The sequence below is a fragment of the Colossoma macropomum genome, unplaced genomic scaffold (assembly GCF_904425465.1).
Source record: "Colossoma macropomum unplaced genomic scaffold, Colossoma_macropomum, whole genome shotgun sequence".
NCBI classification, from domain to species: domain Eukaryota; kingdom Metazoa; phylum Chordata; class Actinopteri; order Characiformes; family Serrasalmidae; genus Colossoma; species Colossoma macropomum.
Genome location: NW_023494808.1, coordinates 13,263,864 through 13,330,040, shown reverse-complemented (window position 1 = coordinate 13,330,040; position 66,177 = coordinate 13,263,864). Strand labels below are relative to the sequence as shown.

General features: G+C 39.3%; 2 protein-coding genes across 2 annotated transcripts; one reads left to right on the top strand and one right to left on the bottom strand.

Annotated features, from left to right (window-relative positions):
• Nucleotides 1-30,162: 30,162 nt before the first annotated feature.
• LOC118797990 (cyclin-dependent kinase 5 activator 1-like) lies at nucleotides 30,163-30,924 on the bottom strand. Its single transcript, XM_036557286.1, has one exon. The coding sequence runs from the start codon at nucleotides 30,922-30,924 to the stop codon at nucleotides 30,163-30,165; it is 762 nt and encodes a 253-aa protein (XP_036413179.1).
• Nucleotides 30,925-37,488: 6,564 nt separating this feature from the next.
• rgs11 (regulator of G protein signaling 11) lies at nucleotides 37,489-64,474 on the top strand. Its single transcript, XM_036557413.1, has 17 exons — nucleotides 37,489-37,588; nucleotides 38,819-38,915; nucleotides 44,049-44,099; nucleotides 46,415-46,521; nucleotides 48,728-48,779; nucleotides 48,874-48,932; nucleotides 49,104-49,180; nucleotides 49,638-49,719; nucleotides 54,003-54,071; nucleotides 55,487-55,510; nucleotides 56,889-56,950; nucleotides 57,140-57,253; nucleotides 58,704-58,819; nucleotides 61,034-61,121; nucleotides 62,882-63,020; nucleotides 64,143-64,225; nucleotides 64,342-64,474. The coding sequence occupies exons 1-17, from the start codon at nucleotides 37,526-37,528 to the stop codon at nucleotides 64,472-64,474; spliced, it is 1,416 nt and encodes a 471-aa protein (XP_036413306.1). The 5' UTR covers nucleotides 37,489-37,525.
• The last annotated feature ends 1,703 nt before the right edge of the window (nucleotides 64,475-66,177 follow it).

Genomic DNA, 66,177 nt, shown 5'->3' with positions numbered 1-66,177 from the left:
GTTTTAATGATGCTGCTGAAAGTGGATGTAGTTCAGAGGATCATGTGATCTGAACATACTCTGTTCATGAACGTATCAAAGAGTCTCTGCAGAATTCTGCGTCTCCTGAATCAGTAAAAATTCAGTTCAGCTCCTTAAACCTGTCCAGATCTGTGACTCTGTGATGGTGACAGGTAAGTCATCACCTTTTAGGGGTTTTTGTGCTGAACAAACTGTGATTGACGGATTTTCTGAAACAAGTTTATTTATGGACTGAACACATACTGCATCTGTACATACAGTCATATCCAAAAGTTTGTGCACCCCTGGTTAAATGACACATTCTGTTGATTTTCTGAGTGAAAATAAGTTAAAAAGTTATTTGTGGAGAACTTTACAGTTTAACTTTACATTTTAACTTTACATTTTAAAACATGTAAATTTACGGGACATTTCATATTTTATGTTGTTTTTTATGTTAAACTCAGCATATAAATATTAACTGTGCTGTAAAATCTGCAGATAAATGCCATATTTAAGTTTGTTCCTTGTAGAGGGTGTGTTCACTTATTTTTACTACAAAACATGTAATTTGACTGGGAAGTTCAGATGTTTACCACTGTAGCTGGTTTTATTTATGAAAATGATGATGCTGATCAAATCTGTTAATGTTTCTCATTTTAATCATTTGTAAACAATATGACAAATTATATTTTAATAAGCCATACGCTGTAGTTTATGTGTTTACTGTGAGGCGTTCTGGTAGAGGAAGACCACAGAGATGAGGGAATTCAGTTCAGGTATGGCTCGAGGCCAGTTTTATTCACAGTCTCTCAAATAAACGACAAAAAAGATGAGAAGACTTCATAAGTGATATAGAGTCCTTCAAAGAAAGGTTCATCTCCCTCTAGTCTAGCAGGGAGGTGTAGTTTCAGGAGCAGACAGGTGAGGCTCGAGGCTCGAGGTTCGAGGTTGAGACAAGTTTGTCCAGGAAGTGCAGCTCGGTTACGTCTCCTGGGATTCGAGAAAGAGAGAGGAATTGAGAGAGAAAAGAGAGGAGAAACAATGACACCAGGCATTCATATAGGAGCACGTGGAGTTCTAGGAGTCACTCACCAGACTGAGCCTCTGACGCCGTTTTTATGGGGCTGGCTCTGTCTGGGTGAGCAAACCCAGCTGCAGTCATCAGCGGCAGCCAGACGTGTGAGATTGAGGCCCTGCGGTCGCTGGATGTTCATATATAAGAGGTGCTGAACGTTGACTGCTCCGGTCAGCACCTCGGAGAGCTGCCCTTGTCATTAACTGCTCAGGAAAACAGGTCAGGCAAGAACCCTGGCCACATACCTCCTCCTCAGAGTCCGATGGTGAGTTCAGCTTCGCGAAGGCAACCCAGAAGCCTCCTCAGATGTTTTATGTGTTCAGGCCAGGGTTCAATAAGACCAGTGGCTATCATCTGCTTAACCTCCTCCTCAATGGCCGCACGGCGGGACGCTGTAGAAGGACAGAGTGCCGGACGGCCGGTCCAGATACACTCCTACTCTGCTGGGCCTGGAAGCAGGTGAAGGTGTAAGACTTCTCTTATTAATGTGACAGACAGAGAATCTGTTACTAAAGCAGTCTAAACTCCAGGATCTCTCGTTCCGTCCAGTCCTACAATCAGAACTGTTCCCTTTCCTGCTGATTCCTTTATAAGTCACTGCTATGCCAGCCTCTCCCCCACTCCACTCAACCTCCCAGTACACCTCCCAGTAGACTAAATTTGTAGACCATAGATCTGATACACTGGCAGAGCTGACTACCATGTGGATCAACACGGCTATCAGATCAGGCAAAATGAAGGAGAGCAGACAGGAAAGGAGTTTCATTTAACAGCTTTAGTCAAATAGCACACTGGAAGCATAAACATGCCAATTAAAAAGTCATTTTACACTATAAATATATATTTTACACTGAAGCAGGGTCATCTTAAACAGTGGTGGATGAAGTACACAAATCATGTACTTGAGTTAAAGTAGAGATACCCAAGGTAAAATATTACTCCAGTAAAAGTAGAAGTCCTCCCTTTAGACCTCCACTTGAGTAAAAGTACAAAAGTATTTGCCTTCAAATGTACTTAAATATCGAAAGTAAAAGTACTAAAAGATTAATTATGACTCGAATGTCCTGCTTCATTGACTCATTTTAGGTGAAAATACTCCAGTGTCACTCTTGGTAAACCAGTCTTTTAATAGAATGTCATTAATTAGTCTGATGTCTATTAAAATTATCATCAACACAAAACACTGAAGGCAAACAGTTTCCATTAGGTAGAACCGAGTGGCTCTGAAATAACTTTGTGCAAACAAGCAAAGTTTCAGTTTATTTGCAACTTAGTTACAAGTTTAAGTTTAATAAAAACTTTAAACTCAGGTTCACAAATGAGTTTTCTTTTACTAAACTGCATCTGTAGGTCTCTGTTCAAAAACATAAATCAGCCAAAACAAGTTTACTATAACATGAAATAGAGTTAGAGTTACAGATATTTCTATATTGTGGTCTATTTACATAAAGTTAGGTTAGTTCATCATTTATGTTGGAATAGGCATCCCAAACTTTTACGCTGCTGCACTGATGTTGAACCGTATGCTTGCACTGGGTCGGTATGTCCAACAGGTCAAAACAAGCTCAAAACTAAGTGTGCGCCGTGCCCTGATTGGTGTGCTTCCTTCACACTTCTTTCATTTTGACATGTAACGTTTTTATACACACATAAGGCCAAAAGGAACGACAGATTTTGCATAATGTAGTGCAGTAAAAAGTAAGATATTTGACTTTGAAATGTAGTGGAGCGAAAGTAAAAAGTCACTCAAAATGGAAATACCTCACTAAAGTACAGATACACGAAAAACTACTTAAGTACAGTAACGAATTACATTTACTTCATTACTGTCCACCACTGCATTTTAAAAAAACTGTCATTTTATACTCTAATAGTACTGATTTAATGAAAGACTACTCTTAACATAATTCAGTGAATTTATCATGTTTTTATCAGCTATTTAATTCATTACAAACTCACTGTGTTCCTGCTAAAAGGTATGAGGTGAAGTGATGTGACTGGGCTAGTAATGTTAGTTAAGGTGAAACCAGACAGTTTGTGCTGAACCCCAGTAGAAACGTGTCTATTTATCTTCCCTTTCAGTTCAAACTTTAAGCACGTGAAAACGTGAATTTTGTGTGGTTTAATATAGTTTAATCTAGTATGGTAACAGTGTCAGTATCAGTTCATCAACTAGTTAGAACAGCAGTACTGGCTAAAAGGCTACACTGATATATACCAGTGACTGAGTGAAACATGTTAATAACTGGGTTAATTCTACTAGTGGAATACACACACACACACACACACACATACACACACACACACACATACACACACACACACACACACACACACACACACATACACACACACACACACACACACACACATTTTCTATGCTGCTTATCCATCCAAGTCTTGATCCCATGACTCCTTGCTCTGATTTCACATCCAGATATTCCTCTCCAGTGAAGAAGCTGCCATCAATCCACAGAGACCCATCAGTAAAATCTTGGCCCTTTTTTCTCTTCCTCGCTCTCAGGATAATTTGATTATGATTTTCAGCCTCCACTGCACATTAACATGAGCACTGACTTTAGTCTTATGGCTGTTACTGCTGACTCCATTCTGATTGTTTACCTCTGAATGAGCGTGAGCCACACAAAGCATTGGTCTTTAGCGCATGAGGGTCAGTTTAGGAGCATGATCTGTTCAGAGTCTCACTCAGCAATGCTGTTAGGTTATTTTATCAATTTTATCTATTTATTCTATAAATAAAATGTACATTACAGAGCTAGTCAGCTAACTAGCTATAAGACTTAGCACACAGCTAACCCAGTAAAGTTTTACCGTGTTAAATAACTGTGGGTGAACTTTTAGAGCAACAGACTGAGCTTCAAATTAAACAAACTCACCTTTTCTCTCTCAGCATTGTTCGTATAACTAAAATCCTCTTAAAAAGTCTCTGTATCAACTCTGTTCTTCTTCCTTCATCTAACGACTCAGCTCCACATTTTAAACACGTTTCATGTGTCTGATATAACTTTCTCACCTAATCAGTTCCATGCTTACTGAGCGCGAACCAATGGTGTTGAAGAATGGCTGAAATGGGGGCAGAAATCCGTGGAGTAGACCGTCCCCGGGGGGCTGCTGAGGGCAAAAAACAGAACAAGCCTAAAACTCATGGACTGGTCATTACTCCCAGATCATCATCAAATATAGTGAACTGGTCACCACTCTCATAGCAGGATCACACAGTCGACTGGTCACTACACTCACTGCTCTCAGAGCAGGATTAGATACAGTGAAGTGGTCACCACTCTCAGCTGTTTCTGTCCAAACACTCACAAACACTCATTCTAACAGCGTCAGTTCTTATGAAGACGGCTTTTGTCAGTTTGTTATCATTTCACCTCAGTGACGTGGAATAAGTCTTTATTTATATGACTGGACAGTCTTATGTTTGTTGTCATGGCTTATGTAGGTGTTGTGTAGCCTTATGAACGCTGCCAGTAAAGTTTGTGATCAGATTACAAAGGGCTAAGTGTCCTACAGTTGTGTGCAAATCTTTGGGCTTTCCTGGTCAAATGGGATGTTTTATTGATGTTTTTAGTGAAAATAAGTGAACACATCCTTTACAGAAACACTTCTGAACATTTTAATACACTATTACTGTTTACCTGCTGAATTTAGTACATTGGAAATACATAAAATGTGATCTGTGTAAAAGTTATGGCACATTCAGTATTTTATATTCTATTTTTTACAATATTTTAACACAAAATAGAGAACTTTACAGAAAAAATGCACATTTAAGTTTGATCCCTCTACAGGAGGTATTAACTTATTCTCACTCACTCAGAAAATCACACAAAACATGTAATCTGACCAGGGGGTTTGATTAGTTTTCCTATTTTATCACATTCAATCAAAATCTACCTTTATCTGTGCTACAACAGCACCCAGCGATACATACAGCTCATTGATTAAAAACCATCTTAATAGAAGCCGATGTGTTTTGAAGCAGCTGCCCACTAATATCTATTATAATATGCATTGTTTTTACACAACGCATTGTTTTCCAATTACGCTGATTGCAGGGCTGAAAGATTTATCTTTTTATTTTTTTTTTATATTCACTCACTGTTCACTCTATTAGTCACTGTTAGTAATAATACCTGATCTGTGGGGGTCCTGACCATTGAAGAACAGGGTTAAACTACAGATCCTTCACTTTTTACAGGAATAAAAACAACAACAGTCACTTTACTCCTTTTAAAAAGGTGATGGGACAGAAACTGAACTCTATTCATGGAAAGTGCAGCTGAACTACACAGTGATTCTATAGAAACTCATTCACACCAGATAGAAAAGACAACAATCCCCTTTTCTTGTCCGGCAGCAGTCTGTCTATTTTGACTTGATCTTGAAAAATTAATAAGTCCAAATAATTTCAAGGAGGTACGTCATTATTTTAGTCCTTATTTCGAGATAACACGTAATTAAAAATTAGTCATTATATCTACACAGTCGTTATTTTGAGACACCAAGTCTCACTTTGGAGCCAATAAGTCGTTATTTTGAGATAAAAACTTTGACAAACTGCTGCCACAAACAGAAGAAGAGAAAACAGGCGGTTTTCCCTCCACCTGCCAGAACGAGCTTCAACAGAGAGATTTTACCACAGAAACGTCGTTATTTTGAAGTGAGCTTCGTCAAACAGACTCACTTTAAAGGTCCACAGGAAAGACAGAGGCTGAAGTGAGGGGCTCTGAGGGTCTCTGGAGCTGAACACAGCTGGCAGACTGTCCGCTAACGGTGGTGGCTGATGGTTTGTGAGGTGAAGAACAGAAAACAGCCCCTCAGGTTCTCGGCCCGTCCTACCTTGGTCAAGCAGGGCATCTGTTCTCTCTGCACTCCGCCTTGGTTCAGCGTGTTGATGGCCATGGTGGCTGCTCGGCTGCTCCGCGCGCACCGACTGAGAGAGAGAGAGAGAGAGAGAGAGAGAGAGAGAGAGAGAGAGAGAGAGAGAGAGGGAGAGAGAGAGAGAGACAGAAGCTTCAGTAATGCCCCGCCCTTATTCTGTCAGGCCCCGCTCTTCTTCTCTGTGATTGGCTAGTCGCTCCAGAGCCGGTTTAAGGGAGTCTGGCCTCTTCAGGTTTCTCCCGTTATTTCGAAACCATGACTGCAGACCGCCAGAGGGCGCCCGCGAGCGAGTCCTGAATGAATGGAGGTGAATGGAGCTAAACGGCTAAAAACGAAAACTTAAAATAGTTTCTAATTACTTGTTCAGCAACTTCCTTTAATTTTGCAAAGTAGAAGAATGTATTTCACTAAAAAAACAACTGTATATTTAATTTTTACATTAAAATACTAAAAAATAAAATAACAACTATTGTGTTATGTCAAATAAAACAACAATTGTACACAATTATTATCGTATTTATTGTATAATTATTATTTTATATATTAAATACAATAAAAACTCAGGAGGAGACTGTAGTGGTGACGCCTTCAGGTGGAACAAGGAACCTTCAGCCACATACATGGAGAACAGAGCAGCAGTGGATTGTGGGATCTCTTCAGCTAAAGTGGCTCCTTGGCTGCAAGATGAGCAGCTTTCAGTCTGCGGCATCTTTATCTGAGAATCTTTACTGATCAAGGACTTAAAACTTCTATATATTTACATTAGACTAACTGACTAGACTAAAGCACACAGAGTATCACTTAACATAAAGTATCAGCAGCACAAATCAGTCAAATAGGACTCTTTTCAACACTGATTTTATGTACTATGTAAAAGCTGTAAATGTTTACATACCATCACCAATCCATACAGTCTATAGAGTCCATAGATGGAGACTAAGCTGAAAAAGTAGGTCTATTAATTAAACTTGGCTGTGACTTACATCCATGAACACGTTTATATATGACCATAGTTTAGCTCCGCCCATTCACACGTCAGTCAATATAGAGATCATTTACATACATATATCAGTCTTACAGGCAGAACACCAGTAACAGCCTGTTTGAGGAACAGAGAGAGGCTGAAAATGTTATTAGTCAATAAATCCACATAAACATGTAGAACATCATCACTTCACACATCCTACAGAAAAATAATTACTCTAATAATACAATAATCAGCTCATCTGAAACACAGTAGGGCAATATTTACTTCCTTTTATGAAGGGGATATTTTTTTAATATTTAATAAATGCTTGTTTTGACATGAAATTGTACAAAAAGTTGTTCAACTGTGCAAATGTTGATTGAATTTGCAGAAAAAAGTTTGAAAATGCAGAAACACTCTATGAAATTAATGTAAGATATACATTGACCATGGACAGTGGTCACACCATGTGGTTTTGGTCGCACCGCATGAGGTTTTGGATTTCAATCAATTTAACAGAAACAGAATTAACCACCTAAACAAAACAGTTTACAATAATTATATATTAAATATGCACCTAAAACTAAATAATAAGACTCTATTAAAAATGCCATTGTTTTGTTGAGGTCATATCACATGACATCTTTACGTGGCAACTACATAGCAGCTCAAGGTTAAAGTTCACAGTCTTACAAACCTTCTAAATGTGTCCAAGGCTGCTTATCCTGCTGCTGTATGATGCCTCATTTTATCATCTAATGATGGTGAAGTCCACAGTTAAAGGCTCCACCTCTCCAGTGACTCTGGCTGTGGCTGTTGAACAGAGACTGTAGTGGTGACGCCTTAAGCTGTGGGCAGGAGTTCATGAGTGGTGGTGTCTTCAGGTGGAGACTGTAGTGGTGATCATCTTCAGCCATGAGCAGGAGCTGTTGACACCTGCAGCCGCTAACAGAGTCAATTAACGCAACACTATGACTGCAAGATGAGCGGCTCTCAGTGCACGGCGTCTTTGGCTGTGAGGGAAATCTTGACTCTGTACTGATAGTGTTTTTAAAATGCTTCAATATTAAACATTAAATATTAGCCTGTATATTTACATTAAACAAACTTAGTTAAACCGTGACTAACCTGAAGTTTACTGTGTATCAATATGGTCACTTTACACATTCTAGAAAAATAATTCCTCCTATAATCCTTTAATCAGCTAATGTGAAACACAGTAGAACAACAGTTGTTTCATATTGTGTCTCAAATACTTAGATTTTTAAATAATCATTAAATTAGTACACTAACAGGTGTTTTCTCATAAAACTGTATTAAATATAAACTAATCTTTGGTCTTAAAATGTCAATTGAAAATGCAGGAAAGTCTGTGCCAAACAAAATTATAATAAACTACTTAAATTTCAAAATTATGATTATAAAGTCATAGAAATAGATATATGTCTTGCATTGGCTACGATAGACAGACTGCTAGACGGCATGAATCCATTCACATTTATAAAAATATAGATTTTTCTATAACATGGCACCTTGGCTACAAAATGAGCGGCTCTCCTTATGTGGCGTCTTTGGCTCTGAGGAGAATCTTTACCGATAAAGTACATTTAAAACATCTGTATTTATACTACTGTACTATATTAAACTAAAAGAACAGGTATTTATATTTGCATTAGGCCAACTTAGTTAAACTTAGCTTAATGCACACTGTGTACACTTAAATAATGAACTGAATCTTTTCATCTAAATATTGATTGAATATTTTGTTTTAAAGACTAATTAAACATGAATTAAATACTAATTTCATGTACTGTGTAACCATATATAAAAGTTTCAAAGCATCCTATTCACCAATCTGTACATTTTATACAGTCCATAAATGGAAACTGAGCTGCAAAAGTAGGCATTTTAAACACACATGGCTATATATGACCACTAATTCAGATTACAGCAGTCAATTAACACGACAGTAATTTACATATATTAGGCTTAAAGGCACAATAACAGAAACAGCCTGTTCAAATGATAAAGAAAGGTTAAAAAAGAAAAAGAAAGGTTTAGTGCACAATTATGCAATTATTAAAGCACTGTTTAGTAATTTTCTCTTTTTAAACATAGTTTACAACTTTATCTTTCTACCAAGAAACTAGCAGGTAATGCTGTATCCCATTCTGTGAGGTAAATACATACGTTTGTTTTCTCGTGAAATTGTACAAAATACAAATGAAATGTTTGTCTATTGTAATTGCAAAAAATCTGTGCCAGATCAAACAGTAATAAATTAAAGTGCATTTATAAATCGATTATAAAAGTAGAAAATTAGCCAATGCAAGACACATTTCTATCATGGACAGTGGTTACACCATATGATTTTGTTAGGTTTCACTTTTAGTCTTTGAGTCTTACAAAGCAAATCTTACAAATCCAAGGGTGCCTGGCCTGACATGCTGCTGTTTGATGCCATCTTCAGTCACTGGAGTGAATTTAATATAAATAACCAGGTAGACAGTCATTCTTGAGGCCTCCAATAACCTCTCCATGGTTTAGACCTTTTCAAAGCCGGACATAGTTCGTTCCAGAGTTCTTACTTTCGGCTAAAGGTGTGTTCATTCCAGTTTGTTAGCACCTAAAGTTGCCATTGCTCCAGTCGCAGTCCTATGGATAAAGCCCCAGCCCAACCTGCAGACGCTGCTGGGGCCTTCAATTGGCCTTCAGAGCTCCAGCCTGTATCTAAAAACAATCTTTGTGTGTTCCTGAAGCCACCTCCACTCTAGCCTCATAGCAGCATGCTTCAAATGTCCTGCCCAAACCTGAATACACTGCTAGTCTAGAATTCCTGACCACAGCTAAAGTCCCCTCCAGGTCCTGCTTGTGACAGATAGCGCAGCCAGTCTAGTCTGTAGTTTAAGTCACTCCACTGCCCCTGCTCACTGTTAAAAGTCTCCATGCCTGCAGGTGAAGGCACCATTGCTCCAGTGTCCTGTCCAACACCACTGAACATGTGGTCTGTGGCACTGCTATTACCACCACCAAGACCAAGACAGAGGCCTCCTCTTTGCCTCCACAGCTCCTGCTGTAGCTGAAAAACATCGCCACTACGATTTCTGTGTACCCACGTGAAAGCACTGCCACTCTAGGACTCCCTCGCACAGCTGAAAGTGCCCAAGTTCTTGCCAGAAGATGCTGCTACTCAGGTGCTCCTGCTTGCAGCTGCAAGAAACTTAAGTGTTGCACTTAGGTTGTTGCTCCAGACGTCCTGTCCACAGTTATACACATTGCCAATACAATCTCCATGCTCATTCCCGAAGATGCCACCACTCCATTTCCACTACGATCTCTGTGCCTGTGCTTGAAGGCATTGCCAATCAAAATTCTTGCCTGCAGCTGAAGCCGTTGATGATGAAGGTGCCGAAGGTCCTGCTTTTGCCTGAATGTGTTGATGATCCAGGAGGACGCTGCAACTCGAGGTCTGAAGATCCTAAAATCTGTACAAACCTAAAAGCGCTGCCATTCTATTAGACTTTCCAGCAGCTGAAAATGCCACTTCTCCAGGGCCACTGCTCATAGACAGAGGCACTGCCAAATTAGTGTACCTCAACACAGTCTACATGCTTGTGCCTGAAGATGTCACTACAAAGGTCTTGCCCATGCTTAATGTCAGTACTGTTACAGTCTCCATGAAGCCAATTCCACCATTTTGGAGGTTCTCTTAGTAGGTAAAAAGTTCTTAATTACAGTCTCCTTGTTCCTGTAGCATTCTGCTGCAGAAATCCTGTACACAACTGTATTGTCACTGCCACTCCAGTGCCTCTTTTCACAGATGCAGGTTCTGCTGTTCCTGCCAACAACCAACAGCTTCACCACTACAATCACCATGACTGTGCTTGAAAGTGTCATCACTCAATGGCTCCTCCTCTCCTGCCCGTAACTGAAGTCTTCCCTGCCTGTCTCCACGCCTGTGCCTGAATGTGTCCAGTGTGACCGCTCACAGTTGAAGGTGCCATCCATAGCTGATGACATTGTTGCTCCACTCTCTAAGCCTGTAGCAGATGTTGCCAGCCCTCCACTTCCTCTGAAAGGCTCCACAGCTCTGCTCCAGTCTCTGTATCCTCAGCTCTAGTCTCAGTCCCTGCAGCCAAAAGCATTATCACCACCCAGCCTGCACCCACTGCTGGGGTTTCCACTTAGCCTCCTGAACCTCTGTCCATACCAGTAAACATCATCCCAACAGTCTCTGTGTGCAAACCTGAAAGTGCTGTTGCTATAGAATACCTTCCTGCAGCTGAGTGTGCCACTGCTCCAGTGCTCTTGCTCATGGTTGTAGGTAACATTGTTCCAGAGCTCCTGTCCACAGCTGCCTTCATCACTACAGTCTCTAGTGTCCATGTAAATGCCTGAAGGCACCATCCTGCATAGTGGAGGGCATCGCCACTACAGTCTCCACCACCAGTCTAGAACTCTAGAACTCCTGTCTAGTGGCACCACCATTAGTCTTGACTACAGACCTCCATTCATCAACCAAAAACATTGCAACTATAATGCAAATGTTTTTGTTCTTGCACCTAAAGGCACCACTGCTCCACAGCAGCCGATGGCATCACCACTACACAGGTTCTGCTTGTTCTGCTGAAAATCTTGCCAATATATTCTCTGTAGGTGCTGCCAATGCACAACACCTACCCATAGCTGAAGATTTTTGTCACCATTACAAGTGAAAGCTCCGCTGCCCCAGTGTCCAGCTGTTTCTGATGACACTGTCGCCTCATTGTCTCTGCTCTATTCTCCATTTAAAATCTCCACTATTTAAGTCTTGCTGCCTCTGCCAGAAGACACCTGCTTTATATATCACTATTACAAAATAACTGGGTGTAGCCAAAATCATCACTGCTTCAGTGTCTGTGCTCTTACTTGAAGGGTCCACAGGGCTCCTGCTCACCACTGCAGTTTCCCTGTTTAAGGCCTGCCACTCCAAAAACATCACTGTTGCCTGGCCTGCTGCTCTAGGCACAACTGTGCTGCGCCCTCGTCTAAACTCAAAATTACTATTTGTGTATCACTGTTTTAACAAAATCAACAACCTACTATACATAAAAAATGAGAAGTGAGTATCTGTCTCTATCACCTTAACTTAGCACTCTGAAATGCAGGTATAAAAGTGAATGTACACCACTTAGGACACGCATCACAAATCCAATAGCAGCCTCAGCAAAACAGGATTATACTGGTTTTCATAGATATTCAGCTGACTGTAAATTGAAGGCCTGGTAAGCATCTATAACTGACTATCACCATCCAAATAATTGTGATCCAATTACATGGTTATTCACCTGAATGTGCCACCCTCCAGACGTCCTTCTCATAGCTGAAACTATCGCTACAGTAGTCTGCAGTTTCTTGGCACACCAGCAGTCTGCTTCCAATGATGTATGACCTTGTATGATGATGATGATGGCGGCCATGGTCCCCTAGCAGTACCACAGCAGCCCGCAGGTTGAAACCCACTGTTCTAGATAAAAGTTACTGAGTGAAAAGGTGCAGTAAATAATCCGTCTCTGCAGGTTTAGTGTTTTGTACAGTTGATCAGACTTTACAATCAGGACTGACTAACATTAAGTAATGCATTTGTTAACATGAACAACAAATCAGCTACTAAATTTATAATGGCTAAATAATATTAATCGAACTAACTGCATTAGTTAATGTTGTTTTCACATTAATTGTGAAAAAAACTGTATTAATTAGATTGTTTCACTTCTTTGTTCATAAACTACACAGATAAATAAGATTCAGTAAACAATGTTAAATAATGGCTGACTTGGCTGGTTTTAACACTGAAACAATAGTGGCTGGTAACTATTCACATTTACTCAGTTCCATGAACTCTGAGTATTTATGATGATGATAATACTTTTACTTCTCCTCTGTTTACTCAGTTCAGTTTTAGTCATTATCACTTAGTTCCTGATTCTCTTTTTGGGTTTAATTTCACTCTTTTATGTTGATTCAGCTCCAAATTCATATATTTTGCAAACATATAAATGCTGCCTAATAGTTTAACTGGCTGTAACAACTGTAACAACAATTAAACACTAAATTAATTAAGTACAAATACATACAATACACTGCAGCATATTAATGTGTATATATATATATATATATATATATATATATATATATATATATATATGTATAATTTTACATAACAGCGATATAAACTGTACTCTGAAAGCCAAAACAGAGTTAATAATTATTGTAAAAAGCCTGTAAACAGTAACTCCAGATGTGAGCAAGCATTTGTAGTTTTGTTAAGAAGAGCAGCAAAACAAACAAGCAACACACTGTGATTAGTATAAAAGTTTACTATCAGCTTTATTATATGATAAACTAATATTATTAACAAATATATCATACAGATTGTTCAAGATTGACCATCATGAGTCAGAATATGATGAGTTACAATTATATCTAAAAACTGTTTCTGTATCTTAAACTGAATCTACAGTCAGAGGCAGGACAGTTCACTCTAATATCAGCTCCCCAAGACAGGAAGGTTCAGATAAGCAGTGGGTGACTGTGGGCTCCTGGGTGATGCCTCCATTGTGCACTGTAAAAAGTGGGACTGGGGTTAATTAATATTTAGTAAATAACTAATAGTAACCTGTACATAATAAAAAGACTATGTTCAGTTAGAAATCAAACCGAGCTGAATCCAATAAACTTGAATGATTTATTAATTGCACTTTGCACAGTTTTGGTTGAATAAAATTAGCTGTGATACATTGAGTAGAATTTACTTATGTTTTATCAGGAGCAGCAAAGATGCAGAAAACTCATAGATTTTAATCATTGGGAGGTTTTTGATTTTAATCCCCTCAAAATTCCACCCAACGCATTTTGTGCCTCATGGACACCAGTGACTACACGTTTCAGGGGTTGCTGTCCTCCAACTTCCCAAAGGTAAGACCTTTTTAATTATTGCTAGGAAACAAACCGTTTCCAAGTATGTTGCTGTAGCAGTTGCCCATTCTTTTAGGTTACTGCAGCTTAACAAACGTCAAATTTCCTGTGCTGTAAATCAAGATTAAGCTGGCAGCTAGAGAATGCATTTTAGTTTTGATTAGCAAATGTAACAAATACAGTTGGTCCAACTTTCACATGATGATTTAATTGACTCATCTGCCTTTGTTGTGTTAAAGCCATCTCACTGCACTGCAGCGGACGCGGCAAAGAGTCGTACCTGTGCTCAGGAGAGCAGATTCCACCTGTACTCAGGAGAGCAGATTCCACCCGTATTGAGCTCCGAGCCTCACCACCGTTTCACCGCGGAGGCGGAACTGCGCCCCTAGAGGCGCTTCTGGAAACTGCGAAAGGATTCAAAACGCGTTTGGTGAGTAAATTATTGGTTTATTTGCCGTAGCAGTAACGTTAGTTTTCCAGTCGGATATTTATTCAAACCCAATCCTAGAATTTGTGAATGTTGAACTCTTTATATGTCGAAACGAAAGTAAGCCTCACCTGCTAACAGTGAAGTTAGCTCACTTAGCCATCATCTAAAATGTCGGTAGACTAGCGAGTCTCACCTCTTTTAGACGGTTTGCTCCCACAAAATATGAGAAAGGCGCCTTTTACAGTTCAGTTTAAAGCGGGCGGTGTCGAATTCATGGTTTAATAAACTTGTGTGTACACTTGTTAGAGCTGCTAGCTCGCTAAGTGACCTAGCTTAGCTACGTCCGCGCGAGCTCAGGCTAATTTAACGGCTCTGCTGGACGGCCGGTTCACTCCGGCTGACCTGTGCTGACCCCTGATGAATACGGACCGAGCTAGGTTGAAGACTTTAGGGAGGTCCGTTCTGCAGAAAGGTGACCAACATGTCGTGGTGAATAAACTAACTGACAGATATGAGTGACTGATTTCACCAGCAGTGAGTTTCTCCTTCAGGGTTTATTATTTATTCATTTATTTTCACAGTCATCGCTCCTTTTTACCCATCCAGAACTCTTATACACCTTTTCCTTTTATTCGTTCCTTCCCCATCCCTCCATTCTTCTATAAAATGCTATTACCAGTTGCCCTGTTTGAGTTTATTTAATGAACCGTTTAACTGTTTATTATATGTTTATTCTCTCTCTCTCTCTCTCTCTCTCTCTCTCTCTCTCTCTCTCTCTCTCTCTCTCTCTTCAATGACGTCACAATAGGCGAGTCCGGGCGTGTATAAATACCGCTAACCAGCTGATCAGTCGATCATAATGATGATGAGCTGCTGAAGGTAGGCTGTGATTCTATTCCTCTGAGTCTGACTCTCCTCAGACCTCCACTCACTGTTATCACTGTTATCACTGTTATTACTATTACTATTATTATTATTATTATTACTATTTAATATTCAGAGCGCACCGACCAAATATTCTACACCAATCGGGATCATTCTTTTTTGAGTTGTTTTTAAAATGTCCAGAAAAAAGAACTGATAGTCAAAAAGAACCACATTAAAAGTGGGAGAACGTTCTAGATTCTCCCAACTATCGAATCATAATATTACAATATAAATAAATGAATAATAATAATAATAATAATAATAATAATAACATTATTCCATCCTATTCTTCTTCTTCTTCTTCGTCTATTATTATTATTATTATTATCATTATTATTATTATTATCGAGTATCAATATTCGAGGCATATTTATCCAATTTCCGGCTCTATTGTCGTAAATCAGGTGCGAGATCAGTCAGTGCTGTAATGCTGCTAGTTGTTGTTAACAGTTGCTGATATATTGATTTAGTTTAAACTGGATTATTTTTCACAGTATTTCCGTTTATTGATCTAATATTATTTTATGGTTCCAGCTGTGAACCTGTAGACATTTATGAAATATGAAAGGGCCAAACAATTTTAATGTTAAATTAATGTTAATCTGTACAATATAAAACATACAAATGTTCAATTACACTATCAGTTACATTTTCACATTATTATTATTATTATTATTATTATGACTGTTTTTCAGCAGGAATAAAATATTAATTAAATTAATACAATCAGGAGTTAATAAACACATTAAGCTCATGGAATAATCTTTATGTTCAGCCGTTATGTTGTTTAATAACTACAGCTACTGTTAGAGAATTACATTCAAATTTTACTGTATATAAATATACACACCCTGATATATATATATATATATATATATATATATATATATATATATATATATATATATATATATATGTTTATTAATTTTACAGGCTTGTTTTATTTGGTTTAGTGTCATTTAATGACATTTAATGTGTTTTTAATCCAGTTCTGATTAATTTATGTTGTTAAATCTCTTCTGCTGATTCGTCTGTAAAGTACTGAACATTAATTGTTTACATTACTGAACTGTGATGTAGTTCATTACAGTGTCTATCTATCTATCTATCTATCTATCTATCTATCTATCTATCTATCTGTCTGTCTGTAACATTTATTAATGCAGTTCTGCTTCATGTTGATTCCAGACTGTCCGGAAAGTCTAACACTATGAGTGGAGACGAAGCTACTCAACAGAAGCTCAGATGCTTCCCAGACATCCTGGACATTGTCTTCCGTCTGAGTGATGGGTTTGTATCTGCTTTGGGTTTCAGTTTCAGTCTCTGTTATAATGTTTAATGTTAATGTTTAATGTTATTCTTATTTTCACGACTTTAATGTTATAATACAGAAAATATTATTTAACATACTGAACATATTATTAATGTTTTCTAGGAAATGGAGGACTTTGATGAGGGATGTATCAAATGAAGTAAGTATCAAAACCACAATGACTGATTCATTTTTAAGCAGGATCTTTGGTCAGTTTTCAGTACTTAAGATGCTGTGTGAACTAAAAAGTCCTGAAACGTGTTGTTCATTATCTCTGATGTGTTCATTAAACAGGTATCAACACTGCAGTTTGCATCGCTCTGCACACACTTTGTGGTTTCTGCAGCAAAGTCGGCGATAAAGAGTTACAGGCCAGCTCTTACTGGTGAATCTGAGTCCATGAATCAGTCTGGCCAGTCCAGCAGCATTGACTCCACTGCAGCTTCATCCCGAAGCTCAGCTGAACGGTAAGACTGACAACCCCAAGAATGTCCCTGTTCATTGTCTCTGTTTCTCCTTTCCCGTACACCAGTCAGAGAACTGTGTCTGTCACTGATTTAGCAGTGATTCTCTAAACTCACCCCCAAACAACAAAGACAACATACCAAGTAACCAGATGATGAACTGTATTAAAGATCTGACTAACAGAGGTGGATAGAGGAGCCTCAACTAAAGGGAAAGTAGAAAATAGTTTGAAAATTATCTTTACAAAAACATCACGAGTACAAAAGTAGAAGGTCAGAAAAACTCCTGAGTAGCGTGTCGAGCTGGAGTGGAACCTGTTTGTCCATCTAACATTGATCAGCACAGCAAAAGAAGATTTTAAGGTGCTATTTTTCCTTTTTAATGCACCTTAAAATAAAAACATTATTAAAACTCAAAGGTCAGAGACTGACCAATCCCTAAAATGAGTAAAGCAGAAGAAAAGCATTATCATTTAGAAAAACTCAAATTCATCAATTTTACTCAATCATAATGCAGCAGACATGGAAAAAAAAATGTGAATCCAAATTTGTTGTAACAGTTACTTTTTGCAGGCAAACATTAAAACCCACACAAATATATGAAACAGACGATGAAAACACATCAATCATAGGTTTATATGAAAATTCAGGCTATAATCGATGCTCGTGGCCCTTTTCCCATTTCTGAACACAGAGGTTCTATAAAATGAAGCAAACTACAAAATATGAACTGAAAATGTGAAAGAGCTCACTGTTGTGTCTCGTATTGAAACGAATGTGACATTAATGAGTATTTTAATGACTATTTTCTTCTTGTGTTTGTCTCATTATGTCTCCATCCAGATCTTCAGAGATTTTAGTGGCCAAACGTCTCCACAGTGCCGAATCCCAAACCAACCGTCTCTCTCAAATATGTGATTTCACCATTGGTTGCACACATGTGATTGGTGGGATCATCAGTCTTTGTCAGTCTGGTATTTCTCCTTCAGACGGCCTCACACCTATAGAACTGTCTGTAGTGACCAACCAGACAGTACATGTGATGCAAGAGATGGAAAAAATAATCAGTTCTTTCAGAGGTTCTTCCAGAAGATGTTTGAGGTTAAAGCATTTGGAAGAAAGTAATGAAACCTCATTTCCACAATCAGTTAATGAAGGAAGTGATGTATCTGGATTTCATTCATCTCACCAAACTGAGAGTCGGGTCAGTGATGCAGCTCCAAGACTGCAGGTTGATATTGATTCCTGCACTGAGGAGATCGTTCACAACATCCTCGATCTCTACAAGAATGAAGTAGAGCTCACTGAATCTGCTCCATCTGAAGATCGTAAGATCAGGCAGTCAGCATGTTTACATCCCAGTGATCAGAGCGACCTGAACATTTTTGGAATCCAAGAAACCGATGAGGTTATCAGCTCTGACTGTGTGTCGGTCCTCAACCAGCCTGAAGGCGACACCTCAACAGTCCCATCTGAGATTCTTCTAAATACGGCCACTGAGCTGGTCAGAGAAGTTCTGCTCAAAAGTGCACAGATTGCATGTTGCACATTGAGCCAAAGAGATTCTGCCACAGGATCAAGCTCTTCATCAGCAACACCTGGATCTTCTTCCAGAGATGTACACTCTGCTGCTGCTGATGTTGCTGGATCAGTTGTTGATGCCTTAGACAGCTATGTTGAGCCTAAGCATCCAGCACTGACACCTGTGAACAGCAGTTTGGCTAAGCTGAGCTGTCTTGATGACCTCTCACACGTGGAGGATCTTCAGTCATTGCTCAAGAATTCTGAGCAAACTGAATCTCTGAGGAATGATGGCACCTCTGCAAAGGATTTTGAGTCACCTGGTGCATCACCCACAACCTCAAGGGGGGCTGGAAGTACAACGATGAGAGAGGCATTGGAGACCCTCAGCGTGTCTGGTCAGGACTGTGAGACTGAATCTTCCAGCTCCAGCCCAGTAAAAGAGAGCTGCTCTTTGAATCCAGTCACTGAGGCTGTGAAGAAGAGCAGACGTGGGTTTCGTTTTATTTTGGATAAAAAAGCTCCTCTCATCAGCATCACATTAAAGGTACGGAAAACTTTTAATATATTCATATTTTAATGATACACACACACCAATCATACAGATTGTTATTATTAATTATTATGTTAAATGTAAGACTGTATGTTACTTTTGTTAATCTTGATGTTTTTGTCTTCCTGGTTCAATGTTTGCTCATCTAGAAGTCAGCTAAAGCGTGTCCTGCTGGTGAGATGTCTGACAGTGCTCAGTGTGCCTCGTCCTCTGGAAATCAGCAGTGTAAGTACACTGGACACACTCACACAGTATTTAATAAGCTGTGTCTCATAACGTTTCTCTTTCATTACTCTAAACGTTATGGAGAGTAATAGAATAAACCCAATATTAAAATAAGAAAACATTTTTGTCGGTTGCCGTGGTTCTGATTTATGTTATCTTTTGCAGCTTCACAGAGAGAATCAACAGTGAGACCCTCCAAGACAACACGCAAACGTCTGTCCAGGATCTTGGCGGCTGTACGCAGAGCTCTGCCCAACCCCTTCCAGTGCATGACTCGACCTTCTTAAGCACTACTTTTCAAGCTGCTTTGGTGACTCTTCCTATGAATCCTGTGATCATAATGTACTGAAAATGCATTTATAAGGTGCTGCATGGTCTACATAACATCTTATAATACTGATATAAACCTGTATGAACTTTTAAATAGTTATAATTACACATAACACTTTATAAAGAGTGTATGACTTCAAAAATGTAGGATCCATAATGCATCATGATGTCTCTTCAAAAGAAACTGTACACACTTCTGTTTTCTGCACCAGAACATTGTATAGAGCTTTATACCAGGACATTACAGGCTTTAAGTGATGAATTTTTAAATGTATTTTAAATTATATTCTGCCAGTCAGGAACTGTTGAAGACTCTAATTAGCAAAGCTCACTTAAAGCCATTGCTAATGTTAACTACATTCCTAAACAGGTCAGCTGTCATTTACTGTTTGTCTCTACTGGCTAACAAAGTTTGCTGAGCTGCTACTGATTTAGCCTTGGTTGATAAGTGCTAACAGTCTAGCACCAGCTAGCCTGACATACAGTTTCCAGACAGTTAAAAACAGGGGGAGGACCGTGCCTAAAACCCCCCCTCTCTAGTCTAACACCCTACAAATGTCCATCCCTACCTTCCGTTTCTGATGATGAAGCTTCCACAGTCTTTACAGTCTGGTGTCGACCCGAGGAGGATGGGTTCCCCTGCTGAGTCCTGGTTCCTCTCAAGGTTTCTTCCTCACGTCTGGGAGTTTTTCCTTGCCGCTGTCGCCCTCGGCTTGATCATCAGGGGTTCAGACCCAGATGTCTGTGTGAACAGCTCTCAGTCACGTCACCGTCAAGATATTAGACCAAATCATAGTTCATATTGAAGACCTGAACTCACAAAGTGTATATAAGCACCTGTACAGTCTTACGTCCAGCACAATGAGGTCATGTGTGTCACAACATACCTTATAAATGCATTTATAAAGCATTATGTGTTCAGAATTCATAGAATAGCTAAAATAAACACATCTGAAACAAAGTCCTGTGTGTGTTTATTCAGTTTTACACATTCAAATTAATGAAAACAGAAAATAAAACTATCAAAAAAGTTATTATACCAGTCCTGTAGTTGTAAACTGACACAAAGTGAACAAAATAAGACAGATTTATCTGAATCATCCAGAGAGGAATGATAAACAGATTTATGGGTAAATTTATCTTTATTAACAGTGTAGATCCACACAAAGAGTGGACTAATGATCTGGATGTGCTGTTCTTTCATACTCGAATAATTTTCTAGCTGGTTTGTGACTCAAGTTCCTATTATTTTGATTAATATAGAGTTTCAAAGCCACTCAAATCCAATGTAGAGTTTAAACCTAAATATTCTGTTTAGACACAGGCAGGTTTAACTTAGTTAACTCAGACATATTTCACTCAGACACTCACATGTTTAACTCAGATACTGGAATATTTATCTCAGTTACCATCATATTTCACTTAGTTACTGCCATTTTCCCCTCTAATTAGCCTTTTAGCAAACACTCTAACTGATCCAGTTAGTGCACTACTGACAGCACTACTGTACTGTACTGTACTGAAAATGTGGTTCCCTGAAATCTACATGAGTCACCTGTAAAAAGGCTCTACACTCTAATGCTGCCAATGTGCTGTATAACCAGGGCTGATTCTGCAAAATGAAACTTCATTTCTGATCTGTTTTCTTTAATTTTGCCTGATTTCATTGCCATGTAGATCCTCTTTCTATCAGCTCCACCACAGTGTTCAGTGATATCACCCTGGCCTTAATCCTAACCCTAATCCAGTGGAGCTCCAGGTTCAGGATGGTGTCAGTGTGTTTATAACAGCATATTGAGGATGTTGAGATGGTCTGTATTAAACCTGTTACATGTTCAGTTTCTCTCAGGTTAAAATCTACAGATCTGAACTTAAACACTCAAAATAAAGAGAAAAACTACTGAATTCAGCAGATTCTAAATGAATCTTACTGAAAAGTCTTTTGATGATCTACTGAATGTTTTCACTGCTGCTACATCACTGATATGTTGTTATGTTACTGAGAGTCTATTCAGAGTTTATTTAATCTAAAAAGGACGACTCAAAATAGTCGCCTTCATTTCTACAGCTTTTCACTCAGTTTGTTTCATTTCTGTCTCCTCTTGATCAAAGAACAACAAGCTCACCATGTAATTTAACTCAAATACATCATTCAGTCTTCCAGACTTGAGCTGGTGTGACATCATCACCAAAGAGAAAGACTTTTTCTGTATTTTCTGTAGGACAGATTTCAGTGCAGTTGTATGACATCATCGCATCGCGACAACGACAACCAACTAATGTTTATCATGTTTTTATAATGTTTTTATAATAAATAAAACTTTTCCGTTTGGATTTTACATCATATTTTAATAGGATTGTACATGTAAACTATGTAAAGCACTCAGAGCCTAACAGTCAGGGTTCCTTTAAAACAGTTCTTCATCATTCATGATTAGTCGTTCTCTGTATCTACAAAGCTGAGTCTTAACTTAGTTTCAACAAACAACACATCTCATTTGACCAGGGTGCCAAAACTTTTGCATACAGCTGTAAACTCTATGTGGGTCCAAACACTGGAGGGCTGAAAGTTGGACTGGCTGTTCTTCAAAGGTGCTGTTCCTTCAGATTCTGATGGTTTGACCTCACCCTGGTCAAATAACATGTTTAGTTGATTGAAAATTAGTGAACACGTCGTCTACAGAGAACACAGTTCTGCAGTTTAATGTACAACGGCTGTTTATTTGTTGACAAACTGAAGAAAACAGAAATCATGGCCTGTTCAAAAGTTATTATCAATACATCACTAGTGAGACGCAGCATTGAGGGAAATGTAGGGTAAGTAGAGTGAATGAAATGTGTCAATGTGGATTATTTAAAGAGATATAAACTGAGCTCTGAACCCAAAACTGAGTTAATAATTATTATAAAAAGCCTGTAAACAGTAACTTCCCTCAGTTCTCCAGATGTGCAAAGATTTGTAGTTTTGTTGCAAGAGCATCAAAACAAACAAGCAACACACTGTGATGAGTATAAAAGTTTACTGTCAGCTTTATTATATAATAAACTAATATTATTAACAAATATATCATACAGATTGTTCAAGATTGACCATCATGAGTCAGAATATGATGAGTTACAATTATATCTAAAAACTGTTTCTGTATCTTAAACTGAATCTACAGTCAGAGGCAGGACAGTTCACTCTAACATCAGCTCCCCAAGACAGGAAGGTTCAGATAAGCAGTGGGTGGCTGTGAGCTCCTGGTTGAAGCCTCCATTGTGGTGTTTGTTGCAGCTGCCTCAAACTCAGATGCCTCAACAATGAGGAGTTCACTGGAAGCCTCAGGAGGTGACTGTAGTGGTGACGCCTTCAGCTGTGGGCAGGAGTTCTGGAGTGCTGGTGTCTTCAGGTAGAGGCTGTAGTGGTGACGTCTTCAGGTGGAACAAGGAACCTTCAGCCACATACATGGAGAACAGAGCAGCGGTGGATTGTGGGATCTCTTCAGCTAACGTGGCTCCTTCGCTGCAAGATGAGCAGCTTTCAGTCTGCGGCGTCTTTATCTGTGTAGAGAATCTTTACTGATCAAGGACTTAAAACTTCAATATATTCACATTAGACTAACTGACTAGACTAAAGCACACAGAGTATCACTTAACATAAAGTATCAGCAGCACAAATCAGTCAAATAGGACTCTTTTCAACACTGATTTTATGTACTATGTAAAAGCTGTAAAAGTTTACATACCATCACCAATCCATACAGTCTATAGAGTCCATAGATGGACACTAAGCTGAAAAAGTAGATCTATTAATTAAACTTGGCTGTGTCTTACATCCATGAACACGTTTATATATGACCATAGTTTAGCTCCGCCCATTCACACGTCAGTCAATACAGAGATCATTTACATACATATATGAGTCTTACAGGCACAACACCAGTAACAGCCTGTTTGAGGAACAGAGAGAGGTTGAAAATGTTATTAGTCAATAAATCCACATAAACATGTAGAACAACATCACTTCAATTACTCTAAAAAAGTTTGAAAATGCAGAAACACTCTATGGTATTAATGTAAGATATACATTGACCATGGACAGTGGTCACACCATGTGGTTTTGGTCGCACCGCATGAGGTTTTTGATTTTAATCAATTTAACAGGAACAGAATTAACCACCTAAACAAAACAGTTTACAATAATTATATATTAAATATGCACCTAAAACTAAATAATAAGACTCTATTAAAAATGCCATTGTTTTGTTGAGGTCATATCACATGACATCTTTACGTGGCAACTACATAGCAGCTCAAGGTTAAAGTTCACAGTCTTACAAACCTTCTAAATGTGTCCAAGGCTGCTTGTCCTGCTGCTGTATGATGCCTCATTTTATCATCTAATGATGGTGAAGTCCACAGTTAAAGGCTCCACCTCTCCAGTGACTCTGGCTGTGGCTGTTGAACAGAGACTGTAGTGGTGGAGCCTTAAGCTGTGGGCAGGAGTTCATGAGTGCTGGTGTCTTCAGGTGGAGACCGTAGTAGTGATCATCTTCAGCCATGAGCAGGAGCTGTTGACATCTGCAGCCGCTAACAGAGTCAATTAACACAACACTATGACTGCAAGATGAGCGTCTCTCAGTGCACGGCATCTTTGACTGTGAGGGAAATCTTGACTCTGCACTGATAGTGTTTTTAAAATGTAATTCTTCAATAATAAACATTAAATATTAGCCTGTATATTTAAATTAAACAAACTTAGTTAAACCGTGACTAACCTGAAGTTTACTGTGTATCAATGCACAGAAAATATTAACACAAATCAGGCTAATGCGACACTTTTGTTTTAAATACTAATTTCATATATTATGTAAACATGTGCCAAACAAAATTATATTAACCTACTTACATTTTTAAATTCATGATTATAAAAACACAGAAATAGATATATGTCTTGCATTGGCTACCATAGACAGACTCTTCGTCACGCTGCATGAGGTTTTTGAATCAGTTGCTCCTGGGGCCTCTAATCCTAAAGGCCTCAACAATAAGGAGTTCACTGGAAGAGTCAGGAGCAGCTGCAGACCAAGTGGACAACACAGAAACATCTGCAGCCCTAATGATGTGAAGCCCACAGTTGAAGGCATCACCTCTCCAGTGACCCTGGTTGTGGCTGTTAAACAGAGACTGTAGCGATGACGTCTTCAGCCATGAACAGGAGCTGTTGGTGTCTGCAGCCGTGAGCAGGGGAACCAAACGTGGCACCTTGGCTACAAAATGAGCGGCTCTCAGTATGTGGCATCTTTGGCTGTGAGGAGAACCGATCAAGTAAATGAAAAACATCTGTATTTATACTACTGTACTATATTAAACTAAAAGAACAGGTATTTATATTTGATTAGTTAAACTTAGCTTCAAATACACTGTGTACATAAATACTTACCATAAACTGGATAAATTAGGCTGTCTTTTGTTTTCTAAAGACTGATTAAACACTTAAGAATTTACATATACTAGGCTTAAAGGCACAATAACACAAACAGCCTGTTTACAGCTTTATATCCTTCTAGCAAAAAACGTAGATATTGCAGGTAATTTAATATTACATTCTGTGGTATCTAGGAAAGAATTTAAAATGCTGTTTATTTTCTCATGAAGTTTGTTTTCTCCTTAAATTGGACAAATTGTCTATTGAAATCGCAGAAAAAAAAGATTTAAAATGCGAACACTCTGTGCCAAATTAACCTGTAATAAAGTGCATTTATAAATTACGAATTGATTATAAAAGCAGAGAAATAGCCAATGCAGGACATATTTCTATCATAGACAATGGTTACACCATATGATCTTGACAAGTTTGACAAAGTCTTAAGTTTTTGAGTCTTACAAAGAAAATCTTACAAATCCAAGGGTGCCTGGCCTGACATGCTGCTGTTTGATGCCATCTCCAGTCACTGAATTGATTTTAATATAAATTGCCAGGCATGCTGTCACTCCTGGGTCCTCCATTAACCTCTCCATGGATTAGACCTTTTCAAGGCGGGCTGTAAAGGTACCACCATTCCAGAGATCCTGTTTACGGTTAAAGGTGCGTTCCTTTGAGTCACCATGCTTGCAGCATAAAGAACTAATATTAACTGGCCTTAAGCAGCTCCTCAGACCTCTAATGGCCTCCCACTGACTTGGCCCTTTCCATGACCACGCCTATAAGTGCTGTCACTCCACTTTACATGCTCGTGGCTGCAGGTTCTGCTGCTCCAGACGTCATGAGCACAGCTGAAGGCATCTCCACTTCTCTCTATTCTCCCTCCTAAATGAACCTCCACTTCAAAGCATTTGGCCACAGCTAAAGGCATTGCTACTATCGTTTCCATGCCTGCATCAAATGGCAGTGTCCTGGTTTGTGACTGCAGGAGCCACTACTTCAGAGCTCCTTTCATAGCTGTCACTCTTACAGTTTCTGTTTCTGCACATAAAGGCACCAGTGCTCCAGAGCCCCGGTTAGCAGCTGACAGTGCCATCCCTCCAGTCGGAGTGCCTGTGGTAAAACCGCAGCCCAACATGCAGATGCCACTGGGGCCTTCACTTGGCCTTCAGAGCTCCAGCCTGAAACTAAAGACATCACCACTTCAATCCTTGTGTGCTCCTGAAAGCACTGCCACTCTAGAACTTCCTCCTTGTCCATGAGTTTGCTCTAATGTCTCTGCTCATAGCAACATGATGCAAATCTTCTGCCCAAACTTGAAGGCACTGCCAGTATAGAATTCCTAACTGCAGCTAAAGGCATCTCCACTGAAGATGACAAAGGTCCTGCTTGTGACAGCCAGTACAGCCAGTCTAGTCTGTAGCTAAAGTCACTCCACTGCCCCTGCTCACTGTTAAAAGTCTCTATGCCTGCAGGTAAAGGCACCACTGCTCCAGTACCCTTGATCACCACTGAAGGTGGTGGTCTGTGGCACTGCTATTACCACCTCCAAGACTGTTACCACACCAGAGGCCTCCACTTGGCCTTCAGAGATCCTGCTGTTAGCTGAAAACATTGCCACTATGATCCCTGTGCACCCACCTGAAAGCAGTCCCACTCTATGACTCCTTCCCACAGCTGAATGTGTCCCTGCTCTTGTCAGAAAATGCTGCTACTCAAGTGTTCCTGCTGGCAGCTGCAAGAAACTTAAATATTGCACATAGGTTGTTGCTCCAGATGTCCTGTCTACAGTTAAACACATCGCCAATGCAATGTCCATGCTTTTTCCCCAAAGACGCCACCACTCCAGAGCATGTTTTAAGATCAAAATTAAGATTAAGTGACCCTTATTAGTCCCATAATGGGGAAATTTCACCTCAGCAATCTAACCCATCCGTGCAGTGAAACACCACATACACACTAGTGAAGACATGCACTAGGGGGCAGTGAGGACACTTGCCCGGAACGGTGGGCAGCCCTATCCGCAGCGCCCGGGAAGCAGTTTACACAACTGATAGCATTTCCACTGCCAGTCAAGAATTCCTGCCTGCAGCTGAAGTCATCACCGCTGAAGGTGCTGAAGGTCCTGAAGGTCCTGCCTCGTCTGAGTGTGCTGCTAATCCAGAAGGATGCTGCAACTGGAAGCCTGTAGCTGCTACAGTCTGCACATACCTAAAAGCACCGCCACTCTACAAGTCCTTCCTGCAGCTGAAAACGCCACCTCTCCAGGGCTGCTGCATATAGTCAGCATTGCCTGTGGCTTTACTACAAAGGTCTTGCCCAGTTAATGCCATTGCCGTTAAAGTCTCCATGAAGCCACCTCCACCATTTCGGAGGTTCTATTAGGAAGTAAAAGGTCTTAACTACAGTCTCCTTTCTACGCCTGCAGCTACAGAAATCCTGTACACAACTACATCATCACTGTGACTCCAGTGCCTCTTCTCACAGATGCAGGTCCTGCTGTTCCTTCCAACAACCAATGGTTTCCTCTACAGTCACCATGATTGTGCTTTAAGGTGTCACCACTCAATAACTCCTCCTCATGACTGCAGGTGCTACTGCTACTGCCCATAACTGAGGGTTTTGCTGCATGTCTCCGCACCTGTGCCTGAATGTGTCCAGTGTGACAGCTCACAGTTGAAGGCACCATCCATAGCTGATGACGTTGTTGCTCCATGTCCATTGTCTAAGCCTGTAGCAGATGTTCCACTTCCTCTGCTTATAGCTGAAAGCTCCACTGCTGTGCTCCAGTCTCTGTACCCTCAGCTCTAGTCTCAGTGCCTGCAGCCAAATGCATTATCACCACCCAGCCTGCAGCTGCTCCTGCGGTTTCCAACTCCAGGACCTCTGTCTATACCAGTAAACATCATCACAACAGTCTGTGAGTGCATAGCATTGCTGCTATAGAATACCTTCCTGCAGCTGAGTGTGCCACCGCTCCAGTGCTCTTGCTCATGGTTGTAGGTAACATTGTTCCAGAGCTCCTGTCCACAGCTGACATCTTCATCTCTACTGTCTTCAGTGTCCATGTAAATGCCTGAAGGTGCCATCATTGTAGCAGTCCTGCACAAATCTCCACCACCACACTAGAACTTCTGCCTAGTGGCATCACCACTAGTCTTGGCTCCATATCTCTATTTTTCTACCAAAAACATTGCAACTACAGTATTTTTTCTTGCACCTGAAGGTACCACTGCTCCACAGCAGCTGATGGCATCACCACTCCAGACGTCCTGCTTGTTCTGCAGAAAATCTTGCCAATATATTCCCTGTAGTCACTGCCAATGTACAGTTCCTACCCACAGCTGAAGGTTTTGCCACTACCACAAGTGAAAGCTCCACTTCCCCAGTGTCCTTGCTCACAGTTGTTTCTGATGACACTGCCGCCTCATTGTCTGAGCTCCATTTTCCACATGAAATCTCCACAGGGCTCCTGCTCACCACTGCAGTTTCCCTGTTCAAGGCCTGAGGGTCTGCCACGCCAAAAACATCACTGTTGCCTGGCCTGCTGCTCCAGGCAAAACACAGCTGTGCTGAGCCCTCGTCCAAACTCAAAATGATGTATATCACTATTTTAACAAAATCAACAACCTACTATGCCTAAAAAACAGAGAAATGAATATCTCTCTCTATCACTGTCTCTAGCACTCTGTTCCATTACAATAATGCCCCTGAAATGCAGCAATGAAAGTGAATGTACACCACTTGGCACTACTATAACAAATCCAACAGCTACCTTAGCAAAAATGAACTTCATCATACTGGTTTTCGTAGATATTTAGTTGACTATGAATTAAAGGCCTGGTAAGCATCTACAGCGGACTACACAAATGAATTGTTATCCCATTAGAATGCTCACTGACCAAATACAAAAGAAATACTAGAAAAACATCACTGTTGCCTGGCCTGCTGTCACTCATGGTGCCTCTCCTTTGCATGGCAGGTGCCCCTGACCCAAGAACTGAAGGCACTGCTGCCCCAGAGCTATTGGCCACAGCCAAAGACATCGCTATCATGAACTTCCTGCTCGTACCTGAAGGTATTCCTGTTCCAGAAGTTCTGCCTGTGGATGAAAACATCACTTCTAAAATGTCTGTTTCTGCACCTGAATGTGCCACCATCCAGACGTCCTGCTCATAGCTGAAACTATCGCTACAATAGTGTTTGCAGTCCCTTGGCACACCAGCAGTCTGCTTCCAATAATGTATGGACTGCCCTGCCTTTGTCTAAAAACATCCCTGTAGTCATTTCTGGGGCCTCCAGTCAGCCTGTAACGATATTACTTTGCTTTCATGTTGGTAAAAGGATAATTAATATCATATTCCTTTAGATATTTTAATACTGTGAATTTCCTGCTTAGCCTGCCTCCCAGTATCCTGTGCATATCCAGTATTCTGCCTCTGTGTCTGTCCAGTTCCTAGTCCAGCTGCAGTCCCCTGTTAGTCTCACAGTATCTGTCCTCGATCCTGTCTTGATTAAGCTCCTCCTGTATCTCAGCTCCTGCTGTGAACTTAGTCTCAACTTAGGGCTTAGCCTTGTTGGAGTTTGCTTTCGCACCTCAATAGCTTCACGGTTTCCACTGGGGAGGTTCCACCCATTTCTCTCTCCACCTCGGTCTTATCTTGTGGTCACCCTAGCTCCGTCCTCTAGCCAGTGTGTTTACGTCATTCATCTGTAATCCCTCCTGTTAATTATTGTGTCCAGCTGTTCCTTGATTCCTGTCTCTGTATTTATATTCTTTGTCTTGCATTTGTTCCCTGTTGAGGTTGGTTAATGTCATGTGTCCTGCTGTTCCTCTAGTGTTACTTGATTTGTTTTACTTCATTGGCCTTCCCATCTCTTCTCTGTGTTTTCCATTTTGTCATTATGCACACCCTATTTTTAAAATACTCACCTACTTGTCTCCATTTGCGCTGAAGAATGGTGTGGGTGTTGAGTAGTTTTGGTTCTTTAATGTAATTTGAAAATATAAAAAATGCTAAAACTATGTGAGTCTGAATCTTTTCACTGTTCCCTTCCATCACCCTTTTCCCAATTTGATCCTTCAATGATCTGTTCCATTCTTCAGGGCAGTGAAGACGTCGGCAAAATACTGTGGGTCTTCGTTGATCTGCAGCATCTTGCCACTCATGCGCTTGGTGATGTCCAAAGTCCGCTTCCAGAAGACGGTGCTGTTGTCCTCCACTATAAAGGGCATGACTGGGTAGCCGAGCTCATGGCCGATGTAGGCGTATGCCACGTAGAAGCAGGTGAGCACCACAGCCTGCAGTTCCCTCATGCTGGATACCTCAGCCGAGACTGTGTCACGGCACAGCATGTACAGGAAGACCACGCTGCCTGGGACAATGAAGCACTGACGCTGGCATTTGCTGAGCAGCAGAAAGATGTCCACCATGCGAAGCCACATCAGAGGGTCCTCAGGAGAGAGGTCCTTGAGCAGGCGGCATCGGCGGCACAAGAACTTGCCCAACAATCTGAGCAGCTCATTGGTGGAGGCGTCCTTAAGGACCATCTCATGCGTGCTGGTAGCCTGGTCTGAGAGCACATCAGCACATGCGTCCATTGGTGTGGAGCTCACAGTTGGTTCGTGAGCTCCTGAAGAAGGGCCGGCACCAGACTGCTCTTTCCCCAGGTCTCGTGTGGTGGTGGTACGGACAGTAACTCCCTCGAAGTGATGTCCTGAGGGAGGTTTCAAGAGCTTTCTTCTCTGGGCTGAAAGAGCGTCAGGCGAGAGCAGACGGATGAACTGTTTCTTGCTCACTGTCGTCACCTCCCCGTGAACAGGTGTTGAGGAGACGTGGCCCATTTTTCTATCCACTGGTGTGATAAGAGGAAGATGTGTTGAAGATGTGGAATGTCTTGAGGAAAGATGTCCTGAAGATGAAAGTGGAATAGAATGGAGTGAAGTGAAAGTGGTACCTGAGGAGAAAAAGCAGATATAAATATGATGTCTTTTCTGAAATATTAGTAACCCTCTAATTCAGTATTTCCCAATCCAGTCCAAACTCAACTGTGGCCAGTTAGTCCATATTTTCAGTTCATCACATTTCCCATTTTACTTGTACCAAGCCATCGACAACTGAACCCCTGGTGTACCTGTGCTGGGAGGTGAAACACAGCCCTGGGGGATATTTAAAAAAAAAGTACTATGTTTTCTAGTGAAAATACTGTGATTATCCATAATATACCCACCCCCCACCCCACCTGCCCAAAATACACGTGGTGTCTGGCAGTTCTGACCTACTTTCTACTCTATTTTAATCTATATGCCTTCTAATAAAAATCTTTAATAAAACTCACATATTATATAATGTGATATTGAGTAACTCAACATCTTTTGAGAACTTCTTCATCTGTCATTTTAATAAATGTTGCTGTGACACTTGCGTTGATGAACTACTTCTGCTGCAGATTTGCGATGACTTGCACGCTAACAGCGCTCCCTGCGGGAGAAACTTCAGATTGCAAGTGATTTCCAAAGCCGTGCCCATGTGTTTTCCACCATAAAATCAAAGGGTTTTCATAATTCAACTAACCACCGGGACTCTTAATCTGTAAGAAAGTACTGCACACTGGGCTCAGATGAGGACCAGAGGAACTTTCTCTTCAGGTTAGAGTTAACTGAGCTGCTCCACAGTAACTTTCAGTAATTTACGCTTGTTTTTTTACTGCAGCGAGTCACTTTGAGATAAGCTGTAGTTCCAAAGCATGTCGGCATTCATTTAGACTCCATTCACATAAAGTGAACTGAGGGAAATCCGTGTGGCAAAGAGAGCTTTATAGTGTACAGCAGCATTGAAGTCTGGGGTTACATGAGGACTGGGTTAGAAAAAAAGACAACTTTCAGATTTCATTTGTAACACTGAGGATATGTTTACTACTCTAATGACTTGGCCAGCTACAAGCTGTCCTTTCAAGTGTTGGATTTTAATGTAGATGTTGTGAAGAACTTCCATGCAGTTTGTGCAGATGAAGACTTTTGACCTCCATGTCATTTAAATGCAGTGTCTGTAGCCAGTGACACTGCAGACATGGAGGTTATGACCTTCCCACTTTCAAAGGAGTTTAATTTATATGCTTTTCTGCTGCTTTAGGCAAAACACAACTGTGCTGCACCCAAACTCAAAATGATGTACATCACTATTTTCACAAAATCAACAATTTTACAATAGACATTTGTCTATATCAGCTTAATGTAGCTCTCTGACTCATTACAATAATGCCCCTGAGATGCAATGTGCGAAAGTGAATGTATACCACTGTTAGCTTAGCACTAGCATCACAAATCCAATAGCAGCCATAGCAAAAATGAGCTGATCACACTGGTGTATATAAATATTTAGTTGACTGTGAGTTAAAGGCTACAGCGGACTCTCCAAATAAATTATTATCTCATTAGAATGTTTATTCACCAAACGCAAAGAATTCATTCTAAATCAGCTTCTTAATTTAAACTATATGGAGCATCTCTCTGCCGTTATGTTAATGAAGGCTGACTTATTTTGTACAATATAGTCTGATAACAGATTAAAGCAGCCATGCAAACGTAAAGCATGATGTTCCACTAACTTCATTCACCTTTGTGTTTACTCTGATACAGTCATACAATTAATAACATTACATGACAACGTTTAATTTAGAAACATTTTTCACCGTATAGATTTAGTTCATCCAATTACCGCCACTGGGATAATGCTAATTCCTCCTGGCGCCCCTAGTGGTGCTGTACACTCACATTTGATAGAAACTCCAGCTACTATCTTGTAACAGACATTCATGTTTTTACTTTAAAATTGTTCAGAACTAATTTTATAAAGCACAGTGACCTCCACAGAGCAGGAAGCTATTTACTAAAAAGGTGTTCAAACATAAAATAAAGCAGGAAATACAAGAAACATACAGTGTAGCTGTTCTGTACCAACATAAACTGAATGGGACGTTCAGTGAACTACAAAATCTTTTTGTCATCTATTATAAATGGGGGGCAGCTACACAGTTTGTAGCAGTATTTCATGCTGAATCATTTACTTTAAAAGTAACTACTGTTTATCCAAATACCATCACACTGATGATGCTAATTTCAGGTAGTATTCTAATTGGATCTGTCATGTTACAGAAACAGCCAGAAGTAACACAATAAAGATCAAAGGCTAAAGTGACCCTTATTAATCCCACAACGGGGAAATTTCACCTCTGCGTTTAACCCATCTGTACAGTGAAACACCGCATACACTCTAGTGAATGCACACACACACACTAGGGGGCAGTGAGCACACGTGTGCAGCTAAAATTACAAACAGACAGTCAGAACAGTGAAAAGTTTAAACAGCCAGATGATAAATTAAATATATTTAGTGGGCTTATGTCACTCTATGCAGTCTGATTATAACAGATTATAACACAGAAGACTGGAGACAAATTCACATGGAGAAAACAAAAGTATAAAGCACAAAGACACAAGAGACAAAATGATATAAGGATTATTTACACATCAACAAGAATCACAGAGTTAAACTCAAACACCACAGATTTCTCTGAATTTCTGCATAACTAAATGGTTTAGATGTAAACAAACTCATTCAGAGTGTTTTGGTGTGAAATGCTCAGTTTTAGTGTCAGAACTGTTCACAGTGGTGTTGATAGGAACCAGATATCTGAACAGTTTAATGCCTCTAGAAGCTACATCACATAAAGTTATTATGGGAAATGATTATGAATAAGCTGCCTGATGCCTGAAACAGTGTTTTATGTTGGTTTTATGAGAATGTTTATATTTTTACACCATGTCTTTACGGAGAGGTGCATGTGTTACATGGCAAGTCAATCAACATGCTTTACTGTAAAGCATATACTACTATAAAGTCTGCGTCTCCTTGAGAAGATCTCAACTCTAAATTAAAATCAGACGGTTGATATTTACACAGCAAAGTCAACAAAAACAAACTACATGAACAAACTCAGAAACCTGAACTGTCAGTCCTGAAGGCTAAAGCGTACTGACACAGCAGGCATGAAACATGTTCATGGACCTTTTAAGTAGACGGAGACATTTGTATTTACATTCTGACTCTGTTCATTTAGCAGTAAAAGAGCACTGTAAGAACCAAATTCACAAACCACTGACAACAACGATTCAGATTTTTAACACGAGTGAACGTGTTTAAATATTGATTTTGAAAATGTGTAGAAAACCTCACATTCTACTCTGTCAGCGTTTTAAGTGATGCTGCTGCTTTAGAACTGAAAGCTTGAGGTAATGGTGGCTAGCAATGGTTGCTAAGCAGTAATTGGAGGGCTAAGAAAATGAGGTTGGGCTTGGGATCCACCGATTGGACTACATTCAGGTATGATGTGGGAAAATATAATGGAGTTGTAAATTCAAGTTCAGTTTTAGTTCTACAAATCTGTAGGGAATCTGCTGTGTAATGTGATATTCAGTAATATTCAGAGTTAAGCTGTGAGTTGAGGCCTTTACTGAATAATTCTCTGAAAATTGCAACATACAAAAACAAACATGTCACTGAAAGTGTCTTATAAGCTTCAAATGTCTGTTTTAAAGCTAAAATTGCCATAAGTAGCATTAAACCCAGTTTGGATAAGTGGCAGCCCAATTTTAACCCATGTGGGGCCCACGAGGAAATGTTAGCTGGGAAGGAACCCAGTTTGACACCTCTGATCCAGACACTGTCTGTTTCATTTGCAGGTAAATAAGTGATGGTATGTTGTACGAATGTATGAACACTGGTACTTTGAGGGGTTTCATGAGTACTTTTTCCACCCCGTAACATTGCAAGACAAAGCAAAGCAAATCTACAATATTAGCTGGCTTTAATAATCAGTGAAAGTGGCTGAATTATCAGTTTACTATTCCTGCCTGAAAAACACATGACAGGAACTTTGCACCTGGTTAAAATAAGAGAGAATTTCTAGTGAGAACTGCCTCTCAGTAATGTCTACTGGGTTGGTCAGACACTATAGGGCGATCCTGAGAGAATCCAAAATGAATAGGATCCTATGGAGCTTTTGTTCATTATAATTTGTGAATGTTTAATTCTTTAATGCAAACAAATAGACTCAGTTTCTCAAAACAGAACTGCATAATGTATTTCAACACTCCTGTCATACTTGAAAGCTTTTTAATCCAGTTAAAGGACTTCATAACATTCATTACAGCAGCAGAGCTTGTTTAAGGACCTTTCCCTCCATTAAACCAAAAACATGATTACAACACTAGAGGGCGCCTTGAGTCCTCAGTGAATGGGGGTGAATGGAGCTAAATGACTATAAACAACATTAAATGTGTTTCTGGTCTTTCATACAGAGATTTTCATTTAAAAGTGAAAGAATGACATTAAATAATTATCAAAAACTTGCCAGCATCATTCCATTTTCTCTACAGCTAACATGTATTCAGTCGTGGGACGCTAGCACTGCTGAGTGCTGATTGGCTGGTGAGCTGATCAGTTCAGTAGCTCAGTGAAGTGGTTTGGCTTTGTCAGTGTTGAAGGTACAAGATCCCTTATCATAATTCAGTTTACTTGACCATTTTCAAACCTCTCTTCATCCCTTAGAATTAAACAGGCTGTGCCTTTAAGACTATTACATGTAAATGAGCTCTGTTCTGATTGGCTTCGTTCAAAAAGCAGTCTGGGCTGAAACGCTCCTTATAACTCTGTGTAAGTGAGTGGGGGTAATCTGTGGTTGGCTGAATAGGCGGATATATGCAAATGTGTTTTTCTGACATCACAAAAACAGTCAATTCCATTCAGGGTGTTTTCAGCTCCAGTTCCATATATGGACTTTATGAACTGGTAAAAAGTATGAATGTTTTGAAAGTTCAACATTGTTTACTCACTATATCTGTTTCAATAAAGTGAGGAAAACGTGGTTTTCCATGACATGGACCCTTTAAAAGGATTAACCGTTTACAAATGACAGTTTTACACAGAAGCTCCATAGAAACCCATTCATTTTGGACGCTCTCAGGAGCGCCATCTAGTGTCTGACCACCCAGACGCTATAAAGACATCACTGAGTGTCGGTTCTCCTCACTAGAAATCCTCTGACTGAACCAGTGAGAGAATCAATGAACATCAAGTTCAGCTCTTTCTACACGAAACTCGGACAGATGTGATTAAATGAGACTCCCGGCATCGTTTAGTGAGTTTATCATGTTTGTTATCAGTTAACTGACTCCACAAATTCACTGTTTTCCAGCTAAAAGGTTCGAGGTGAAGTTACGATGTGACTCCACTGTAAAAAGTAAAGGTGCCTTAAATCTCTAATGAGGTACTCAAAGAACTGAAACACACGGCTCCATCAAGACGCTCTGTAAGGAGGATAAGGACGAATAATGAAGACGTCTGTTCTGATCTACTGCAGTGACAGAGAGGAGCTGAGCTCAGAGACAGTGAGCAGAGCTGGAGGATCAGTTCAGGGAGGAGGAGGTTTTTCTGCACTGTTTATTTTCGAATAAAGTCTCACAAACTCGAATATAAACACTGACTGAAACGCCTCGACAGTGTCGCGGAAATAAGACCGATAAACAAACGAAACCCGCCGAAAAAGAGTGTAGAACTGTGGTAGAGACTCACGTGTAGATGGTGAGTGTAGCTGAGTGGGGGAGTGAGTTGAAATGCGGGTCGTTTCGCTGATAAAGTTTGAGAGCTTTTTCGAGTCGCGCTGGTTCAGCAGAGCGGATCGCTGGTCTGAGCGCTGGAACGCACGCGACGAGCAACGTAGCCATGGAGACAGAGTTCTAGAGCGCGAGCTCACAGTGCAGCACTTCAACACTTCACGATCAACTTGATGACGACAGAGATCGAAAATAAACAGAACTTTTCAATAATAATAATAAAATATAGACAGTTTTTATTGTATTTAATATATAAAATAATAATTATACACTAAATACGATACTAATTGTGTACAATTGTTGTTTTATTTGACATAACATAATAGTTGTTATTTTATTTTTTAGTAATTTAATGTAAAAATGAAATATACAGGTGCTTTTTTAGTGAAATACATTCTTCTACTTTGCAAAATTAGAGGAAGTTGCTGAACAAGTGATTAGAAACTATTTTAACTTTTCGTTTTTAGCCGTTTAGCTCCATTCACCCCCATTCATTCAGGACTCGCTCGCGGGCGCCCTCTGGCGGTCTGCAGTCATGGTTTCGAAGTAACGGGAGAAACATGAAGAGGCCAAACTCCCTTAAACCAGCTCTGGAGCGACTAGCCAATCACAGAGAAGAAGGGCGGGGCCTGACAGAATAAGGGCGGGGCATTACTGAAGCTTTTCACGGATGCGCTCTCTCTCTCTCTCTCTCTCTCTCTCTCTCTCTCTCTCTCTCTCTCTCAGTCTGTCGGACTCCAGTCGGTCCGCGCGGAGCAGCCGAGCAGCCACCATGACCATCAACACGCTGAACCAAGGCGGAGTGCAGAGAGAACAGATGCCCTGCTTGACCAAGGTAGGACGGGCCGAGAACCTGAGGGGCTGTTTTCTGTTCTTCACCTCACAAAGCATCAGCTGAGCCACCGTTAGCGGACAGTCTGCCAGCTGTGTTCAGCTCCAGAGACCCTCAGAACCCCTCACTTCAGCCTCTGTCTTTCCTGTAAACCTTTAAAGTGAGTCTGTTTGACGAAGCTCACTTCAAAATAAGTTTTTATCTCAAAATAACGACTTATTGGCTCCAAAGTGAGACTCGGTGTCTCAAAATAACGACTTATTGGCTCCAAAGTGAGACTTGGTGTCTCAAAATAACGACTGTGTTGATATAATGACTCATTTTGTACGTGTTATCTCGAAATAAGGACTAAAATAATGACGTACTTGCTTGAAAGTCATTATTTGGACTTATGAATTTTTCAAGATCAAGTCAAAATAGACAGACTGCTGCCGGAAAAGAAAAGGGGATTGTTGTCTTTTCTATCTGGTGTGAATGAGTTTCTATAGAATCACTGTGTAGTTCATCTGCACTTTCCATGAATAGAGTTCAGTTTCTGTCCCATCACCTTTTTAAAAGCAGTAAAGTGACTGTTGTTGTTTTTATTCCTGTAAAAAGTGAAGGATCTGTAGTTTAGCTTACAATTAGCATTAAAATGATCACAGAACACATAAAATGTCAGAAACGGGGCTTTGAAAGCCCCCTTTTACCCTGTTCTTCAATGGTCAGGAGCAGGTATTATTACTAACAGTGCCTAATAGAGTGAACAGTGAGTGAATATTTCCCAGAAAGGTTTTCTCAGCATGTTACTGACTGTACTTCATACAGTACTGAGGACTCACTTATGCTGAAATGAAAGGCCTGTTGTTGATTTTAACTGTCTGAGTGTGTTGAACACTGAGTTTTGACGTCATGCTACCATATTGATATTTAGCTTTATCAATATTCATAGAGGACAAAAACACTGTTAACTGTGTTTATGATTATTGGTGCTTCAAGATTGTTTTGGAAGAACAAGTCAAAATACAAACGAAGTGAAGAGTAAAATTCTGTGAATGTAAAACTAAACAGTCCATTCATGATGAGCTGAGTCAGGTTTCAGTTCAGAGTAGCAGCACTGAGGAAGCCTGAGTTCAGTACCTTTATTAATGCTGACTTAAACACCATGATATACCAGATATCATGTTGCTGTGATGTATTTGGAGAATGTTGTGATAGTAGTCAGTGTGTTTTGGCTGTGCTGTGTTGATGTAGATGGAGCGGGTGATCGTGTCGATGCAAGACCCTGACATGGGAATGAAGATGAGAAACCAGCGGCTGCTCATTACAGTTATACCTCATGCGATGACCGGTGAGACTCTCTCTCCCTCTCTGTCTCTCTCTCTCTCTCTCTCTCGCTCTCTCTCTGTCTCTCTCTCTCTCTCTCTCCCTCTCTCTCTCTCTCTCTTCCTCTCTTTCACAAGTTCACTGAAGTTGAAATGAGCTCCACTTACATCCACTTGATATTCCCACATGGTTATAACGGATCGTTCCGTTCATCTTCCGAGCCACCAACATGTCACAACACGATCAGGCGATTAGTTAATTAGAGACAGACCTTCTGTTAGTTAGTGGCAGAAATAGTTCATGGTTGTTATTATTGTGGAAGATTCTTTGGCTCGACCAACATGAACCTTTTGTGACCAACTGCTGTAGTTTTGAAAGTGACATTTTTTCCCATTTTTGCTTAACATAGGATTTTAGCTGCTGAACAGTTCGGGGTCTCCTTCATCGTATTTTTCATTTCATAATGTGCCAAATGTTATCAGTGGGTGACAGATCTGGACTGCAGGCAGGTCAGCTTAGCACATGGACTCTTTTAATATGGAGCCATGCTGTTGTAATACATGCAGAATGTGGTTTGACATTGTCTTGCTGACATAAAGCCTTCCCTGAAAAAGACACCATCTAGATGGCAGCACATGTGGCCAAAACCTGTATTTAGCGTTCAGCATTAATGGTGCCTTCACAGATGTGCGCGTCATCCATGCCATGTGCACTAACACACCCCCATACTGTCATGAATACTGGCTGTTGAACTGTGCACTGATAACAAGCTGAGTGGTCTTTAGCCACTCAGACACAGTGTCCATGATATCCAAAACAAATTTCAAATGTTGATTCTTTGGACCACAGGACACTTTTCCACTTCCCTTCAGGCAATTTTAAATGAGCTTCGGCCCAGAGAAGGTGGCAGCATTTCTGGATCCTGTTCATATTTGTTTTTTTCTTTGTGTTTTAGAGTTTTAACTTGCATTTATGGAAGTAGCGATGAACTGTGTTCACAGACAGTGGTTTTCAGAAGTGTTTCTGAGCCCGTGCAGTGATTTCCTCTATAGAATCATGTCTGTTTTTAATGCAGTACCACCTGAGGGCCCAAATATCACGGCCAGCAAACACTGTTTTTTTGGCCATATAATGTTTCTAGTTGCAATTTTTCTGGGTTATGCGATTATTTGCTGCAAATTATTTAAAAAGGTCTGAAGCCTTTCAGCCAAAATGTCCAGCACAATCATTTTTCAGGTTTGACACCACTTCACAAGCTCTATCATACTACATTACATTTTTCCTCTTAAAACTTGTTCAGACAACTGTAAACAAGGAGATGATTATAATTGCACCTCTTCTGATTTGAAAATTGCACTCTTTTAATTTGCGATTCTGATTAAAAAAAGGATTAATCTTTCAGCTCTACCATCAGCATTATTGGAAAACAATTATTATATTTGTGTAAAAACTGCAGAGCCTCCAAAACAGGTGTACATTGTACAGTGATTAGAAGTGATGCCAGGTTTACTGTGTGTATCTCTGAAACTCAGTGTGAATGTTTGAAGAGAGCGGCTATCCATCTGAAAGTCTTTGTACACTGAACTCAGATGACACTGTGTGTTTTTTGGCCCTAAAGTTCATTTTTCATGATTAATTTTACAGTAGTCTGCAGTGTCGCTCTCTCAGAGGAGGTAGGGTTTACATAAGGGGAAGTGTGAGGGAACGCAGTCAGAATCTGATTCACTTTGTATTTAGCTGTGCTGTGCTGAATTTCATCTTTGTGCATATGGTTATGAATCACAAGATATAAGAATTGAGTCGGTATCGGCAGATAATTGCATAAAAAATGAATGGCTTTGGACAGACATTCATTTTTGACTGATATCATTTTTGACTGATGCTTTTTTAATCATGACAGTATCCTGAATCAGACGTGTTGTCAGACGTCAGATGTACATCAGTCAAGGCGGTCAAACGTGCTCGTTTCTGTCCACCTTAGAAAAATAAGGGCCATTGTTTATTCATAAAAACATAAAATATTTTCTTTTTGGAATTTATTTTGGAATTTGTGTTCTTGGTGACTGTCAATACTTTGAGGGAGGTGCACAAGTATAATCAAAATGTGGGAAATATATCATGTATGATGCATATATAATGATTTGTCAAAGCTTGGAGTGTGTTAAACATGGTTACCTCCATGTTTCTACACTCACTGTCCACTTTATCAGCTCCATTTACCATGTAGTGCTCTTTGTAGTTCTATAATTATAGACTGTAGTCCAATTGTTTCTCTGCGTACTTTGTTAGCCCCCTTTTACCCTGTTCTTCAATGGTCAGGACCCCCACAGAGCAGGTATAAGTGTTGACATTGAGCGTAGAAACAGGATGTACTTAATGAAGTGGCCGGTCAGCCACTGGACTTCTATTATGACAGATCAGTTCCTCTGAGAATCTGTTATTTCCTCTTAGAACTTGTTCAGGCATATGTTAACGGTGTTACACTTGACACAAAAATGCTAAAATATTGAGCACTTTATAAAATGTTAAAAGCTCTTACATAAGAAAATTAGATTTTATAAATATGAATGAAAAGGTCCATCATGTCGAAATGTCCATTTTTTACCTTGTGCATACACACACATGCATGCATGGCTGCCCACACCAAACACACTATCTCTGAGCTCGGCCTTTGCACCATAGTTCCTGCCTGAAAATGAGCCACGTGATGCACAGCAGCTTTGGCTGAGAATTACTGCAGCATCATCTGCTGAGCCATAAAGAGCTCACACAGCGAACTTCCTGCTTGCTAATGGAACCCTAATCTTTACCTTCTGCGTGTGTAGCTCACTATTGATTACCGTGAACAATCATTTCACTTAGAAAAGAATAGAAAACCCCCCAGTCCTGTAACCCACTTATAGTAGATGCCAATGGGCAGTTGCTTCAAAATACAATGGCTTCTATTAAGTGTGTTTTGATTCAATGGGCTTTATGATCTTACGGGGAAACGTCAAAAGTATTGTCTGTCATAATCAGCTGTGTGATACAGATGCAGTAGGTAGAGATTGCGCTGAGTGCTGCTGTAGCACAGATAAAGGTAGATTTTGATTAAGTCCCCTGGTCAGATTACATGTTTTGTTGACTGTCTGAGTGAGTGAGAATAAGTTAATACGTCCTGTAGAGGTAACAAACTTAAACATGTCATTTTTCCAGCAAATTTCTGTTTATTTGCTCATCTTAAAATATTGGAAATATTAAATGTGCAATAACTTTTGCACAGGTCACATTTTAAGTTGTATTATTTCAATATACTAAAATCAGCAAATAAGTAGTAGTGTATTAAAGTGTTTTCTGTAGAGGATGTGTTCACTTACTTTCACTTTAAAACATACTATTTGACCAGGGAAGGATTACTGCTTAATGCCCAGTCCCGCGGGCCTTGTGGCACAATCCTATTCGGTCTGCGAAATTATTTTAATTTTCTATTAATATTAGCCCGTTTTATCATGAGCTGCACTACAATTACCAGCATGCACTGCAACATAATGTTTGCTTTGGGCCTTCTATGGGCCAGAGGTTACACAAAAATAAAAGATGCCTGGTGTCTAGTTCAAGCAAATAGGCAGTTTAAAAAAAAACTACCTGTAGAGGACATTAAAGACTTTTAACAGTTATCTGTAGACAATGCAGCCTGTTGTTTCATATAAAATGATTTGTTTTTATTCAAAATGATCTTTGAATAGTTCAAGTATTGAGTGCCTATTTTGCTGTTGCAGTTTTGGCATATTTTGAATGAAGAATGGCCCGTTTGGGTCATAGCGAAATGTTAAGTACAAATAAAATACTAACATTACTAACTTGAACAGTGCACTGCAGGTTTGAATATATATGAATAAAACAAAAAGAGGTCTTTCCTACGTTCAATTTTTTTCTTTTTTTATTTTTACCAGTTGCAGTTGAACAGTCCTGAAATCTGGGGTTGCCCCTCCTCTAAGTAAATACATTTGTCTTTGTCTCACAAACAGTTTTCTTGTAACAAGTTTCCTTTAGCGCTGGTCCACGTCCTGAATCAGCCCTGATAAGCTGTCTGGCTTCAGAACGTTCTGCAGATGTTTTTTCTCACCTGTGTCATGCTTGTTAAACTGATAAATCACAAAACATCTGATTACATCACTAAAAACAAAACCGACACATAGGTCTGCTAACAGTGGCCTTTAGGCTACTTCACATGGTTAAGGTTTAGCCATTTTATTATTTTAAAAAGAAGCAGTTTATAGCTGTAAACATGCAGGTTATTAAACCTAACCAAACCACACCAGAAACTACTAAACCAAACCAGGAACAAAGTCAGCTTCTGACAAGGAACAAAGTTTCTGACAGGAAAGCTTGTTGCTTTTGGCCAGTTTAAGCAGGCACAGCAGGTAGTGTGGTGTTACAGTGTGTACTCTGCTGTAAAACAGCTTTGTTTTTAAACAATGAACTGCTTACACCCCCCACCCAACCCCCCAACCTTCCCCCAGGAATAGTATCGTAAATCGGTAATAGCTAGGAGATAGCAATCTATATTGCACATGGTATCACAAGCCTATCCTGTGGAGTTAAGAGGACATTTACCTGCACTCTCTATTGGTCAATTCATTTGAAGTGACAGGTCTTCTGAACGCATAGCCACGCACAGTCAGTGAGCCGTGATCTGCCTCGAACATAGAGAATGCAGGTGAGCGCCCTCTACCCCTGCCCCCTGTTAAAAAGTGCCAGAAGCAAAAAAAATAGAAACAAATTAAAGCAAAAACTGGCAAAATGAGTAACACATTTATATCAGTGAAAATGTGTTGTAATCTTTTAAAAAGTTAAATTTGATTTAACTCTCATTGTTTGTATTTGCGACATATTTTGGACATTTTGGTACTTAATATTTTGCTTGTGGTTTTATTATTTTATTTGAAACTTTTGGCACAACATTAACTCCGTACTATCCATTTGTCGTGAATTTTTAATACATTGTAAATGGCAGCTGGCATTTCCAAATTCTGTAAAAAAGTAAAAAGTTACAAAAATGGAGATAGAAGTCTTTGTTCAGGCAGCGACAATATACAGACCAAGCTTTGTCTGTTTGAATGGATGTGGTTGCTTGTCCGTCTGTCCGTTTGACACTCTCCTGTCTTTGTCCATCCAGGTCGAGATATTGTTGATTGGCTGATTCAGAAGTATACCATAACGGAAGAAGGTAGGAACACATATGTATGTGCACATGCGTATGTGTGTATATCTGTGTTTGTGTGCAGGTCTGGTGTGTGCATGTGTCCATGCTGGTTGCTATGCTTTGTTTCCAGCAAGAGTCCTTGAGGAGATGACATGATTCTTATTGTGTGCTCCTTTGGGAGTCTTCCAACACACATATACTCGTATTTATACCTTGTCAGGACGAGGGCTCATACATATACCTCATAGAGTTACTTAGATATTTACTTAGTCTTTAAAGTTACTCTTTGGGAGATGCATGGTTTTATTCAGCAGTGTAAGTACATATATGGGCAGATATTCGCTTTAAACATGGATCAACATTTTATAGATGTGTAGATTTGATATTTCTAACTGATATTTGATGATGTATTAATCCATTCATCCAGGGAGGTACAGTCCCAGTTTCTACATTTTATAAATGTTAATGTATCGCCATCAGCAGACATGTACAGTACTGTGCAAAGGTCAAAGGCAAGACTTCGTTTCAAAATGATTGTCAAAACAGCCATTAAATATAAGTTATTCACTTTTCAGGAGATGTTTCTGAGAAGATTAGATATGAGATAATCCACTTACATCACAAATGAAAAGTCAAAGGAAGATAAAGAGAAAAAAGAGAAAGCAACCATGTAACACCTGGTAGACCAGCAAAACTATCAGCATCAGACAGATAATGCTTGAAGTTTTTTTTATCTTTAAGGAGAATATTAAGCTTCACTCTTACTTCAGATCTGAAAAAATCCAAAGCTGTTTCTGTCCAACCTTCCACTGTGAGAAGACGACTCAATGCTGTGGGTCTAAATGGATGTGTAGTTGTTAAGGAGCCATTACTGAGAAAAGGATATTGTTTGTATGCAAAAAAGGGGAAAAATTGCAAATTTTGCAGTCCAGATTTCAGCATTACTGGATGTGTTTGGCATTATTTGGATTGTGATAAGCAGAAAATGTTAAACCAACTTCTAAGACTGAACTTGAGGTGTGGAAAAATATCCCTGCAGGTTTTTTAGATATCCCTGCAGGTTTTTAAGTCTGAAAAGAATGGAAGCTGTAATAAAGGCAGAGTAGACAAACTAAATACTGAATGAAGTAATTAAGTTATAATAAGTAGTTGAGGTTTCTATGTAATTTTCTATTAAATAAATACAATAAAAATACATTTTGCTTTCTTTCCTAATGTTTATGGATAAATAACATATACGTAAAGGCTGCTTTGACTGGAAGTGAAATAATCACGTTGGTGTAGTGTAGTGGATAACGCCTTCTACACTGTAGACTGGGGTTCAGTCCCCACCTGGGTAAGCACCCTACTCTATACCAATAAGAGTCCTTGGGCAAGATTCCTAACACTACCTTTGCCTACCTGTGTAAAAATGATCAAATTGTAAGTTGCTCTGGATAAGAGCGTCTTCCAAATACCGTCAATGTAAAAGAATGGTAGTCTCATTTGCACAGTACTGTACATGACAAATAGTGGATATTGGCCTTTACCCACAGTTCCCATGTTGCAAAACCTAACCTAACCAAAATCAGAACAGTTTGGCCCTGAAAATGTAAACACACACACACACACACACATGCAGGCACACTCACAAACTTAGACACGTGCACATACAGTTCAAAACTGCTGTAGCCAAAATATCCTCATATTATAAATGGAGTGCAAAGAACAGAGCACTCTGATTATCAGAACTCTGGGAAAGCAGGAATTAGGATAATATCAACTGTCAGCAATTAGTACAGACTTCACTTGTAATCCTAACATCACAGACCACACAAAAATACTCTGTAGCCTGAGTGTCAGCGTAGCGAGTATTATGAAGGAGCAGTTTGAAAGTGGAAATATTTGCGCAGAGCTGTGTTTTTCTGCACCCCTGTTGGGCTTGGTAAGCTTAGGTAAACATCTAGGGCATCACGCAGGTGTATGTGTTGTAAACAAGACTCCAGAGAGTTCTGCAGTGACTTAATGTGCTCCAGAAAGGAGAGCATGTGCAGTTAAGAGTCGAGCTGAGTCGTTTATTTTTATGTATCCAAGTGCAGTGTTTATTATTTTCACTATAATACATTGGGAAATCAGTACTTTTCACATATGTGAGTGTGTTAAGACTTACAAATACTAATTTATTTGCATATTAGCAAATAAATACACATATGGTTCAACCTAATGGTAGTATAATTACTGAAGATACCAGTGCTGACTAATGACTGATGCTGACTCAGTGCTATATCAGCATTGTCAGTACCAGTCAAAGCTGTGATGTAGAAATATTACATTGAACTTTTGTTTGTGTGTGTTTTTAGAGGCGTTACATATAGGAAACCTCTTGGTGAAATACGGCTACATATACCCCCTGAAGGAGCCTCGGAACCTGTGTTTGAAACAAGACGAGACCCCCTATCGCTTTCAGGTACACACAGACAGTCAGACTAATACCAGAGGTGTATTACATGTGAAATACACATAAATGGTACATATCAAGTAGGAAACCACCAAGACTTGCATATATCATTTACAAATGTAGAGAAGAATGTCAGAGTTTTATGTATTTATTCAATGTGGGAGTGGACATGCTTTTCTGAGCATATGATAGATATTGTCAAAACTCAGTAATAATAATAATAATAATAATAGTAATTATAATAATAATAAAATTTTAATTCAAAGTTTTTTTTTCATTTAGATACAATATCTCAAAGTGCTTTACATGGGAATTTAGGTGAAAATGGAAAAACAACAATACTGTGTTAATGAAAAATAAGAGCTGAGGTACAAATCAGAAGCAAAAATGACCCACAGTACTCTAGTAAGCCAGGGGTCGGCAACATGCAACTCTTTTGCTGCCCTGTTTCGGCTCCACAGCAGAATTAGATCTTTAGGTAAAAATAAAATAATCCTCCTTTGCAGTAATATAAAGTTTTGCTGATCGTAACACAGTTTTAGGAATAGTGGTCTTTAATGCTGGAGTTAATATAGTCTATATCTGCTAATTCACCAACTTTTGACCCTGAAGGTTGACACGCAGTCTGCTGGTCACATAACAAGGCAGCAATGCAGACAGTCTTGCCTAGCTAGTGGTTAACAAAAAGGCAAAGAGAAAAATTTAAGACGAACATCGATAATTTGGAGATGAATGGACTTATTTGCAATTATAATCACTCCAGCTCATTTCCTGATTCGTTCAATCCACAACAAGAAACTGAGAAATACTAAAAGTCGGGAAGCTGAAGCCGTTCCACCTTAAATGGCACAGCAGTTACATTCTGGTGCCTCAGGCACCATTTAAGGTGGAATGGAAAAATTCAAACAAGAAGCGAATGAGAAGCTGACTTCAGCCTCGTAGAATTGAATGTTGAGAGACATTTTACAAGAATCTATTCTACTTTTGAGGAAAAGTCTCCTGCTGGAGATGCGAGAAAAGTAGCAACAATCTGCTTTTTCGTTTATATTTTTTAGCCTGTATTACTACATTAGCATGTACTGACACATTTACAGCCAAGATGGTAAAATGGACATAAAATGTTGTGGCTGCCACAGTGGTTTAATTTTTGTTGAAAGGACAAAATGACTCTTCTTAACATTTGGGTTGCGACGCCTGACCTAGACATATGCTAACCTGAACAGATATGTTCTTAATGTGGATTTAAAAACAAACACCATTATATTCCAATATTCTCTGGAAGGCTATTCCAGAGTGTAGGGGCTACATAAGAAAATGATCTTCCTCTAACTGAGCTGTTAAAGATCCTTGGAATTTGCAGTAAGCCTGCCTCAGCTGAGCAAAGTGGACTGGGAAGGCTACAACGCTTCAGCAGATCAATAAGAAATATCAGTGCTACGCAATTAAGAGTTTTAAATGTCATGAAGAAATCTTGGAGTCAATGTAAAACCTAAGAAGAAGCAACTGGACACTGAATAAAACAGGAGTAATGTGCTAAAACTTTCTTCTCTTCGTGAGCACACGAACTGCTGCATTCTGAACTAGTTGGAGCCTCTTTAGAGAGACAGACAGTAACACATTACAGCAGTCTAATGCAGTAGTTAAAGAACTTAATGAACACTAACTAACTGCATGTTTCATAGAAGAGAGCTTAAATTGCCCTTTTTTATTCAGTTTAGTGCAGTGTGTAAAAAGTATCGTATTTGTAGTTTTTTGATCATTTGTAGCACTAAAGTTAGTTTTTTATCTGTTCCGAATGATCAACCTCAGAAAAACGAGTAGTAAAGTATTGCAATCTCTGATGTATTGCAATATGTTTTTCCATATCCCGTATTTCATTGAATGAAATTTTGTTTCATTCAATGTGAAATTAATGCTAAAACCCAATTCTAAACAGCCATGGATTTAATAAAGTTCTCCCTCACTCACTTCTCATCAAGCTGGCTAACAAATTGAGATCAATATCTTAACGTGTTCTACAAAAGCTGGTCACACAGAAAGCTTCTAGCTTTTAAAACAACGTTACATTTGTTGAATTATGAATATTTATAGAAAGGATTACACTTGAAGGGACTAATTAATGTAATGTTAATGGGTAATAGATATTTATTTAGCTGGGTAAGTGTTGCAACGCATCTGACACATAAACACTTAAAACCACATTTGTTTCTTCCAGACACCGTATTACTGGACCTCAACCCGTTGGCCTGCTTCAGAGCTGGATTACGGTGAGTTTCTTCAACCTCACAAATCATTCACTGTACTATTTTAACATCAGGCTCAAGCTTTGCTGGCTATTCTGCTCTTGTTTTCTACCCAAAGCAATTTATTTGGCCAAGAAGAACATTCGGAAACAAGGGGAGCTGATAGAGTACGAGAAGGTATGTGTGCTAAAATTGCTCTTCCAGCACAGTTGTCCACACAATGCTTACTGTACCATGTGTTAATTGGGAAATATTTTCTCTTGCTTTTCTTCCCCTCCCCCCCTCTGTCTCTCTCTTTCTCTCTCTCTCTCTCTCTCTCTCTCTTTCTTTCTCACTTTTTTCCGTCAGGAGTGTTATAATGCTTTACATAAGAGGATCAATCACACCTGGGACTTCGTGGTGATGCAGGCGAGAGAGCAGCTTAGGTGAACTGCCATTTGCTGCTCACAAACACACTCCATCTCTCCACTTACCATTCTTGCTCTGTCTATTATGTATGGGGGAAACTTCTCATTCCTGGAGAAGTGAAATGAAGACTGCAGCTAAACAAGAGCTGCTGCAGTTTTAGTACCATCAGTACTGAAAATACCAGCACTAATTAACACTAATACTGGCCCAGTTTCCCAAAAAAAGTGTTAAGATTGTCTTAATTGGTAGAGAGAGTGTTTATTGTGATGTGCACTCGACCATTTAAGAATCAACTTTGTGCTAAGATGATTTTGGGAAACCCACCCACTGTTAGTACTAAGACATCAACATAGTACTAGCTACATCACCATTGTCTGTACTGTGATATAGTAATATAGCATTGTAATGTTTATCTATTGTTTTCAAAGGACTATGTTGTGTTTTTTTTTTTTTTGTTTGTTTTCCTCCATTCAGGGCATCTAAACAGCGGCGGAAGGCTGATCGCATTGTGCTGGAGTGTCAGGAACAAGCCTACTGGTTAATCAACAGACCTCCTGTGAGTACATATGTCATATAATACATTAATATATTATATTGTGAAGACATATAACAGCACATATTAATACTGGCTATGCACTGTGTGCTACTACAGCTCAGTGTTTCCCCATTGTGATTGTGATTGCCTGAGTAGTAATTGCAGCATACTTTACGTTCAGGTTACAAGGTTAAATTGGCGCAAATACGACTTTTTTCTCCCTAATTTACTTGTGGACAGTTCTGTCAACTACTTAGGCCTCTTCTATCACACGGTGCTACCAAGCTGCAAGGATGAAAGCTCTAGCATGTACTTCCTCCAAGATAGGTCAATTTAGGCACTGCATCTTTTAGAACAGTCACTAACGCACCGTCAATGGACAACTCAGCAGGCTTGGAGGAGAACAATAAAAACACCAGATATGTTAAGTCAGCTAACAGACACCCTCGTTGGCTAGCATCGCTCTGAGTGAAGGGAAGAGGGAGGGTCATCCTACCCATCCAGAGAGAACAAGGACAGTGATGCTGTTTGGACTCCTGGCCACGTATGGCTGTAGTATCAACTACTCTATTCAAATCACGTCCGAGTCTCCTTTATATGTGATACATATTGGATCATGGCCAATTCGGAATGTGTATTTTCCCACTGATTACTGTAATCATCCACTGTTGGCAATATGGCAACACTAAATACTAAACACTAAAAATACTAGCAGTTTCTATCAGTAATAGCTGCAGAAGCACTGAAGCATCTGCCCTTTTTTTTGACAAACAGAAACGTGAACCATCAAGGCAGAAAGATCGAAATTGGAACTGAACAATAAGACATGTTATGTGTAGCTATCCCAGTGATTTTTATTTGTGGCCCCAAAAAAACAGTTTATCACTATTTCGTGCCTCAGCCCAGCCAATTTAACTCATCAGTTAACTGACCAATCAGGTGAATGAATGAATTTGGTGTTTGTTGATTTCTTTATTTATAGCTACAATATTCTACCCACAAAATTACTTTAGGTGATTTTTTTTTATTATGCAGAACTATTTTATCACTTTTATTTATGTATTTATTTATTTATTTAGATATTTATTTATATGTAGCTACAATGTCCTACCCACAAAATGATTTTATGTAATTTTTTATCATGCAGGACTATTTTATCACATTTATTTATTTATTTATTTATTTATTTATAGCTACATCGATACGATATCCCACCAACAAAATTATTTTTGGTGATTTTTTATTATGGAAGACTACTTTATAAGTACAATTTAACTAATTTTAAAGTTACACTGTTTGTTTTTTTTATTTGTGATTTATGTATTTTTCACATATATTGTATATTTACGCAGTATTTTTGTGTTTGTTTTTTGTTTTTTTTTATACAAGACTACTATATAATTACAATATGCACTTATACACATAGTAATAAATCATTATTGCGAAGTCACGTACGATATATGGCAGCTTGCGCTAAATAGGAACTGAATTTTGGCAGTAGAATTTATTCCGGACAATCCTACACACGCTCTCATGTTTACATGCAGCCCCTACTTATGAAATATTCATTCAGCCTGTTAAAAGCATTGGTTCCATTTTAAAAAAAAGAGGGGGATGGGAGAGGAAGGACCTGTCTGGAGAGGAAAAGAGAAATGCAGAGAGGAAGGCAGTGAGTAAAAGAGAGAGCATAAACGCATGAATAAAAGAGGGAGGAAATAAAGGGAGCAACAGAGTGGAACTCTGATTTCTTTATGAAAGCGTGCACACATGCATGCCTTCACTTGAGGCTATGAGAATTTTGCAGGATGCTTGACCCGCAAGACGTACGCTGGAGATACAGAGCATTTTGAGGTGATGCTGTGGCTGAAGGAGTGAAGACACGGTGCCTGAGAGGAAGAAAAGCAAGAGAAAAGATAGTGAATGTGTGTGTGTTTTTTTATTTTTGTGTGTTTGTGCTTGCAAGGTCATGTGACCAGGGCTTTCTCTCTAATGGGTCCATCTTCTGCCTCAGAGCTTAAGAGGATTCCATTATTGAGATGTGTGTGAGAGAGAGGGGCACCTACATGCACGCAACCATCAGTGAAAACATTATCCAGGAATTGAGGGTTTAATCTGGGCTACATTTAGAGGCCATTTCATTCCTTCACATCCAGTCTGTGCGGGTGGATTCGGTTCATTATCTGATAAACTGTAAATCCAGCAGCAGGAAATGTGTCAGGATAAGTGATTTACACAACTGCGTCTGGATAAATCGCCGGCACCAAAATGATCATTTGTCTACCTACATCTGACTGAAAGTCTAATCTGGTTTTAATTTTTAAACCTTCATCCACTAAATCACCAGTTCAGAATTATGTCTGTTAATGCATCTAAGGCCTTGGTGAAGGGGCAGAAGTATATGTCTATATGGGCCTTCAAACACACTCATATAGACCTTAATGAATGCTTGTTTGCTCAACCACAGGCATGACCCTGCCATCAGTTGTCCTACAAAAGCACTCAGAAATGTCTGTATACATGACTCAGCAAGTTATCTATACATTATGAATGTTTAAGCCCTAAGACACCCAGCCTTAGGCCCAATCCCATTTCTTATTTTTACCCTACCCCTTGTTTTCGAGTGTAACCTTGCCCCTTGGAACTGAGTTACAAGGGGTAGTGATTGAAATATTCGCCTACAAAATAGGACCCTCAAATAAAAAAAAAGAACATTACTTCATTAACAGCTACTGGGTAGCTGGGCTTTAGGTAACTTAAAGGGCATTTTATGCTTTCAGAGAGGGTGCAATGATTATTTATTATCGCCCACCCCTAGAATTTTTCTGTTCCACATTAAATGGTGAGGTAGTTACATTCAGGTGCTTCAGGCGTCAGAACTGCTGGGCTATTTAAGGTGGAACAGGAAATTTTGCTTACTAGCTGCCAAGATATTAGCATACTATTATATGCTTTTTATAAAGAAAAGGACCATAATACTTTGTCATTTCTAACAGAGAAAATTCTCACATTTGTGGGTTTCTTCGGTCGCCTGCGCCGCCAACTTGTCGGTTTTTCTTTTTTTCTCACAGCATTCCATTTGGAGTGTGGCTCTGAAAAACCTCCATTTGGAGGGCCATGTAGCCCCAACATTTCACCCTACCCCTCTATCTCAACAAAAATCAGGACACCCTAACCCTAGGCATGAACGCGCAAAACAGAGGGCTAAGTGCAAGTGGTGGAGACAATGGGTGAAATGGGCCTTAATGACAGAATCAGTCTTGAGTGTCCAGTTTAGCCACTCCTCCACAAACTGAGTACACATTTTAGCCAGAGTTCCTATGTGGCTATTTCGGCATTTCACATGCCAGACTGAGAAGTGGGATTGAGATCTGGTGATTTTGCTGGTCAGTCAAACTGTCCATGTGTTTGTCTGGTAAAGCAGTCACATACAAACACCCTACAGCTGTCACCCTGGAAGGTTGGAGTGTCAGTGTTGTGTTTTGCTTGGACATAAAGCACAAAATTTTGGAAGAGTGGACTAAAATGGACAGAAATTTAAGACATTGTTGTAATCCTTATCTGACAAGATGTTGTCTTTAGTTGGATGCTTAATCCAATATTAGAGACAAAATGATTCAAGCAATTATTTTTTGTCCAGGGAGCTTATATTGAAGACAGAACTTCTCTTGCAGTATTATTTGTAGTTACCATCCAGTACCTGGTTTTGCTGATTAATGCTTCATTAAATTATCATGTATGCTAGTGGTGGAATTGAACAAATCTGTGAGTTAGCTGGTATCCAGAAAGTCCAGAGCCAAACTTGTGTTGTTTTAACTGTAATTGTCTAGTCCTGATTTTTTGGTTAAATTTATGTTCATTTGTATTTATTGTAATTTATTATTGTGTTTTTACAGGCAAAAAACACTTACTGTGGAGATAAATCTTTTTGAACAGTTTTCTTGGCTGCCTAATACTTGCACAGTTCCGTATAAGATATATAATTTATATATTAACATTTAGTGCTGCACAATACATAGCTTGTTAATCATTATCAATATGAGTCTGGTGTGTTTTGATTCAAGTAATTCATTAAATAATGCAAGAATGCAAACTAATGTTACATTATTGATCGCCAGTGTAATATTAATATATAGCAAGGTTTATCATAACTGTAGTATGTAACAATATAATCACAGTACTAGTATTTCCATATTGTGGAGCTTTAATATAGATTGTTGCTTTTCAGTTTCAGGTAGTATAAGCTCATCTAGACATGTATAGTGTACAGATATTGTGTGTTTTTGTTTTTGTTTTTTTGTCTTCAGCCAGGTGTAATGGACATTTTGGAGCAGGGACCAGAACGGAGGAATGTTGCAAACACACGAGTACAACTGGTCAGTGGTCAAAATGCTTGCAACATGCTGTATGTGCCATTGACACTGTGTATGCCATTGTACTGTTCCATCCACATACTCTAATATGTTTCAGATACTAGCGCTGGTGCCACAGTCTGATTTTATAGATTTCCAAAATGATGAGTCCAGCAATGTAGGAATTTCAGTATGAAATTCCAATCCTGTAAACAGTTTTCATTTATTTCATTTATTTAAAACATAGTATATATTTACCATATGTAGTATTCTACTTAGTGTACTACACCTTGCTATGCTGTATATTCACTGTTGTTATTGCCATCTACCTTATAATACCTTACTGCCAGTCACCTGTACTGCTTTGTGCCACTTCTTTATTTGTTGTTACCTGTTGTCTGGTGTACCTGTGTAATTATGTTTACATTTATTTTATCTGCTACCATTAGTAAAACGTACTGTGTATGTTGACTGCTACATGACAAACTACAATGGTTTTCTAGTCAATAATATTGCATAAATGTAAATACTAAATAATTTACATTAAAAGACAATTCTAAATTTAAAAGGGAAACTCTGAATGAAAAACTGAAAGATAACTGCAGTTTTCTCTCAAGTGGCTGTATAAGTAACAATTCACTTACTACTGGCTAAATCCATTCCACTATTACACAGTGTTGCTTCCAGGCAACATGCACATTTTAGCACTGTCTCACAACATACATTTTTTTTTACAATACTAATTAATTACCCACTAGGTAAATTCAAACTCCTCCATTCATTAATTACCATTTGTATGTCGTTAAATATGCATCATGTCATTGTAAAGAGGCAACATCATGCAATAAAGGCTTAATCCAGAACTACTGAATGCAATATAGTGAGGCTTCTGGACTGATAGACAAAGTCAGGACTCATATTTTTTGTTTCCACAATGTGTTAGCACATCACCAGTTGTCTTGTGGTGGAAGATCATTGTTTCTCTCTTTTTTCTTTTCATTTTTCTGATGCATCCATACTCAAGTAAGTGTTTCTTTTGTAATGTAAGACTTCAGTTCTGGCCTTTCTATTCTACACTCTGAAGCCATTACTGAGAAAAGGCCGAGACCTCAACATTGTTGTATGTGTTTAGAATTACTTGGATGACAAGCAGAAACTGCAATTTCTGTGTCATTTTCTGTAAATATATTTTCTGCTTTTTTCCTGACTCTGAAAAATAATTACTTTGTATGTAATGACAGTTTTGACTGGAAATTGAATAATGAATGATTGGATGGTCTCTGACTTTTGCACAGCACTGGATGTGTATGTGTAGATTTTATTTGAAATAATTTTAATCAGAATTGATTCCTGGATAAATAGAGGCATTGTAAATCTCATTAAAGCGTGTTCACAGCAAATAACAACATATGATTTGTTTCTGCTGAATTTCAGAAAAGAATGCTGAATTCTACAAGAAAGAGGTAAATCCACTTTAAGACATTTTGTTTTTATCACACACATTTTCAACTTTATGACAAGCTCACACTAGTTTGTTTATAATTGAGTATGTTTCAGTTACCGATGAGGCGAAACATTATGACCTCTCACAGATGAGAAGAATAATCCTGCATGTCAAGGGCTAGATGGTAAGCGAACATTCGGTTCTCATAGCCGACGTGTTGGATGCAGGAAAAATGGGCAGGCATGATGATTTGAGTGACTTTGACAAGTGCCAGTTCTTTATGGTCACATGACTGGGTTGGAGCATCTCTGAAATGGCAAGGCTTGTCGGGTGCTACCGGTCAGCAGTGGTGAGTACCTACTGACCATTACCAGTGAGAGGGTGTTGGGCACCCAATGCTCAATGATATGCGATGGCAAATAAGGCTGTCCTGTCTGGTCCAAACTGACAGAAGAGCTACTGTAGCACAAGTCACAGAATTTTTCAATGATGGTTACCGAAAGAATCTGTCAAAAGACGCATATGGAGCTGGGGAACAGTCATACCACAGAACGGTCAGAGTTTCCATGCTAACCCCTGTCCACCATTGAAAACTCCTACAGTGTGCATGCGAGTATCAGAACTGGGCCTTAGAGAAATTGAAGAAGGTTGCCTGGTCCGATGAGTTATATCACATGGATAGCCTGGTACGTGTGCACCTTTTACCTGCAGAAGTGAGGGCACCAGGATGCAGTGTGGGAAGAAGACAAGCCAGTGGAGGGAGTTTGATGCTCTGGGCAGTGCTCTGCTGGGAAACCCTGGGTAAAGGCATTCATTTAGACGTCAGTTTGGCATCTGCCTAAACATCATTGCGGACCAGATCCACCCCTCCATGACAGTCGTATTCCCTGATGGCAGTGGCTTCTTTCTGCAGGGTAATGCGGCCTGCCATACTGCACACATTGTTCGGGAATGGTTTGAGGAAGATGATGAGTTCAAGATGTTGCCCTGGCATCAAAATTCCCCAGATCTCAATTCTATCAAGCATCTGTGGGATGTGGGTCGGAGCTGTTTTGGCAGCACCTGGAGGACCAACAGCATATGAAGTAGGGGTCATAATGTTTCGGTTCATCGGTGGATTGTAGCTCTTGTAACAAAACCTTGTATCTCAGAAATGGTGCCTTTACAAGAGAAGGAAAAAAGCATTATTTTGAATGTATGTGAAAGTACTGAGTTTGTAAAGAGCAGTTGACATTTTCAAAGGGTGTTTGATGTGACAGTATAATAATATGTATGACTAGACTGTAGTATATTAAGAATATTATGTAATAATGTAATTTTGTAGCTACGTCAAATTCATTATACATTTGTGTCATGCTGTTGTACATTTTCTGTGTAATTATGACGGAAAACTTTAGATTGAGCAAAACAGAAGAGGTCTAGGAAGAAATCGAGTCAAGTCCTCCATCTGTCTGGAAAGGTACTTCTAGTCTGTGTATATATGGCTACTCATGCCTGCTGTTGTCTGTTACTTCACTATTTCTGCCCATTAATAATGGAGCTCTTCATAGAGTACATTATAGTACACTACTTTAGTATGATGTCATGCTCTATATGTGGTGTTTGCCTTTAAAAAGAAAAAGTTGTGTATGTTTGTTTGGGTGTGTAGTTTTGTTAAGTACTGTGAACAGTACCAGGATCATGACCCCATAATGCAAGGATGCCTGCCCAGCAACCCGTGGATCACAGATGACATCATGTTCTGGAACATGAATTCTGAAACGTGAGTCATGACTCAAACACGCATATTTGGGCAGAAGAAGAAGTTACTGAATGATAAATAATACACTGTAACACCCTGTTTATTGTGGGGAATCAGCCAAGATTTGGCCAATTTATTTTTTATTTTTTGGCCTGACTTGAGATATGCTGTAAATTATGTGCTGTATTAGGATGCTGCTGCATGATTCATTGTGCTGAATAGCCAGTTGCCTCTCACTTTCAGCATAGCTCTTTATTTGATTTTGTTATTTAATAGGCAATTAATTTAAAATGCCAGTGTGGCCGGTTGAGGAGCAAATAATATTAATTATGTTGCAGCTTTGGGTAATAAAGGGCAATGGTACTAGTGTGTTTCATGTGTTTTATGAGAGAACTGAAGTTGCACAGGACTAGCATCTGGCTTAGCACGGTGAAACTATCAAGCAGCTAGTTGCATGTTGTGAGTTGCCTGCAAAACTGTAGAAAACCATGTATAAAGTCTATATAAAGTCATCCACTAGGTGCAGTTTGCATATCATCTATCTATCTATCTATCTATCTATCTATCTATGTATCTGAGTTTTTAATCTGTTGTTTGTGTTGAACCTTTGAAAATAATAATAATTAAGTAGCCATTACAGTTACTACCTACTTGATGTCTCACTCATTCTGTCCTAGAAGCATAAGAAATTAATTGAGGAGCCTCCATATCCTCCTCTGTAACAGTTTTCACAGTTTTTACTGTGTAAAATAAGGGGGCATCAAGGGAGAGTAAATCTTTACAGATTGTAATAACAGGGAGCTAAAGAAGATGTGCAATCTGTCGTTTAAACAGCTGTTTGCTAACTAGCTAACACAGCTGGTTACAGAAATATCAGCTTTGAGAATCTTGTTTTGTTTTCTTGTCCATTGACCTTGTGAAAATTGTTTAAAGTATGTTTGATGTGATCATGTTACGTTATTGATATTTGATTGTTTCATGACACTTGTTTCATGAATTTGAGACACTTGGAATTGTTACAGCTGAGTTTCAGTTGAGCTTTACTTTATACAACTCAAGTGCAGTTTAGTTTCATGTTGGTTTCTAGCAACTGAGGTTGCATGTTGGTTTCACTGTGTAAAGCCAGCCTTAAAATCATGTAATACTGTGCAAAAGATGTCTGAAAGATTTAAAATGTGTTTACTGTGCAGTAAGTGTTCCTTCACTCAGGAAAACACTGACATTAGAAGAGGCACAAATAATATACAACACGTAGCAACATTTTTTTTACTTTTTACTATATTTATGATCATTTGTATCTGTTATAATGATATACAGTGTTTTTTTTACAAACAAAAACACTGTTACTGGTAAGATAAATAATAAATGATGTGTTGACGTGGACATATCAGTATCATGTTTATAATGCTTTGTGTTAACGCCTTGTATTACGTGTGAGAGTGATTTGTGATCTGTCTATATTTTTGACCAGGGTAACCATGCCGACCAAACTGCGTGTGGAGCGCTGGAGTTTTAGCTTCATGGAGCTGCTGAATGACCCGCTAGGCAGAAAAGAGCTCCTTACTTACCTGGAGAAAGAGTTCAGTGGTACACACACTGCACAGACACACACAAACACACACACTGGCTCAGACACACATCTAAAGCATGTGAACATATTGTCACTTTCATACCTTGATTTTTTTACATTTTTTTCATATGAGAGAGTAAACATATGAGATGTAGCCTTTGTTTACATCATATGAGACAAAAACAAAGGCTACGTTCACATTACCAGGCTGAAGTGGCACAAATTTTGCACTAATGAGACAGATCTGATGTGGACACATAAATCTGATCTTTTCAAATCAGATCTGAGCCACTTTGGCCTACATTCATATTACAAGCCTCTGATTTTTTACTCAGATTCAGTCTTCTAACTCTATGGTTCACATTTGCATAGGTGCGTGACCCTGTCATTGAACAAACCTTTGCCCTGAAACAAAACAGCATGTGCACATCCTAATCAAAAACGTCATGTGAATGAACCACATTCGTCATGAACAACAAACTAACCAGCAGAACAAGCAAAGGCAAATGAGAAAGGATCCGATGCTTTGCATTTGCTCCATTTCATGGCACTAATTTCAGGTTAGGTACTGCTTCCTTGTTAACGCTGAAAGATGGCGCAAGCGCATTGACAAAACAACATGAGTTCCAATCTGAGCGTTCTTATTAAGGCCGCATGGCCATGAATCTGGTATGCATGCAATCTGATATGTATCAAATCTGAAACCAAGTTTGTGAACCAAGTGGTTTAATGTGAAACGGTGCATTGTAGAGAAACTTACCTGACCTCTTTATAGTGGTAGGAACTGTAAATGTAGCCATTTTATTTACTATCCTAAATGACCAGTTTTATGTGAAATATTCATAATGATAAAAAAAAAAATTCTTTGGTTACTACATTTCCTTTCTTCACTGCATGTACCTCTCCACCATGAATGGGTTCAGGCATCAGGCAGTGTATTTGTAACCATTTCATGTAATGGTTCTGTAACTTTCTGTGAGTTATCTTTTAGAGCAGAGATTAGAATCAGGTCTGCTCCTGCTTGATAGGAAATTTAAATCTGCAGTTACACCAGCCCTTTATAGATAAGACTGGACACTCAGTAAGTTTCTCTAGAATAAAGCATTTTACATCAAACCACTCTGAATGACTTTGATACATGTTCATGGTTTAATTATCATTTTCAGTGAAATTCTCTTGTATCATACAGTTACAAAAACACTGGTTAAGAAATTAAGAACATTTTTCCTCCTCCTGTAAAGTCACCCAACATCACAGGTGGAAGAAATGGAAGAAACTGGAAGAAATCTGATTGGCCCCTGAAGTGCCCCCACTCCAAGCGCTCATCACCTCCAGTCACATCATTGACAAACTCTTCACTTTTCAGTTAAATTCTCAGATTTGAATGTTTAATATGCCACTCACATGAATTGTGTAGATTGAAGGAGTTTCAGGAATGCTGGCCAATCAGTACTTTAATGATGCTGATATATGAAACTTCTTCTGTGCAACAGAAGTTTCTTAAGCAGTTGGTTTCATTTTTACGTATCTTTCTTCAATAGCTTTACAATGCAAAAACAGGCTACTTTGAGTAAATTATCATTGTTTGCGACCAAGACAACCAGGTACCACTCCATTTTGTCTGAAACTGATGTAGAACAGAGTGATTTCTGTGGACTGTTCTCCTATGAGAGCTAAGCAATCGCCTGCAAATTGCAAGTGGCCATCATAGGGGTCCAAGGAGAGACTGTTACATTTTTCACTGCTTACAAGTTTGCATGTCTGTATTTGGTCATTGTGAAATTATTAGCCTCATAAAATGTATGAAGTGAATAACATGTAAATAAATGAATAACAAATGCATTATATGCATTAGATATTACGAGAACCCACCAGTGCCAGACACATGAGTCTTTGTGACTACATGATTAAGTGATGTTTCATTTGTATCTGCATAAGCTTATGAGACAAGATATATGATGGTTTTAACTCGACCCTGAATGGCTTCAGCCTTCACCGCAATGTTTTTGGGAGTTTGAGGGCGCTTTTATCCCCCTGCACTTTCTGAAGGCATCAATAATGTAACAACTCCCCATGTTTCTTGTCTCCCTCGCTCCTTTCTTTCCCTTCTCCCAATTTCTCTCTTATTCTCTCAACCCTCTCTGCTCTCATGCTCACCCTCCCTTCTTCTGTTCTGTTGCCACTTTCCCTCATTCATTATCCTTCAACCTCTATTCCTGTCTTTTTCTCAGCGGAGAACTTGTGCTTCTGGCAGGCGTGCGAGGAGGTGCGGCACGGCGAAGCCTCCAAAATTGCAGCAAAAGTGGATGAGGTTTACAAGTATGTCCTCACATATTCCAGATTTACATGCACAATCACATGCATGTTACATATGCGAGCACTGAAAGAAGTGATGCATTGAATTTACTTGATTTAAATGTGAGCATCATGAAATATACATACATACATACATCATCTAAACCGCTTATCCTTCTGGGTCGCGGTGGGGTGCTGGAGCCTATCCCAGCTGTCATTGGGCGGAAGGCAGGATACACCCTGGACAGGTGCATCATGAAATAACCATTATTAAAATCAATAGTAAGGAAACTCAAAGACAAAATTTTAGTGCAATATATTATATTTATCTGGAAATTATGTACAGTACTGTGCAAAAGTCAGAGACCGGCATTTCATTGATTTAATTTCCAGTCAGAAGGGCCATTGAGTTCAAGTTATTGATTTTTCAGCATCAAAAAATAAGATAACATATATTTAACAATAAATTAACTAAATTACAATGGTATTTTATGTGTTTATTGTGTTCACCGTTGGATTTTAATAGAGCTTCCAGTCTTTTCAGTTCTTCTCACAGTGGAAGGATGGACAGAAACACTTGTGGATGTTTTCAGACCTGAAGCAGCATGATTTTCTCCTCCTTCTCAAAGATGAAAGCGTTAAACGCTGTTTGTTTGATGTTCACAGTTTTGGTGGTCTTTGACTTCTTTCCTTCCTTTTGCAGATGGATTATAAGCAATTTTGAGTGGAAATTCAGTAAAGAAAGTAATCTCTGACGTTTACACAGTACTGGATTGAAGTACACTCAGTGCATCACTGTTTTCAGTAATGATGATTGGTGTACACCAATCAGGCATAACATTATGACCACCTGCTTGTTTCTACGCTCATTGTCCATTTTATCAGCTCCACTTACTATATAGGTGAACTTTGTAGTTCTACAGTTACAGACTGTAGTCCATCTGTTTCTCTGCATACTTTGTTAGCCCCCTTTTACCCTGTTCTTCAGTGGTCAGGACCCCCATGGACCCTCACAGAGCAGGTACTATTTGGGTGGTGGATCATTCTCAACACTGCAGTAACACTGACATGGTGGTGGTGGGGCGTTAGTGTGTGTTGTGCTGGTACGAGTGGATCAGACACAGCAGTGCTGCTGGAGTTTTTAAACACTGTGTCCACTCACTGTCCATCCTATTAGACTCCTACCTTGTCAGTCCACCTTGTAGATGTAAAGTCAGAGACGATAGCTCATCTGCTGCTGCACAGTTTGTGTTGGTCATCCTCAAGTCCTTCATCAGTGGTCACAGGACGCTGCCCACAGGCCGCTGTTGGCTGGATATTTTTGGTTGGTGGACTATCCTCAGTCCAGCAGTGACACTGAGGTGTTTAAAAACTCCAGCAGCACTGCTGTGTCTGATCCACTCAGACCAGCGCAACACACACTAACACACCACCACCACATCAGTGTTACTGTAGTGCTGAGAATGATCCACCACCCAAATAGTACCTGCTCTGTGAGGGTCCATGGGGGTCCTGACCTCTGAAGAACAGGGTAAAAGGGGGCTAACAAAGTATGCAGAGAAACAGATGGACTACAGTCTGTAACTGTAGAACTACTAAGTGCACCTGTATGGTAAGTGGAGCTAAAAAAATGGACATTGAGTGTAGAAACAAGGAGGTGGTCATAATGTTATGCCTGCACTCAAACATACCAGTGAAGTACTGTCGCTATCTTGATATGTTATTAAGTTCACTTGGGTTTGCAATGGTTAAGTGTGTTTGAGTCTAGTTGCTTTTTTTGGCAGGCAGTTCCTTGCACCCGGAGCCAGTCGCTGGGTGAATATTGACAGTAAGACAATGGAGAAAACCTTAGAGGGAATCAAGCATCCTCATCGTTTTGTCTTGGATGACGCACAAATGCACATTTACTTCCTCATGAAGAAGGTAAGCAATTAGATGAATGCTTCAGCAGTTCAACCTAATCTCTGTGCTTATTGTTAATTAAAGTGGGTAATAATTGTGATATGTTTCCCTGCACTTAGAAAAGAAACCAAAACCTACGGGCCTCTGATATCATGTGTTATCAGCGGCATGCTGATGGGAAAAATAAAGATGTTTTAGAAAATTTCTGCTGTTGCATTCTGTGGCACACAAAAATCTTCCACCCCATATTATCCCCAGTTCCTCTGAATTATAAGATTGTGAAATAGACAAAAATACTGAATATACTAGTAGCTGAAAATGCTAGTAGTTGAAATACTAATGTTGTTAGGTACCAGTGGTACGGGTTTGCGGTATACCGATATATAAGTGAGTATCGATATGACGTTCTGCTATGAATTTTTCTATTATGAATTTTGTCGTACCGTGAATACTGTACATTCCCAAACACAGTAAATCACAAACAGCACCGGCCCGAGACAACCTAAACATGCGCATGAACAGCTTATGTAACTCTTATAAACTCAACAAAATGCTGTTTTAGACAAAATTGCACCACTGACTGCTACTTGCAACTACTTCTACATTGATCAGTAAAGGTTTGATCAGTAAAGGCTTGAGCAAGGCACCTAACCCCCAACTGCTCCCCGGGCGCCGTGGATAGGGCTGCCCACCGCTCCGGGCAAGTTTGCTCACTGCCCCCTAGTGTGTGTGTGTTCACTAGTGTGTATGTGGTGTTTCACTGCACAGATGATTAAATGCAGAGGTCTAATTCCGATGTGTTCAGACACAGTTGGCTAAAAGGTTCATTTCAATAAAGATATAATTTTTTCAAAATTATATTATTTTTAGGTTTATATTAAATTGGGTTTGTATATGGGGAATCCGTTAAAATCATTGTCCATGGTAATTGACTGTATGCTGCGAATATGGTAAATAAAGATTAGGCTAAAAAACAATGGAGTATCCTTTAAAAGCATTTATAATACACACATTAGAACTTAACAGGAATTTCGCATGCGAGGTCCAGGTTACGTTAGCCTATTGTGAGTCACACTGGGTATAAAAATGGTGTAGATTAGTGACCAAGCTTGGTTTAAAATGATTTATCTTTCATATCTGTAGGACTCGTACCCTCGCTACCTGAAGTCTGAGCTGTACAAAAACTTGTTAGCGAAAGCTATAGTACCTCAAGAAACGAAGAAAAGGTACGTATAAAAACACCCAAATATTAAATGCACAAAACATCTGAAAATTATGACCTCAATATGATCAAAGGAGGAAACCGCTGTCTCACAATGTGCGTGTTCATGTTTGTGTCCAGCGTCTTCCCGTTCATGCGTCGTCAGCGACATTCAAGCCCCTCTCCAGCGCTGGTCACACAAACAGCAGAGGATAACGGAAAGGCACAACCCAGTGCTGCAAAGGCCAACTCTGGAACTGCTTCTCAGATTTAGTAACACACAGACGACCAGAATTCAAGGCTACAGTACTTCTATAACAGTTATGGTTGGGTTAGCTATGATAATAGCAAATAGAGCATGAACCTTAAACTCTCAAAACCTGTACTGCTTCCTTGTAGCGTTGCTTGAAAGTCAACACTCGTACAGAATGACAGGAATACTGCTAATTTGCACTACCCCATTATCCCTCTCTAGGGCCCGACTGATATGAAAATTTGGTCACTGATATGATGCCAAATTTAGGAAAGCTAAAAAAATCAAATAACCTGCAATGTTTACTGATGTCATTCATATTTTACATTTTAATTTTATACTCCAAAAGTGTTAGTTAGCAATTGTTAGTGCTTTACTGACAGATATGGTGGTCAGTTCTTCATTGTCACATTACGTAAACTCAAATAAACAGCAGAGACGCAGTCTTATAATGTAAATGTAGCACTGGGGGTATACTGTAGAACTGTGGTTTCTTTAAGTATTATTTGTCTTATTTTTCATCAGTTCTCACCAGTGAAAAAGTTTTGTGATATATTCTTAAAAGGCTAAATGCATATTTTATATAATACAAAAATAATAATTTTAATCATGATGGGGTTTAGATTCATCAGTTCAGCCTCTATTATTGTCACACACAGTACTGTGCAAACGTCTTAGGCACCATTGATCTTTGCAATATATATTTTAGAATAAATGCAATTAAACACGAAAATGGTAAAAAATAACAAGAGTTTTGTACTGTTGATCTTGTGAGCTGGTTAGAAGAGCAGAGTTCCCCCAGCCATCATATAAGTTTGTTGAATGATTTGACATAATGAAGCATTGAGTGTTGGATGCTACCTGTAATACTGGAGAGATTAGGTTAAACAAACACATTGATAGATGTAAAATCACCATTATTATATTAACCCCTTAAAATCCCAGGCTTATTACATACTACACTCAAAAGATGGTTCTTTCAAGGGTTCCTTAGTAAAGAAAATCGTTCTATATAAAACCATGAATTCTCAAAGAACCCTTTGCTTGTTTAAAGGGTTCTTTGCGTTGTGAAATGGTTCTTTAGATTGATGGACAATGTTCTACATAGAACTTTTTGTTATGATGTCAAGCTTGTAACAATAAAAGAACCCTTTTTGGTGCTATATAGAACCATTTCCAAAAAGGTTCTATGTAGAACCATCTACAGCACAATCTGAAGAACGCTTCCACAATGCAAAGAACCATTTACGAAGTGTTCTTGAGTGTTCATGGTTCCATACATGGTTCTATATAGAACCATTTTCTTTACAAAGGAACCCTTGAAAACCATTTTCTTTACTAAGGAACCCTTGAAGAAGCATCTTTTTAAGTGTGTAAGGTTTATTATTCAGTTATTACAGGGACTTCAAAGCGAACTGGTTTATTCTTAGGTTAGGTTGGGCCCTGGCTATTTAAGGGGTTAATGTTACTTGTGATTATTGTAATATAGTAATTTTCTGAGCAAATAATGCTTATTGACCAGGTAAATATCTTTTTAAATACATTTTTGTAAGGTTTTGCCCTGTTGTCAGGAGGCTGCAAGTATGAATCCCAGCAATGCCTCAAAGAAATTAGGGGCACATTATCAATTATACCTTTACACTTACCTTTAAAACTGCGTGTCATCAATATCAACTGACATTATCCACTGACCAATATATCGGTCGGGCTCTACACCTTTATGA

What these genes read in the sequence shown, in the direction of transcription:
- rgs11 (XM_036557413.1), top strand. Translation starts at nt 37,526, where the DNA reads ATGACCATCAACACGCTGAACCAAGGCGGAGTGCAGAGAGAACAGATG. An exon ending in CAAACACACGAGTACAACTG is followed by an intron (nt 54,072 to 55,486) that starts GTCAGTGGTCAA and finishes ATTTCAGAAAAG; the next exon opens with AATGCTGAATTCTACAAGAA. An exon ending in CTGAATTCTACAAGAAAGAG is followed by an intron (nt 55,511 to 56,888) that starts GTAAATCCACTT and finishes GGAAAACTTTAG; the next exon opens with ATTGAGCAAAACAGAAGAGG.
- LOC118797990 (XM_036557286.1), bottom strand. Translation starts at nt 30,924, where the DNA reads ATGGGCCACGTCTCCTCAACACCTGTTCACGGGGAGGTGACGACAGTG.